Genomic DNA, 72,089 nt, shown 5'->3' on the forward strand with positions numbered 1-72,089 from the left:
AAAATGGATCAATGTAATTGGATGAAAAAATCGATGTAATTCTTTTCCATTTACCCATCTCTTCAATATCCATCGGTTCAACTAATATGTTGTCCAATCCAATTCCTTTGGCGATGAATTCATTAAATTGTCGATGAAGTTCCTTGTGCTCCTCATTAGCTTCAACATCAAGTAAAGTATAAGATATGCCATTACCCTTGGTCTCTTGATCAAATTTGTTCTCGTAAAGAAGAAAGTTACTCTCCTTCACTTTCTTGAACTATGAAAATTCAAAATTCATAGGCTTCATCTTGGTCTCAAGATTGACATTGCGGACTATCTCTTGTGCCACCACATTCTCACAACGCCCCTTATCAATGATAAGATTGCACAAATCTTCATTTGACATATATCTTTTATGAAAATCATTATGTAACAACCCGTGAGGATTTTCTTCTACTTTGGCCGTATTCATAGCATGCCGAATACCTAATGCCTCGCCACGATCGTTCCAAATGATCTCATCACTCTCCTCATCATTGTAGTAATCAAAATGTGGTTGTTCATCTAGAACATTCAATACAACGGAAGTAGGGCATTTAATAAAGATATCCGATCGTATCTTTCCTTCAAACTCGGAAACCTTCATCTTAAAGTTGGTGAAGCGTTGACGTAAAGGGGGATGTCTCGAAGAAGAACCATCACTCTCACCTTGGCGTTGGTGTGGCCGAGCGAAGGGGTTGACGTCCGACTCCGATTCTTTGTTTTCCTCCACCTCATCTTGAGGCTTTTGAAGAGCTAACCTCTCGGTGAGGGTTTGGACTTGACGCCTCAATTCCTCAATCTCGATATCACAAAGATCCCTCTCTTGATTAGGAGCCTCTCGTTCAATCGGACCTCGGCGAAGTCGATTGGCCATTGAGAAACTTGAACTAGCGCAAATTTCTCGTTGGTAAGCACTAGCGTAGGATTGCCTCACGATGACCATCGTAAGGTTACACCTAGATGCTCTGATACCACTTTGATACCGTTCGGATCGACGATCGCAATCCTTAGGGTTGTGGAAAAAAACACAAGAAGTAGAACTCTTACTAAATGCTTAGAAAAGCTTTCTTTTTTTAACCAAAAACTATTATCCCCTCTTTGCTCATTCTCATTGATATATTTGGAGATACAAGAAGTAAATGAGATACATGGAAAATGACTCACCAATAACTTCTATACATATTCTCAATACCCTATAATAACTTCTAGGACAATTTTCATGACAATACCATTTCCTAAGTAGTCAAAGTACAAACCCAATAAGTCTTAACAAAGTCCCTATAAATCATTAAAGAAAGACTTAACTAACACATACTAAAAACTAGACATAGTAATTGCTTATCTAAATTCCCATGCAAAACCCAAGACCAAGTCAAACCACATAGATGTGCCACATGGATGACAAATGGCACTATCCTACGGTGGCACTTGGATATGCCATTGCATCACACTGTTTAACTGATGGTTGCTCTTTGTTACCTGATGAACACATTTATGTGTGAATGATAGTGGTAGGATGCATGTATATTTTATATTTTAAGCGGTGCTACTAAGGTATTTTTGTTGTTTTTGTTGTTTCAGGATTTTTAATGGAATTATGAAGGAAATGGAGCTTAACATATGAAAATAGTGAAGAAATGACCAATTGCCATGAGAATCCAAAGTTCCAAGATGCCTTTGTTGGCCGAATTGGCATGATGCTTTAGTAGGATCAAATTGATAATGCCACACCCCCTTACTTTGCTTTGAAAGATGAAATTTCAAGGATGGATGATGAAAAACAAGAGAAGAGAAAGGATCTTAATTTCAATGGTTGAGATTGAAATGATCAAGAGAGGAGAAGGGAATTATTTGTTGTTTATGTGCATTACAAAGGAAGGGTAGATTTGCCATTTGCGAAAGTATATGGCATGGTTGCAATTCATTCGAAAGATAGGGACAATTTGGTCCTTTCATGCACATATTCCTCAACTTGGAAACTTCCCATTATTTTTCTACCATTTAGAAAGTTGTTTGACAAAATAATTAGAAGGTTTTAGACAAACCTTTGGAAAGAAAAAAAAAAAGGAAAGTAACCCATGTGTTTTTTTAGAAGAGATATAGAAAGCCCATTCAAGCCTTAATCTTGTCCTTTCATTTGTTTCCTAAGATTAGCTTTTTAATCTCCACCTTACATCTTTTTCAATCCTTTAATTTAGCAACCTTTCTCACCCAAAATCTATATATCAATCTCTCTTGAACTCTCTCCGATCTTCTTAAATTTTTATTCTCATCTCGTCTCGTTGCGTCTTCAGCAGTTTTTTTAATTTTTTTCTAAAACTTCAACGGACCATAACTTCTTCGTTTTAGCTCCGATTCGCGCGTGGTCGGATCCGTTGGACTCGTATCGACGAGAGGAATCCGATCAATGCTTGAAGGAGGACAATGATTCAACCATTGAAGGAGAAAAAAATAAGTTTTTCTTATTTTGCTCTTTATTTTAAATTATAATTTGATGTATTTTTGCTTTCAATTTCAATTAAAGAAGAGTTCTTTTTGTTTTCTTTTTCCTTCTCAAGTTCTTAATGCAATTCTCTTCTTTCTAGTTTTTATTTTTGTTTCTTTGACTTTCTTCATGAGTAACTAAATTCTATATACTTAGGGTTTAGATGAAACCATGGGGAAGGAGAAAGGTTTTTAATTAAATTTAATGGTATGGAATTAATGGTTTATAATTGTTGCATACCAATCATTCATGCCATTGGCTATCCCCTTTCGTATGAGTGATTTCTATGAACATTATAAATATTTATATAGCCTTTAAAATTGGAGTGTGTCTTTGATAAATTACTCATGGGCAATGACATCAATTGATCTTATTTCCCATAGATTAATTATCAAATATACAATTCAATACACAAAAATTATTTTAATTAATCAATCCAATCCAAGCCCATGGTGGATTCTAACCCTAAGTAATCTTTTATATTGAATTAAGGATTTTACACTATTCCAAATTACTTTTCTAATTTTCCAATTTACTTAGGCCCTTAGAATTTTTATTTTCTAATTAAATTAGATAAGTAGTTAAAAGAGATCATTAGAACCTTGGCACACTTTGCCTAAATTAGGATTTTAAATCAAAAGGATCTTAGTTGAATTTGATTCTTAGATTGAATAGAATATACGCTTATATATAGTGTTGGCTCCGAGGTCTAAGTCCACGGAAATCCTGAGTCCATTCCAGGCAACATTATATCATAGCTAGTATTCTAATCGGTAAAAGAATAGGATTGACAACTAGATTTCTCTTCCCTGAGTTCGACCCGTATTTACACGATCCGTGCACTTGCGGTTATTTAATATCTCTAACAAGTTTTTGGCGCCGCTGCCTTGGATATGCCACTGCATCACACTGTTTAACTGATGGTTGCTCTTTGTTACCCATACAGGTTATTGGGATCTACGTAGGTCTGGCCACTGTGGGAGTTTTCATCATATGGTAGACCCAAAGTTCCTTCTTGGGTATTGTGGACCCCGATCCGAGAGAGGCGCGGCGGTGGAGGACGTGTGCCCCCACGCGAGTCAGTCTCAGGATCATCCACGTGAATGGAGAGCTCTACCAAGGAACTCTCGAAAGAATAATGCCCCTCACAGCATGAGTGGCGATACAAAGGTGAGATACCTCTCGATTCGGGGACTAGCCCAGATTCGAGGCGTACCTTAAACAAAGAAGAGTCGCCATCCAAGGAAAAAGGCAAATGGGCCCTGGATCCCATACTATGCTCTGTTGCAACGGATAACCAAAGATATAAAATAAGGTTCGTGCCTGGTTACGAATTCGGAAGGTCTAAAGAGCACCTCATCCGCCCAAGTGCAAACACCTGGTCTCTTATGCCATTTACTTAATAATTTTGAAGAGCTTTGGGCGAAAATCATATGGAATGGGAATGAATATCTCCGAGAAGACGTCTATCTAATCATGCATGTCTCGGAGACGAAATCAAAGGCACACAAGATAAAATAAAAGAAACATGTGTCACCTAAGCATAGCTAGGTTATAAGTGACATGCCTAATGGGTGTCTAAGTTCTAATGAACAAACACATGCACGACACACCAAAAAAGTATAAGGTCTGCGTAATAAAGTAAGAAAACACTGCAAAACATAAAAAAAATGACTCGATACCATACAACCCTAAGACTCTAATCTATACCTAGGCCCGAGTCTTTAGATGATCTGATGTTCATCCAAAGAAGCCTACGTATCCCCGCCTCCACGAGAATCAAGGCAACGTAGTTCTTCGCACCTATTCTAAGCTATGATGCCTAAGACATCTAGACCTCTATCCTAGACTCGATCTAAAAGACCGGACTAGTTCTTAAAGCTTCTTGTGTGATTATTTAAATTCCAATGGATTGTAGATTTTAGGACACCCTATATGCCTTAACTAAATGCAGGTTAGCCCTGAGCTAATGCAGGTGGTTCCTATAATCTATGTGTAGCTAAGCTGTACGCCCTAAGGGAAACAGTAGGATCTATCGCATCTTAGACCTAGTCATCAATTGGCAATGTGGATCGCCAACTGACCGGACGGAGGCGTAAAACTCCTAGCTAGGACTCACTCCTAACTCTAACACAAACAAATAAAACACACAACAAACAAACAACGAACGAGGGAGCAACTCCCGACTCAAAAACTCTCTAACTAGGACAAGCTCCTAACTCTAGAGGAAGATCTTTTCGAAGAAAACAATATTTTGAAAGATTTTTGTAATTTTTGAAAGATTTAAAATGCTTATTTTTAAAGGTTTGGCTGGACTTGGGATGTGGATCCCAAGCTGCACTACGTACCTCGTGGAAGAGGATCAAGCCAACGTAGTTCGGAACAGATTTCCTAACTACTCCTAATGACTCAAGATTTTTGAGATTTTTGGTTTTTTTTAGATGTTTTTGTTGTTTTTAAATGTTTTTGACTCAAGGAGAATAAATCCTATCATCATGAGGGGAGGACAGACTCTCGATATCCCGCAAAGGTTGGACAGCATCCTACGCTTTGCGGGGGAAAAGAACAGAAACACAGCTCTGCAAGGGTTGGACAGCATCCTATACCTTGCAAGAGCGGATAGAAAAACACAAGATTTGATGAGAGGTTGGATAAAATCCTAACCCCTATGATGATAGGACTGACTCCTGAAAGAAAAACAGACTCTCTAGCTAAGGACAGATTCCTAGGCTAAAGACTGACTCTGAAATAGGATTCTAAGAAGGAGGTGCTAATGAGACAAAGCCTGTCTCCTAAAAGAAAAAGAGATAAAGAAGGGTGCTAGTGAGACTATCAAGCTGAGATAAAACTCACAAGTAATAAGTGAAGACCTTGTGCATATTTAGCAAAGGTAAAACATCCAGCCGGGCCGGACAGCTACCTAGCCCTAGGGTGCAACAAATGTGCAACCAGATACCCATATAGGATAGGGGTATGAAGCCAAGCCGAGTAGGGTGTTCTCCCAAAACCAAATGATACACAAAGGGGAGGTTTAGCAAGAAAATGAGACTAGGTAAGTCTCTTAGACACATAGGTAGGATAGAGAAAATACTAACAAGGAAAAAGAGACCTTGTGCATATTTGGCAAAGGTAAAACACCCAGCCGGGCCGGACAGCTACCTAGCCCTAGGGTGCAACAAATGTGCAACCAGATACCCATATAGGATAGGGGTATGAAGCCAAGCCGAGTAGGGTGTTCTCCCAAAACCAAATGATACACAAAGAGGAGGGTTAGTAAGAGAATGAGACTAGGCAAGTCTCCTATATACAAAGGAGAGGTATGCAACTTGGACTGAGCAAGTCCCCTAAGGATGGGCTTGGGCTAGCGCCTTCATCGCCCTACAAGAAAAGGGGATTCTAATATCTAAAGAAAATTAACAGCAATCTATAAGACTGTATTAGTCTATCAAAGAGAGAAGAAAAAAACTGTCAAATAATTGCAAATTTCACTCTATTTTTATAAAAATAAATCAAGTGCTAAGCAAAGAAGAATTTTCAATAAGAAAACAATACACAATCTAAAGCAATCATAAAATGATAAACATCATTAATTAGTCCAGACCAGCCGCTGGATAGCCTAATAAAGTAAAATAAAACAGTATCAAACACTTCTAAACCAACCACAAACCCCAATATGGGGACTCCAATGAAATCAGATGATGCCAAAGTAATCATCTGATATCAAATACACATGATAATATTTCTAATCCCGCCTTGAGATCAGACAGTACTCATGTCGATAATATCGAATAGAGTAGTCATCTGATCTCCTTCTTCCTATTAACAATTTATTTAAATAAATAAATAAACAAGTATTATGAGCCTCAAGATATTCTTACCTGAACAATCTATTTATTACCATCTTCAAACCCTAACTCAAAGCTTAGTATAAAAGACAAGTATTAAATATTCCGCAGGTTAAATATATTAAATGATATTTCTAATTTGTACAAATTTTAGTGCCTTGCAAGGAGGAAGCAAAATGGAGACAGATTATGTGCTAAACAATGAGGGGGAAATGTGAACAAATCTGTGTATATAAAAGGACTAACATATATGCAAATTTTGTGTCAAACCAAGGGCCAACATATGTGCAAATTTCAATGTTGAACTGAAAACATAACATTGGGTAAATGTGAATATTGAACCAAAACAGAACAGTGGATAGATTTTGTCAAAACTGTGAGCTGAAACATGGGCTGAATATGGACAGAATTTATGCAAAGACTGGTGCATAACTTGTGGACAGATTTTGTCAAAACTGTGAGTTAAAACATGTGCTGAATATACATGAATTTATGCAAAGACTGGTGCATAACTTGTGGACAGATTTTGTCAAAACTGTGAGTTGAAACATGGGTTGAATATACATGCAGAAATGTATCAAACAGGTAGCCAGATTGTAAACAGATTCTACGCTAAACATTGTACTGGATTGTGCACAGCACAGGGGCTGATTTGAAGACAGATTTTGTGCATAAGATGGGACAGAATTTATAGGCAGATTTAGTGCAAAATTTGGGCTGATATGTGTACTGAATTGGTGTAAAATAAGGCTAAATCTGCTCCAAACAGGGGTAACCATATGGACGAAAATCTGTGTCCAATAGGAGTAACAACATATGTCAAAACAGTGACAGATTTTGTGCCAAAACAGTGACAGATTATGTGCTAAATAATGGACAAGTTATGTGCTTGTGGACAAAACTAAATGGGCAGCAGATATATACAATACAGGACAGCAGTTATGTGCTTGTGGGCATAACCTATGGGCAGCATATATATACAATACAGGACAGCAGTTATGTGCTTGTGGGCATAACCTATGGGCAGCAGATATATACAATACAGGACAGCAGTTATGTGCTTGTGGGCATAACCTATGGGCAGCATATATATACAATACAGGACAGCAGTTATGTGCTTGTGGGCATAACCTATGGGCAGCAGATATATACAATACAGGACAGCAGTTATGTGCAAAAATGGACGGCAGAAATGTGCAGAAAATATACATAAATCATTGGGCTGGTTAAGCACTGGTTATGGAAAGGTGAGGCACTTGATGGGTATTGGGTGGACACTAGACTAGTTGTTCATTTGAAGAGCTAAGGGCTGTTCATATACAAATGGGACATGATGGCTGTACATGTCAAATGAGATGGGGCTAAAATTATCAAATGGGATGGGAGGGCTGTTGATATCAAAAGGATGAGGGCTGCCCATATACAAATGGAATAGGGGCTGCTGTCATCAAGGATGTGAGGATGAATCGAAGCCTAGTGTATACAGGGTGGGTGTGGGGATGAGAGGATTTACTTCAACAATATATCAAACAGTTGGAAGGCTTCCTTTAAGAATTAATTCACATTACTGAACGAATTACATACAAGTGAGATGCTTTCTCATACATATACAATTAGAGCCCCCTTCTTTCTTTCTTTCTTTTTTTTTTTTTTTTTTTTTTTTTTTAATGAAAATTAAGATAAAAAAAAAAAACTTTGTTAATGACCTTACACTAATAAAATAGTTTTTTTTTTTTTTTTTATAGAAATCAGCAAGAAGAGCAACAGGTTAGGGAATCAAAGAAAACTTATGTAAACCATGATCAACACAATTCCATTGGATAAAATAATTCAACAAGCAAATTGAGATGGAGATTACCCCTTTTAGATGTGGTACTATTTTGAACAATAGTTTGGCTTTTGATCCAACAACTTAAGATAATTAACGAGTTTTTTCTTCTTCCAGAATTGATGAGATTAGTAACCAATAAAATAATAGAGCTCGTCGGATTTTTGGATTCTTACTGAAATTGTGGTGCAAAAATCTAAGATTGGAAAAATTCACCAGAGATGTAAACATTATGGCCTTGGTAAAGGTCTCTGGACTCCGAGTAATCTTATCAAAAATTACAAAAATCTCCATAAAGAAATGGCTGCCGATGGGATTTATAACATTTGACCAAGGATAATGGTGATGGCGATCAAAGCTCTAGCCAATGCTGACAATAATGATCAACAACCAAGGTTTCAATGGCTAAGAATGAGGCGGTCCAGATTTGAACAAATCCAAGGCCATAATAATTATTAGGTGAGCAAGACAAATAACAACCAGAACAAGTGAGGTTGTAGGATCAAATTTCGACCAGAGAAGAAGATTATGGGCTGAGAAAAGGATTTGTAGAAATAGGATTAACGAATGGGGATTATTTTTCTCTTTCTTTCTCTATTTATAACTTAAGAAGATAAAAGAATCAAAATAAGGAAGAGAGGAATTCTCAGAAATCCAAGCTTATGGCTCAGCTGAACAGTAGGATATGATGACGGTGAAAGTGCAGAGTTTTTTTTTTAAAAAAAAAAAAAAAAAAAACTGAATTCGCTTAGATAATTCATATCTGTGAAGATCAATCCTCTCATTTTTTCAAGGTAAAGCAGTAACATATGAATCAAAACCAAAACTAGAATTAAAAAAAAAAAAAAAAATGACATGAATTAGCTACCAAAGATACAATAAAAATGAGATCAGAAACATATTCACAAACTAAGCATCACCTAATCAGAAAGAGGATACTAAAATCAAAAGCAATTACCCATGGCTTAGAATAATATAAGAAAGAACAGAGGAGAGTACCTATTACGGATGTTTTACTCCTGTCTCTCCTTTGCTATAAACCATGGAAACTTCAAAACCAATCTTTCCCTTCTCTGCCTTTTTTTAGAACCCTAAATGAAGGCCTTTTCCCATGCTTAGATTAATGTTCACTTTATATCTTCTTCACCTCTTTCAAATATGAGATCTAACTTTCAGAAAATGATGCTGAGAGTGATTTGATCGGAGTTAGGGTTTTTCTAGGGTTTCAGAAGGTAGATCTAGGGCTTGAGAGTTTGGATCTTGAATTTGGATGAGTATAAGAGGGAAACGGATGTAGCAATGATGATCTAGAAGAACTCCGGCAGTCGGATCTCCAGATTCGGGCGAAATCTCGCCAGAGAAGAAGGCTAGGGTTTAGGCTTCAGAAATGAGTAGATCTGAGGTTGCAGATTTTTGCCAGAGCTCCGGTGGATCTGGCAGGAGAAGAAGGAGGTTATAGTGATGGCCGGCCGGAACATCAGAGTTCAGATCTGTTGTTCAAATGAACATCTGCTGGAGAAGAAAATGTCGGAGAAAAAGAAATTTCCGATCGGAAAAACTAAACAAGCTAATGTTCCGAAAGAGAAATCAAGATTTGCTTGAAATTGAGACAAGAATAGATGGAGAAGATGATTAGAGAGTACAAATTCTACCAGAGCTCCGGTGGATCTCGCCGGAGAAGATCGAGAGAAAAAAAAAAGGTGAGATTTACTTTATCTCACTAGCTTTCTCTCCATTTCTCTCTCTAAAACGAATCTCTCTCTCTGCAAGATGCTTGATGCAGAAGGTGAATCGGCGGAGATCGTGATTGCCGGAGACGAAGGAGTGGAGACCGGAAAACGATCGGAGGGTTTGGACGAGATTTGATTTCTCTCTCCTCAGAGCATCTCTCTCTAAAAAAAAATTAAGAAAAAGTTTCAGATCTGTAAAATGAGGCTTAAGCCTTTATTTAAAGGAAAATGAGTGGTTGATATCAGCACTCCCATTTGATAAGCGCACACATGCGCGACCCCAGTTGGCTAATGCACCCTCCCCACGCTTGATAACTGCACTAACTCCACTTGTCTTTTGTGAATTTTTTCGTCGGATCTTTCTGGAATTTTGCAGGGATTTTTCTGGGGTCTTAAGGTTTCCAAAAATGTATTCATGGGCATTTAAGGTCTTTGGATGACGGGAACTTTCCTTCAAATACACGGATTTCAGAGTAAAATGAAAAACTTAGCGGGCCTCCCCCCTATTTACACTACACACACCCTCTTAGCCCGATTGCTGGGCAAACGCGCTCAGATCATGATGAAATTTTGCAAAGGGGTTAAAAGAGACCCGAATCCAGCCTAGGGTGAGGTTTGGGACCCCAATGCTGAGATTCGGATGGATTTGGCACAAGCTGGGAAGGTGTAGGGCTTAGTCAAAATGGGGTGTCTACAGATGCCCCTCTTTGGCAAAGCGCACTTGTCGCGCGAATGTCAAAGTTGAACAGACGTCACATTTTGACTAGCCCCAAAATTGATTTAGGGAACAGGATGGAGAAAATGATTTGGTGAAGGTTGAATTATTAGAGGGTTGGTTTGTTAGGAGTGTTGGTTTTATGCTCAGAGGTGGATGGTTTTATGCTCAGAGGCAAAATGGTTTATGCACGGAGGTTGAAAGGTTTTAGCTTAGATGTTAGGGAATTTTAGCTCGTAGGCCTGAGTCTTTTGCACAGAGGCGAGGATTTATGCTTGGAAGCAAAGTTTTATGCTCAGAGGCAAGGACTTATGCTCGGAGGCAAGGATTTTATACATCGGAGGCAGGGTTTTATGCTCGGAGGCAAGGAATTTATGCTCAGAGGCAGGATTTTATGCTCGGAGGCAAGGATTTTATACATCGGAGGCAGGGTTTTATGCTCGGAGGCAAGGAATTTATGCTCAGAGGCAGGATTTTATGCTCGGAGGCAAGGATTTGTGTTCAGAAGTAGGGTTTATGCTCGGAGGCAAAGTTTTATGCTCAGAGGCAAGAATTTATGCTCAGAGGCAGGGTTTATGCTCAGAGGCAAGGAATTTATGCATAAAAGCTTGATTTTTTAGCTCGGAGGCTAGACGGTTTATGCACAGATGCAGATGATTTAATTTGAATGCTTGGTTTATTTACATTTTGGATAGAAACTCCACTGGGGATTATGAGATAGGTTTTCAATAAGATGATAAGAAAGACTCTCAGAGGAATTTGACTAAAGCCTTACTGAAGCTCTTCTTATCTTCACTTAATGAAAATAATTATCTCAAATATCAGAGTTCACTTGATATCTTTTATAACCTGAACAGGTTATAAAAAAAAATGCCCCTAGTATGAATTTACTTCCATGACAAATTCATAGGAGAGCAAACACAGGGAAAAAGGTAAAAAAGGATTTCATTTCCTGAATTTTTGAAATTACAAATCTTTTTATATATAACAGACTGAATCTGCTAATTTTCTTCTCTTTCTGTCCGCTGCTAATACTTCGAATGGTCTGAGTACTATCCTTCTGAATTCTGTTCTGCTCTGTATCATTTTCAAGGATCCACGACTTCATCATTTTTCCATCACTCCCACCTTGGAGAGACATTGACCACACAGGACTCCCCACACAAGACTTTGGAGTTTAACCTTGACTTTGACAAGGACTGAACTGTGGCTAACAATAAAAGAGGACTTCGACCATGACTTGGATTCTAAGAGAAACTGAATCTGCTTTTCAGCCTGATAAGTATTTTAAAATGGTATAGTCTACCACTTCTTAGAATCTTTTAAAAACTGTATTTAAAGGCGTTTCATTCCTTTTTTCAGGTTTTCCGTCATGGTGATTATCCCTTTGGTTTGCTTAGTCTTAACTCCTTAGCTTATAGAGTGTCAGAAGAATCTCTACTGGCGCTTACTCAGACTTCAGAGTAATGCCTCAGAAGAAATAAAAGTCTTGCTGGCATTCAGAGGTTTTATCCTTTTGAAGTCACTGCCATGACCAAATCACCTTTTCAGGTTTTTGATTTGGCGGACCGCCTGTCTTATATTTTGCCTGGACTGTCTGCCCTTGCAGATTTTTTATCCAGCATGCTCTGCACCTTGATTTTTGCCTAAGCCGCCCTTTCGGGTTTTCAACTTAGCAGGTGAATGACCCTAATTTTTGCCTAGACCGCCCTTTCGGGTTTTCAGTCTAGCGGGTCTAAGACTCCATCATTTTTTTCTTTTCTTTCTGTTTCTCTACAAACCTGGACCTAAAATACACCAGAAGGACTTTTAGGTAGGCTTGGGTTCAAACAGGTTAAAATTTTGGTTTGTTTTATGTATTTAACCGAATCTGGCCCTCCAGACTGCCTACGTATCCCCAAAGAAAATGGGAATCAGGTCCGCGTAGTTCGCCCATTTTTGAGGTTTCAAGGATTTTTTGTTTTGTTCTTTCTTTCATATTTTCAAGTATTTGAAAGATTTGAAGGATTTGAAGAATTTGACCGAACCCGAATTAATCAGGTGGCCTACGTATCCTGTAGAAAGGAATCAGGTCAGAACGTAGTTCAAGCTTACTATCTTTTATGACGCAAGTCATAAAAGATGCCCCTGGTTTGTGTTTGTCAAGAAAAAGGGATTTTTTTTTTATAGGCCCAAAGGGTTTGCAAACGGTATTTTGACTTTTGGGTTGTTAGCTTTTGGCTCTGATCGATCAAGGATGGCCTCCTGGTGTATTTAAGCATAGTACTTCTTTAGTTGGTCCAGGTTTGTAGGTTCTGTTAATTTTTCACCATTTTCATTGAGGAGTCTTACGGCTTTTCCAGGCAGGACCTTATCAACAATATAAGGACCAGACCAGTTTGGTCTGAATTTTCCTCTGGGATCGAACACCGGTGCTCGATAAGACTTCAAGACGAGATCTCCTGGTTTCAGGTCTCGAACCTTGACTTTCTTATTGAATGCCCTTTCAATTCTTCTCTGATAACCTTGGATGTGGTATAAGGCTCTGAGCCTCTTTTCATCAATCATCTGCAATTCATCATGTCTGGCTTTGGCCCACTCAGACTCTGGCAGATTCGTTTCCATCATAACTCTTAAAGACGGGATTCTCACTTCAACAGGGAGGACTGCTTCCATTCCGTAAACTAGAGAGTACGGAGTTACACCTGTAGAGGATCTGATCGACGTCCTGTAAGCCCACAAAGCATACGGGAGTTTATTCGACCAATCTTTATAAGTTTCAGTCATTTTGCTGATTATGACTTTGATATTCTTATTTGCCGCCTCTACAGCACCATTTGTCTGCGGTCTGTAAGGAGATGACTTGTGATGCTTGATTTTAAATTCTTCGCACAGGTGCACTACCTCTTTCTTGAAGTGAGATCCATTGTCAGAAATCAACTCATGAGGTACTCCATATCTGCAAATGATGTTTGCACGGATGAACTTCGCAACTGTATTGGAAGTTATGGAAGCATATGAAGCAGCTTCTATCCACTTCGTGAAATAGTCAATGGCCACCAAGATGTACTCGTGCCCACTTGACGACTTAGGATAAACTTTGCCAATGATATCAATCCCCCATATTGAAAATGGCCATGGCGAGGTCATAGAATGCAGCTCTGACGGAGGCACATGAATAAGATTCGCATAGACTTGGCATTTATGACATTTCTTCACAAATGCGAAACAATCTGTTTCCATTGAGGGCCAATAGAAACCGAGTCTAAGGATCTTCCTTGATAGCATTTTACCATTCATGTGAGGACCACAAACACCTTCATGTGTTTGTTCAATGAGCTCCGCAGCCTGATCTTCATCAACACACAGAAGCTGAATCCCATCAAAGGATCTTCTGTACAATTCTTCACCACAAATGATGAAGTTAGCGGCGAATCTCTGAAGAGTTTTTCTTTCTTTGCTGGAAGCTTCAGGGGGATGCCCCTTGCCTGAAATGAGATTTCGGATATCAGTATACCACGGTTTTCCATCTGGACATCGCGCTGATATCTCAATGGCATTTACATGCGCTGGAGCCCATTGCGACCTCATAGCTAAAGGCTGAACCTCCATTGTCTCAGAAATATCCAACATCGAGGCTAAAGTAGCCAAGGCGTCTGCAAAATGATTCTTGTTTCTCGACAGATGGGTAAATGTGATACTCTTGAATTTCTTCGCCAGAGATTCGAGATAGAAATTATACGGGATCAATTTCGATTCTCTTGTCTTCCAATTACCATTGGTTTGACAAATTATCAGAATTGAATCTCCAAATACATCAATCTCTTGGACTTTCAAAATTAAAGCTGCCTCAAGTCCTGCGATACAAGCTTCGTACTCTGCCATGTTATTTGTACATTCGAATTGTAACTTGATGGATATTGGGATGTATTCTTTCTTGGGAGATACAAGCACTGCTCCTATTCCTTGTCCTCGATTGTTAACGGCTCCATCAAAGTACATTGTCCATCTAGTACTTGGAATTTCTTCTTCAAGTTCCATGATCTCTTCATCAGGAAATTCAGCCTTCAGAAAAGCATTCTCCTCAACAGGAGCATCAGCTAGCTGCTCAGCAATAACCCGTCCTTTGACGGATTTCTGAGTGACGTATGTGATGTCAAACTCAGATAACAATAGCAACCATCTTGCAGTTCTTCCTGTAAGGGCGGGCTTCTCGAATAAGTATTTCAACGGATCCATCCGTGAAAGCAGAAATACCTTATTCGATAAGAGATAATGTCTTAGCCTTTGAGTCGCCCAGACTAATGCTAGACAAGTCTTTTCCAAGATAGTGTACTTTATCTCGTACTCTAGCATTTTCTTACTGATGTAGTAGATAGGCTTCTCCTTCTTAGATCCTACATCTTGCTGAGCAAGCATACAACCCATTGCTGTATCTGTGATGGACAAATACATCAACAATGGTTGACCAGGAATGACTGGGGATAAGACAGGAGGCAAAGACAAACACTGCTTGACCTTTTCAAATGCTTCCTGACATTCTTCATTCCATTTCTTGGAGGAATTCTTTTTCAATAATTTGAAGATGGGTTCACATGTCATAGTTAAATGAGATATGAATCTCCTCAAGTATTGCACTTTGCCAAGGAATCCACGAATTTGCTTTTCCGTCTTTGGTGGTTGCATTTCTTGGATAGCCTTGATTTTCTGAGGGTCCACTTCGATTCCTCTTTCACTGACCATGAATCCCAGCAACTTCCCTGACGTGACCCCAAATACACATTTATTTGGGTTCAAGCGAAGTTGAAACTTTCGGATTCGCTCGAAGAACTTTCTCAAAGCGATTGTATGCTCTGGCCGAGTCCTTCCTTTGACAATCATGTCATCTACATAGACCTCGACCTCTTTGTGAATCATGTCATGAAGAAGAGTTGTCGCAGCCCTCTGATAGGTAGCTCCAGCATTTTTGAGGCCAAACGGCATTACTCGGTAACAGTACGTCCCCCATTGAGTAATAAATGCCGTCTTCATCATATCCTCAGGCGCCATCTTGATCTGGTTGTAGCCTGAAAACCCATCCATGAAAGATAACAGAGCATGTCCAGCAGTGTTGTCTACCAGGATATCGATGTTCGGAAGAGGAAAGTCATCTTTTGGGCTCGCCTTATTCAGATCTCTGAAATCAACGCACATCCTGACTTTTCCATCTTTCTTGGGCACAGGAACTATATTTGCAAGCCATTCGGGATATTCCACTACTTCAATGAATTTTACTTCAAGTAGCTTCTTAACCTCATCATGAACTTTCAACTCCCATTCTGTTTTAAGTTTTCGGAGTTTTTGCTTCTTCGGCTTGATGCCAGGAATTAGAGGTAATTTGTGTTGCACAATGTCCTCACTCAATCCCGGCATGTCATCGTAAGACCAAGCAAAAACCTCCTTAAACTCTTTTAGCAAGGTGATTAATTCTTCGCGCTCTTCAGGAGATAAAGTTTTGCCAATCCGAATCTCCCGAATTAAAGTTTCATCACCTATATTTACGGTTTCAATTTCTTCTTCGAGTGGTTTTGCTCGGCGAATCTCCTCTTGTTGAATCATGTATTTGATTTCAAAAGGAGTTTCGTCGGCTTCCTCGTTTGAGGGGGAGTCTTGATTATTATTATTATTAGTTATTTGATCAGGCTTTGAAGCAGAATCAGAAACAGAATTAGAAATAAAGACAGGATCGTACACAAATGAATCTTTTATTTCTTTTGCAGAATTGATGATTACATCGAATGATTCACCCACATCGGGCGTTACAGACTCTGAATTCAAATGAAATGACATGTTGACATCAGTATCAACATAGACAGGACTATGTACAAATGAAGAATCAGCAAAAACATCCTCTGACTGAGACTCGACAGGGACCGACTCTTCACCACCTCCGAGAACTACTCCGACCTCTATGGTACCTGCATCAAAAGAAAAGTTAGAAATGACAGACTCTGGGTTGAACTCAGAAACTGACACATTTTTTGAAATGACTGACTCTTTTGAAAGGACTGGACTATACTGGAGGACTACTTGGGGTATAACCTGTGCGGTCCAATTGTCTAAAGGTCCAGTGGCTGGAGTAATGCAATCCCTTGGGCTCGTGAAGGGCACATCTCCTCCAATCATAGCGACGATTGGGGCCTCAACCTGATATAGGGAGTCTAGGAGATGCGGCTCAATATTTTCTGCCCAATCTGCAGCTGGTTTTTCTGCTATCGAAGCCAAGGCAAACTGCTCACTGTAGAAATCTTCTGACAACTCATCTGTGAAGAAGATCTCTAACCCTGGAAGCCTCTTCCCAGTCTTATCGCACCAGGTCTCAGGAAAACCATAGAACGGACAGTCTGCCCCTTCTTTTCTGAATCGGCCGTTCATAATCATGCTGTACGGTCCTGTCGGAAATTCTGTACCCCGACGACGGCATTCAGCCCACTTCATCATATAACGCTTCATTTCTTGAACCTCTTTCGGAGTTGGCTCGTACCCTAACCCGAATAATCCGCCGACTGCTTTCAACTCTGGCCACTCAGTAGGGCCCTGTAGATTTCTTCCCAGGCCAGCTCCTGGGACATAACCATATTTTCTCATTATCTTTACTACTTGGGTGTTTGTGCTCGAGAGAAACATTATTTCTTCATTCATTGCTTCCCCAAAGGAAATAGTAGAGACTTCTAATGAAAAGCCAGTTAAACTAACATCTCTTGATTTTTCAGTGATCAATTCAGATGTTATTTGACCAATTTCCGGCTCAGGGTCGCCTCGCACTGTGATCACCCGATTGTTTCGGACAAATTTCAATTTCTGGTGAAGTGTGGAAGGAACGACTCCAACTTTATGAAGCCACGGCCGGCCAAGCAGGAGAAAGAAAGATGTTTTGATGTCAAGAACCTGAAACTCTATCTCGAAAGTTTCACCTCCTATTTCGACTTCTGTGGCGAGTGTCCCGATGACATCTCTTCTGGTCCCGTCATATGCCAATATCCCCTGTTCCGACGGGATAAAATCGGCTGGCCCGAATCCCAGGGTAGTGGCGGTGCTTAAAGGACATACATTTAAAGCCGACCCATTATCCACTAATACCTCGGGGACTCTCCTCTTGTTACACAGTATGGTGATACGGAGAGGTCTTGTGTGATCTCTTCCTTCTTGAGGCAGATCCTCATCAGTAAATGACAATGTTTTAGAAACCCTGGTCATTGCCACGAGATTGACCAACTCATCGGGGGTAATTTCAACTGATACTTGAGAGGCATTTAATTCTCGAAGCACAACCTGTCTGTGTTTCGGTGATGCCATTAGTAAACCCCAGATGGACACGTTAGCTTGTGTCTTCTTCAGTTGTTTCAACAAATTTTCTTCCTCTTCATCCACAGTCTGCTTCTGTTTCAGATTCTCTGCAGCTCTTACGACTTCGGCAGGATTTTCTGCTCTGAGTTCTGCAGGTTTGAAGACACGACCACCTCGTGTGACATGGCGGAGCTCGTCACACTGATCTTCCAGAAGCAACAAGTCTTCTTCTTCCAATCTTAAAACATAAGGGATCTTTTCTTTCATCTCTTCCTCCTCCTCACTCTTGAGGACATAAGAACAAGAACACTCAGAGGATCCTGTTAATCCTTCATCTAGAGGGGATAGTACATAAGGTTTCTTGTTTTCGATCGCTTCATCTTCTTCATCCCATCTCAGAATATACGGTCTATCAGAAATAACCGCACAAATACGGGAGTGATCTAAGAGGATTTCTTCAGTGAAAATGGCATACACGTTCGGGGGAGGCATTGCATGTGTAGGCAATGGGTTTCGAGTGACGTTCGGTACTTCAACGGCAAGATCCTTTGCTTCTATCATGTCTTGGATCTTGTGTCTTAAAGCCATGCATTTGTCAGTCAAATGTCCTGAATTCTGATGATAATCGCAGTATTGGTCCTTCCTCCAATACTTGGGCAAAGGGTTGGGAAGCTCTCTAGGTTCCAACAAAGTAATCTTTTTATCTCTCAGCAACTTCTTCAAAGCCACTGATAAGGAGTAAGGGAGGGGGTCAAACTGACGAAAAACCTTCTTTTCAATAGGCCTCCTGACTTCAGTCACCGTTCTGGATGGTGGTTGATCATAACCCGGTGGTCTGGCATAACTAGAAGGCCTGGTATAGTTAAGATTGTGCACCTCCTTCGGTGCCACAATAGGTCTTTTTCCCTCTCTCACATCAGACGAAGATCTTGATCTTAGTCCCTTGGACAAAGCATCTTCGATTTGAGTCCCTGTTTTTATCAGATGATTGAAGTCCAGAAAATACTGAATAGCCATGTGATGATAGTATTGCGGGGATAGGTTCTTGACAACAATCTTAATTTGATCGGCATCTGATAATCGATGTGTCATCTGCGCCGCTTTACGCCTCCATCGGCGAATGAAAGAAGTGAAGGTTTCATTGTGCCCTTGTTTCAGCGCCTTCAGATCTCTTTTTGTCACATCTATTCCCTCCTCCATGGAGAATTGCTCAACAAATCTATTGGCAATATCCTCCAGAGTTCTGATCTCTTCGGTTTTCAAGCTTAAAAACCATTTCTTTGCTGTTCCAGTAAGAGATCTAGGGAAAAGAAGAGCAATCTGCTCTGGAGTAAGCCCATGCTGCTGTAAGAGAGGAATAAGGGCTTTCAGATGACTCTTGGGACATCCTGTCCCATCATACTTATCATGATCCGGCATCTTGAAATTAGGAGGTAGCACAACTCCCGGTATTATCATATACTCGGCCATGTTTAATTTTTTCGGACCCTGCATTTTCATGCTCTCCATCTCCTGCGCCATCTTATCCAACCTATCGACTATCCCCTTGCCTTTATCCAGATGGGGGCGACAGTTCTCCTCTTCATACTGCTCGTCATCAGAATTGTCAAAGATTGGCAACACAGGAGGCTGAGCCATCGTAGGAGGTGGGCGAGGCATGATTGGGGTTTGCTGAGGTGCAGGATTCTTGGTAGTAGATTCTCTGTCATTCTTTAATCGGGCTATTTCTTCATTAATGGTACTCAATTGTAACATTATAGCTTTCATCATCTCATTGGTGTCCATACTATTTTGCCCATTCTCTGCCATCATTTCAGGGGTTGGTTGGACTGGTGAAAGTATTTCTTGAAAATTCAAGGAAGGCGATAAAGGAGAAGTAAAAGAAAAAGGTGACAAGGATTGCCGGCTCAGCCTGGAATCAGATGTCTGACGGGACCAGGTTGGTTTTGAAACGAGGATTTTCTTAGGAGCAATGGCTGCTCAATCAAGAATCCTGAAATGGAAGTATAATCACTAGATTAAAATTTTGATAATCGAGAAAACTATCTTGATCAAACAATGACAAAAGAAACAAAAACACACTTTCATTAATAAAATCCAAATTGTGATTACAACGGATGAAAAAATAATCTCTGATCACAGCTGGATAAACAGACTGACAAGAATGGGAAATGCAGAAATCGGAATAACAAAACATGATATGGATCTTCAAGGTTCCTCAATCCGAGCTCGCCGGCTTGCGGGCTCTTCCGATATTTCTCCACGTCGGAATTTGCGAGATAGACCTAGCCTCCTTTCTATATTTTTGTTTCCCCAAGCAGCCACAATGGATCGGACGAGATCAGGAGTAAGATCTTCACAAAGAGGAGGGACTATGATTCCGGGAGGACATGGAATTCCCGTAATCTGATGGAGAATTCGAATGGGTGCATAAAAGGAAGACTTCTCGGTACCCATGAGGTAAACAAATGAATGTGGGTAAGTGCTAGTAAAAACATGAAAACATGAATGACTCACCCAGCGAAATTGGCTCTCCTCTACATGTTGTAACCAATTGTGCCATTCATCAACGGACTGAGGTTGGTTGGCTATTGGTTTCCATGTATGGAAATTCTTCAGGGTATACGGATTTTGTTTTTGTCGCTGAAGAATTTGAAATTTTTCACCAAGCCAGACATACAACAACTTCACACACCCACAGAAATTGTCTTTGATATTTTGGGAAGCAATAAGATCTAGTCCCAAAAAGGTCTCTGCTAACATGGTAGGAATGGGATTCCTCCCTTTGTTAATTTGGTCTACCACAGTTAACAAGGTTAACGGAGCAACACGAGGGTTTTTCCGAATGACATATCGCGCAAAGACACTAAAAATCAAAGCATTGCGTCGACAACTCTGAAAACGAGAGCTAGTAGGATCGACGTTTTCAGAAAAAAGGGTGATGAGTTTTTGAACTTGCACACACGTATCCGTTAAGCATGAAAGTGCATCAACGGTTTGATTTTTGAATAGCTTGCAAAAAATGGAATGAGAGGAATCTATGTTCGAAGATTGTATCCAAAGTCCATCTGTTGGGAGCTCTAATAAAGCACACCAATCTTCGAATATAGGACAAAGCTCGAATGATCCAAATCGAAAAACATGAAGATTAGGATCCCAGAATCTAGTGGCTGCTTGGAGAAACTTCCAATTTATATCGGAAACACTCAAATGACTGAAGGCACAGATGAACCGATCAGCCATACTCCTATCCGAGGATTCTAGCGGAAGAGCCCCAATAGTCTCGCTTATCCAGCCTTTCAACAAATTATTCGCCATGATTTAACCTAAACACAAAGAATAGGATGGGATAATTAGGGAATGGAGAATAACTTGGAATAAACAAAGAATAAAGATGGATTTAACCAATAATCACAAGAATGATATAATTGGCGACATCAAATGTTCCATTGATGATCAAAGATGATCAGAAACTCAGGGAAGAGACCACGGTCATAAAATGACAAAAGTAGATCATAGACCGGATCTAAATCTGAAAGGTGGACGACAAAATGTACGATCAAGAAGATCAATAATGATAGACTATGGTCATAGAGACAGCAGACAAGCTATCGACCATATCTAAGACAGGACGAACAATAATCTGAGTAATACAACAAAAGAATGGATAAATGAGGTTTGCATTTGAAGGATGAAAACAGGTAATATTTATCATCACTGGGTCAAGGAATAAACCATAGCTATGAGGGTGACAGGTAGAAGCCACTAGCTAGGTTTAGATCTGGAAAATGAATATACACGATTGATTGATTCAAGCTAGGAATCTCTACTAGAAAGTAGGTCCTAAACTTATAATCAAAAGATATATGGACAAAATCTCCATGACTAGAGCAAAAGATAGGCCACGACCATGAGAGGGCAAGTAAAAGCCACTGGTCGGGTCTAGATCCGAAGAACGGACTGATATGCCTAATTTGATTAAATAAGGAAGCCTCACTAATGAGTAGGCTCTAATCTGATAATCAAAATATAGATATATACATATATATCCTAACCAGGGGCACCAGCCCTAAAAGATGATCCCATAGAGTCAAGAAGCTTGACTCAAGACAGACATGTGAGTGTATTAGGACTGCGTCTGTAGCCACATAAGGTGAACTGCAATAATCTATGGATAGGACATGGCTCCTAAATCTAAGCTCCAACATGTGTAAGCAACACATGTTTCGTCCTTATATGAATGCAATATATATATAAGCACATGCAGATCCTAATTGGGTTTTACTAAATCAACATATATATCCATGTACATAATATATGTAAAATGAAAGTAGAGCTCCGGACTCAATATCAGGTACTATGCATATGATCCATACTTTAAGTATATAACACAAGTACACCGAGTGTTATATACAGTATGCTTCATTGCTCACCGGCTGCTGTAAACACAAGTACACCGAGTGTTTACGACTGCAGCACTGGCGCATAGCTTGGTAATAGATACAACAGCACCATCTGGATAGTGATATCCCATGAGGCACGCATTATATCTATCCCGTGGAGCCAATAATAAGAAAATCAATAAAAGAAAATAAAGAACATAATGATGTATGCTGTGCAATGTGTGAATCCCTTGTTTTAAACACCTATCTGGTGCCCCTGGATTCTAAGCGATTACATTCCCATTTATAATGATTTCAGCTCAAAATTCTTCAAAATTAATAACAAATGGCATTTTAACAGAGTTAGGCAATGTTCCAAGAACTCCCCAGCAGAGTCGCCAGCCTGTGGACCCCGATCCGAGAGAGGCGAGGCGGTGGAGGACGTGTGCCCCCACGCGAGTCAGTCTCAGGATCATCCACGTGAATGGAGAGCTCTACCAAGGAACTCTCGAAAGAATAATGCCCCTCACAGCATGAGTGGCGATACAAAGGTGAGATACCTCTCGATTCGGGGACTAGCCCAGATTCGAGGCGTACCTTAAACAAAGAAGAGTCGCCATCCAAGGAAAAAGGCAAATGGGCCCTGGATCCCATACTATGCTCTGTTGCAACGGATAACCAGAGATATAAAATAAGGTTCGTGCCTGGTTACGAATTCGGAAGGTCTAAAGAGCACCTCATCCGCCCAAGTGCAAACACCTGGTCTCTTATGCCATTTACTTAATAATTTTGAAGAGCTTTGGGCGAAAATCATATGGAATGGGAATGAATATCTCCGAGAAGACGTCTATCTAATCATGCATGTCTCGGAGACGAAATCAAAGGCACACAAGATAAAATAAAAGAAACATGTGTCACCTAAGCATAGCTAGGTTATAAGTGACATGCCTAATGGGTGTCTAAGTTCTAATGAACAAACACATGCACGACACACCAAAAAAGTATAAGGTCTGCGTAATAAAGTAAGAAAACACTGCAAAACATAAAAAAAATGACTCGATACCATACAACCCTAAGACTCTAATCTATACCTAGGCCCGAGTCTTTAGATGATCTGATGTTCATCCAAAGAAGCCTACGTATCCCCGCCTCCACGAGAATCAAGGCAACGTAGTTCTTCGCACCTATTCTAAGCTATGATGCCTAAGACATCTAGACCTCTATCCTAGACTCGATCTAAAAGACCGGACTAGTTCTTAAAGCTTCTTGTGTGATTATTTAAATTCCAATGGATTGTAGATTTTAGGACACCCTATATGCCTTAACTAAATGCAGGTTAGCCCTGAGCTAATGCAGGTGGTTCCTATAATCTATGTGTAGCTAAGCTGTACGCCCTAAGGGAAACAGTAGGATCTATCGCATCTTAGACCTAGTCATCAATTGGCAATGTGGATCGCCAACTGACCGGACGGAGGCGTAAAACTCCTAGCTAGAACTCACTCCTAACTCTAACACAAACAAATAAAACACACAACAAACAAACAACGAACGAGGGAGCAACTCCCGACTCAAAAACTCTCTAACTAGGACAAGCTCCTAACTCTAGAGGAAGATCTTTTCGAAGAAAACAATATTTTGAAAGATTTTTGTAATTTTTGAAAGATTTAAAATGCTTATTTTTAAAGGTTTGGCTGGACTTGGGATGTGGATCCCAAGCTGCACTACGTACCTCGTGGAAGAGGATCAAGCCAACGTAGTTCGGAACAGATTTCCTAACTACTCCTAATGACTCAAGATTTTTGAGATTTTTGGTTTTTTTTAGATGTTTTTGTTGTTTTTAAATGTTTTTGACTCAAGGAGAATAAATCCTATCATCATGAGGGGAGGACAGACTCTCGATATCCCGCAAAGGTTGGACAGCATCCTACGCTTTGCGGGGGAAAAGAACAGAAACACAGCTCTGCAAGGGTTGGACAGCATCCTATACCTTGCAAGAGCGGATAGAAAAACACAAGATTTGATGAGAGGTTGGATAAAATCCTAACCCCTATGATGATAGGACTGACTCCTGAAAGAAAAACAGACTCTCTAGCTAAGGACAGATTCCTAGGCTAAAGACTGACTCTGAAATAGGATTCTAAGAAGGAGGTGCTAATGAGACAAAGCCTGTCTCCTAAAAGAAAAAGAGATAAAGAAGGGTGCTAGTGAGACTATCAAGCTGAGATAAAACTCACAAGTAATAAGTGAAGACCTTGTGCATATTTAGCAAAGGTAAAACATCCAGCCGGGCCGGACAGCTACCTAGCCCTAGGGTGCAACAAATGTGCAACCAGATACCCATATAGGATAGGGGTATGAAGCCAAGCCGAGTAGGGTGTTCTCCCAAAACCAAATGATACACAAAGGGGAGGTTTAGCAAGAAAATGAGACTAGGTAAGTCTCTTAGACACATAGGTAGGATAGAGAAAATACTAACAAGGAAAAAGAGACCTTGTGCATATTTGGCAAAGGTAAAACACCCAGCCGGGCCGGACAGCTACCTAGCCCTAGGGTGCAACAAATGTGCAACCAGATACCCATATAGGATAGGGGTATGAAGCCAAGCCGAGTAGGGTGTTCTCCCAAAACCAAATGATACACAAAGAGGAGGGTTAGTAAGAGAATGAGACTAGGCAAGTCTCCTATATACAAAGGAGAGGTATGCAACTTGGACTGAGCAAGTCCCCTAAGGATGGGCTTGGGCTAGCGCCTTCATCGCCCTACAAGAAAAGGGGATTCTAATATCTAAAGAAAATTAACAGCAATCTATAAGACTGTATTAGTCTATCAAAGAGAGAAGAAAAAAACTGTCAAATAATTGCAAATTTCACTCTATTTTTATAAAAATAAATCAAGTGCTAAGCAAAGAAGAATTTTCAATAAGAAAACAATACACAATCTAAAGCAATCATAAAATGATAAACATCATTAATTAGTCCAGACCAGCCGCTGGATAGCCTAATAAAGTAAAATAAAACAGTATCAAACACTTCTAAACCAACCACAAACCCCAATATGGGGACTCCAATGAAATCAGATGATGCCAAAGTAATCATCTGATATCAAATACACATGATAATATTTCTAATCCCGCCTTGAGATCAGACAGTACTCATGTCGATAATATCGAATAGAGTAGTCATCTGATCTCCTTCTTCCTATTAACAATTTATTTAAATAAATAAATAAACAAGTATTATGAGCCTCAAGATATTCTTACCTGAACAATCTATTTATTACCATCTTCAAACCCTAACTCAAAGCTTAGTATAAAAGACAAGTATTAAATATTCCGCAGGTTAAATATATTAAATGATATTTCTAATTTGTACAAATTTTAGTGCCTTGCAAGGAGGAAGCAAAATGGAGACAGATTATGTGCTAAACAATGAGGGGGAAATGTGAACAAATCTGTGTATATAAAAGGACTAACATATATGCAAATTTTGTGTCAAACCAAGGGCCAACATATGTGCAAATTTCAATGTTGAACTGAAAACATAACATTGGGTAAATGTGAATATTGAACCAAAACAGAACAGTGGATAGATTTTGTCAAAACTGTGAGCTGAAACATGGGCTGGGCTGAATATGGACAGAATTTATGCAAAGACTGGTGCATAACTTGTGGACAGATTTTGTCAAAACTGTGAGTTAAAACATGTGCTGAATATACATGAATTTATGCAAAGACTGGTGCATAACTTGTGGACAGATTTTGTCAAAACTGTGAGTTGAAACATGGGTTGAATATACATGCAGAAATGTATCAAACAGGTAGCCAGATTGTAAACAGATTCTACGCTAAACATTGTACTGGATTGTGCACAGCACAGGGGCTGATTTGAAGACAGATTTTGTGCATAAGATGGGACAGAATTTATAGGCAGATTTAGTGCAAAATTTGGGCTGATATGTGTACTGAATTGGTGTAAAATAAGGCTAAATCTGCTCCAAACAGGGGTAACCATATGGACGAAAATCTGTGTCCAATAGGAGTAACAACATATGTCAAAACAGTGACAGATTTTGTGCCAAAACAGTGACAGATTATGTGCTAAATAATGGACAAGTTATGTGCTTGTGGACAAAACTAAATGGGCAGCAGATATATACAATACAGGACAGCAGTTATGTGCTTGTGGGCATAACCTATGGGCAGCATATATATACAATACAGGACAGCAGTTATGTGCTTGTGGGCATAACCTATGGGCAGCAGATATATACAATACAGGACAGCAGTTATGTGCTTGTGGGCATAACCTATGGGCAGCATATATATACAATACAGGACAGCAGTTATGTGCTTGTGGGCATAACCTATGGGCAGCAGATATATACAATACAGGACAGCAGTTATGTGCAAAAATGGACGGCAGAAATGTGCAGAAAATATACATAAATCATTGGGCTGGTTAAGCACTGGTTATGGAAAGGTGAGGCACTTGATGGGTATTGGGTGGACACTAGACTAGTTGTTCATTTGAAGAGCTAAGGGCTGTTCATATACAAATGGGACATGATGGCTGTACATGTCAAATGAGATGGGGCTAAAATTATCAAATGGGATGGGAGGGCTGTTGATATCAAAAGGATGAGGGCTGCCCATATACAAATGGAATAGGGGCTGCTGTCATCAAGGATGTGAGGATGAATCGAAGCCTAGTGTATACAGGGTGGGTGTGGGGATGAGAGGATTTACTTCAACAATATATCAAACAGTTGGAAGGCTTCCTTTAAGAATTAATTCACATTACTGAACGAATTACATACAAGTGAGATGCTTTCTCATACATATACAATTAGAGCCCCCTTCTTTCTTTCTTTCTTTTTTTTTTTTTTTTTTTTTTTTTTTAATGAAAATTAAGATAAAAAAAAAAAACTTTGTTAATGACCTTACACTAATAAAATAGTTTTTTTTTTTTTTTTTATAGAAATCAGCAAGAAGAGCAACAGGTTAGGGAATCAAAGAAAACTTATGTAAACCATGATCAACACAATTCCATTGGATAAAATAATTCAACAAGCAAATTGAGATGGAGATTACCCCTTTTAGATGTGGTACTATTTTGAACAATAGTTTGGCTTTTGATCCAACAACTTAAGATAATTAACGAGTTTTTTCTTCTTCCAGAATTGATGAGATTAGTAACCAATAAAATAATAGAGCTCGTCGGATTTTTGGATTCTTACTGAAATTGTGGTGCAAAAATCTAAGATTGGAAAAATTCACCAGAGATGTAAACATTATGGCCTTGGTAAAGGTCTCTGGACTCCGAGTAATCTTATCAAAAATTACAAAAATCTCCATAAAGAAATGGCTGCCGATGGGATTTATAACATTTGACCAAGGATAATGGTGATGGCGATCAAAGCTCTAGCCAATGCTGACAATAATGATCAACAACCAAGGTTTCAATGGCTAAGAATGAGGCGGTCCAGATTTGAACAAATCCAAGGCCATAATAATTATTAGGTGAGCAAGACAAATAACAACCAGAACAAGTGAGGTTGTAGGATCAAATTTCGACCAGAGAAGAAGATTATGGGCTGAGAAAAGGATTTGTAGAAATAGGATTAACGAATGGGGATTATTTTTCTCTTTCTTTCTCTATTTATAACTTAAGAAGATAAAAGAATCAAAATAAGGAAGAGAGGAATTCTCAGAAATCCAAGCTTATGGCTCAGCTGAACAGTAGGATATGATGACGGTGAAAGTGCAGAGTTTTTTTTTTAAAAAAAAAAAAAAAAAAAACTGAATTCGCTTAGATAATTCATATCTGTGAAGATCAATCCTCTCATTTTTTCAAGGTAAAGCAGTAACATATGAATCAAAACCAAAACTAGAATTAAAAAAAAAAAAAAAAATGACATGAATTAGCTACCAAAGATACAATAAAAATGAGATCAGAAACATATTCACAAACTAAGCATCACCTAATCAGAAAGAGGATACTAAAATCAAAAGCAATTACCCATGGCTTAGAATAATATAAGAAAGAACAGAGGAGAGTACCTATTACGGATGTTTTACTCCTGTCTCTCCTTTGCTATAAACCATGGAAACTTCAAAACCAATCTTTCCCTTCTCTGCCTTTTTTTAGAACCCTAAATGAAGGCCTTTTCCCATGCTTAGATTAATGTTCACTTTATATCTTCTTCACCTCTTTCAAATATGAGATCTAACTTTCAGAAAATGATGCTGAGAGTGATTTGATCGGAGTTAGGGTTTTTCTAGGGTTTCAGAAGGTAGATCTAGGGCTTGAGAGTTTGGATCTTGAATTTGGATGAGTATAAGAGGGAAACGGATGTAGCAATGATGATCTAGAAGAACTCCGGCAGTCGGATCTCCAGATTCGGGCGAAATCTCGCCAGAGAAGAAGGCTAGGGTTTAGGCTTCAGAAATGAGTAGATCTGAGGTTGCAGATTTTTGCCAGAGCTCCGGTGGATCTGGCAGGAGAAGAAGGAGGTTATAGTGATGGCCGGCCGGAACATCAGAGTTCAGATCTGTTGTTCAAATGAACATCTGCTGGAGAAGAAAATGTCGGAGAAAAAGAAATTTCCGATCGGAAAAACTAAACAAGCTAATGTTCCGAAAGAGAAATCAAGATTTGCTTGAAATTGAGACAAGAATAGATGGAGAAGATGATTAGAGAGTACAAATTCTACCAGAGCTCCGGTGGATCTCGCCGGAGAAGATCGAGAGAAAAAAAAAAGGTGAGATTTACTTTATCTCACTAGCTTTCTCTCCATTTCTCTCTCTAAAACGAATCTCTCTCTCTGCAAGATGCTTGATGCAGAAGGTGAATCGGCGGAGATCGTGATTGCCGGAGACGAAGGAGTGGAGACCGGAAAACGATCGGAGGGTTTGGACGAGATTTGATTTCTCTCTCCTCAGAGCATCTCTCTCTAAAAAAAAATTAAGAAAAAGTTTCAGATCTGTAAAATGAGGCTTAAGCCTTTATTTAAAGGAAAATGAGTGGTTGATATCAGCACTCCCATTTGATAAGCGCACACATGCGCGACCCCAGTTGGCTAATGCACCCTCCCCACGCTTGATAACTGCACTAACTCCACTTGTCTTTTGTGAATTTTTTCGTCGGATCTTTCTGGAATTTTGCAGGGATTTTTCTGGGGTCTTAAGGTTTCCAAAAATGTATTCATGGGCATTTAAGGTCTTTGGATGACGGGAACTTTCCTTCAAATACACGGATTTCAGAGTAAAATGAAAAGCTTAGCGGGCCTCCCCCCTATTTACACTACACACACCCTCTTAGCCCGATTGCTGGGCAAACGCGCTCAGATCATGATGAAATTTTGCAAAGGGGTTAAAAGAGACCCGAATCCAGCCTAGGGTGAGGTTTGGGACCCCAATGCTGAGATTCGGATGGATTTGGCACAAGCTGGGAAGGTGTAGGGCTTAGTCAAAATGGGGTGTCTACAGATGCCCCTCTTTGGCAAAGCGCACTTGTCGCGCGAATGTCAAAGTTGAACAGACGTCACATTTTGACTAGCCCCAAAATTGATTTAGGGAACAGGATGGAGAAAATGATTTGGTGAAGGTTGAATTATTAGAGGGTTGGTTTGTTAGGAGTGTTGGTTTTATGCTCAGAGGTGGATGGTTTTATGCTCAGAGGCAAAATGGTTTATGCACGGAGGTTGAAAGGTTTTAGCTTAGATGTTAGGGAATTTTAGCTCGTAGGCCTGAGTCTTTTGCACAGAGGCGAGGATTTATGCTTGGAAGCAAAGTTTTATGCTCAGAGGCAAGGACTTATGCTCGGAGGCAAGGATTTTATACATCGGAGGCAGGGTTTTATGCTCGGAGGCAAGGAATTTATGCTCAGAGGCAGGATTTTATGCTCGGAGGCAAGGATTTTATACATCGGAGGCAGGGTTTTATGCTCGGAGGCAAGGAATTTATGCTCAGAGGCAGGATTTTATGCTCGGAGGCAAGGATTTGTGTTCAGAAGTAGGGTTTATGCTCGGAGGCAAAGTTTTATGCTCAGAGGCAAGAATTTATGCTCAGAGGCAGGGTTTATGCTCAGAGGCAAGGAATTTATGCATAAAAGCTTGATTTTTTAGCTCGGAGGCTAGACGGTTTATGCACAGATGCAGATGATTTAATTTGAATGCTTGGTTTATTTACATTTTGGATAGAAACTCCACTGGGGATTATGAGATAGGTTTTCAATAAGATGATAAGAAAGACTCTCAGAGGAATTTGACTAAAGCCTTACTGAAGCTCTTCTTATCTTCACTTAATGAAAATAATTATCTCAAATATCAGAGTTCACTTGATATCTTTTATAACCTGAACAGGTTATAAAAAAAAAATGCCCCTAGTATGAATTTACTTCCATGACAAATTCATAGGAGAGCAAACACAGGGAAAAAGGTAAAAAAGGATTTCATTTCCTGAATTTTTGAAATTACAAATCTTTTTATATATAACAGACTGAATCTGCTAATTTTCTTCTCTTTCTGTCCGCTGCTAATACTTCGAATGGTCTGAGTACTATCCTTCTGAATTCTGTTCTGCTCTGTATCATTTTCAAGGATCCACGACTTCATCATTTTTCCATCACTCCCACCTTGGAGAGACATTGACCACACAGGACTCCCCACACAAGACTTTGGAGTTTAACCTTGACTTTGACAAGGACTGAACTGTGGCTAACAATAAAAGAGGACTTCGACCATGACTTGGATTCTAAGAGAAACTGAATCTGCTTTTCAGCCTGATAAGTATTTTAAAATGGTATAGTCTACCACTTCTTAGAATCTTTTAAAAACTGTATTTAAAGGCGTTTCATTCCTTTTTTCAGGTTTTCCGTCATGGTGATTATCCCTTTGGTTTGCTTAGTCTTAACTCCTTAGCTTATAGAGTGTCAGAAGAATCTCTACTGGCGCTTACTCAGACTTCAGAGTAATGCCTCAGAAGAAATAAAAGTCTTGCTGGCATTCAGAGGTTTTATCCTTTTGAAGTCACTGCCATGACCAAATCACCTTTTCAGGTTTTTGATTTGGCGGACCGCCTGTCTTATATTTTGCCTGGACTGTCTGCCCTTGCAGATTTTTTATCCAGCATGCTCTGCACCTTGATTTTTGCCTAAGCCGCCCTTTCGGGTTTTCAACTTAGCAGGTGAATGACCCTAATTTTTGCCTAGACCGCCCTTTCGGGTTTTCAGTCTAGCGGGTCTAAGACTCCATCATTTTTTTCTTTTCTTTCTGTTTCTCTACAAACCTGGACCTAAAATACACCAGAAGGACTTTTAGGTAGGCTTGGGTTCAAACAGGTTAAAATTTTGGTTTGTTTTATGTATTTAACCGAATCTGGCCCTCCAGACTGCCTACGTATCCCCAAAGAAAATGGGAATCAGGTCCGCGTAGTTCGCCCATTTTTGAGGTTTCAAGGATTTTTTGTTTTGTTCTTTCTTTCATATTTTCAAGTATTTGAAAGATTTGAAGGATTTGAAGAATTTGACCGAACCCGAATTAATCAGGTGGCCTACGTATCCTGTAGAAAGGAATCAGGTCAGAACGTAGTTCAAGCTTACTATCTTTTATGACGCAAGTCATAAAAGATGCCCCTGGTTTGTGTTTGTCAAGAAAAAGGGATTTTTTTTTTATAGGCCCAAAGGGTTTGCAAACGGTATTTTGACTTTTGGGTTGTTAGCTTTTGGCTCTGATCGATCAAGGATGGCCTCCTGGTGTATTTAAGCATAGTACTTCTTTAGTTGGTCCAGGTTTGTAGGTTCTGTTAATTTTTCACCATTTTCATTGAGGAGTCTTACGGCTTTTCCAGGCAGGACCTTATCAACAATATAAGGACCAGACCAGTTTGGTCTGAATTTTCCTCTGGGATCGAACACCGGTGCTCGATAAGACTTCAAGACGAGATCTCCTGGTTTCAGGTCTCGAACCTTGACTTTCTTATTGAATGCCCTTTCAATTCTTCTCTGATAACCTTGGATGTGGTATAAGGCTCTGAGCCTCTTTTCATCAATCATCTGCAATTCATCATGTCTGGCTTTGGCCCACTCAGACTCTGGCAGATTCGTTTCCATCATAACTCTTAAAGACGGGATTCTCACTTCAACAGGGAGGACTGCTTCCATTCCGTAAACTAGAGAGTACGGAGTTACACCTGTAGAGGATCTGATCGACGTCCTGTAAGCCCACAAAGCATACGGGAGTTTATTCGACCAATCTTTATAAGTTTCAGTCATTTTGCTGATTATGACTTTGATATTCTTATTTGCCGCCTCTACAGCACCATTTGTCTGCGGTCTGTAAGGAGATGACTTGTGATGCTTGATTTTAAATTCTTCGCACAGGTGCACTACCTCTTTCTTGAAGTGAGATCCATTGTCAGAAATCAACTCATGAGGTACTCCATATCTGCAAATGATGTTTGCACGGATGAACTTCGCAACTGTATTGGAAGTTATGGAAGCATATGAAGCAGCTTCTATCCACTTCGTGAAATAGTCAATGGCCACCAAGATGTACTCGTGCCCACTTGACGACTTAGGATAAACTTTGCCAATGATATCAATCCCCCATATTGAAAATGGCCATGGCGAGGTCATAGAATGCAGCTCTGACGGAGGCACATGAATAAGATTCGCATAGACTTGGCATTTATGACATTTCTTCACAAATGCGAAACAATCTGTTTCCATTGAGGGCCAATAGAAACCGAGTCTAAGGATCTTCCTTGATAGCATTTTACCATTCATGTGAGGACCACAAACACCTTCATGTGTTTGTTCAATGAGCTCCGCAGCCTGATCTTCATCAACACACAGAAGCTGAATCCCATCAAAGGATCTTCTGTACAATTCTTCACCACAAATGATGAAGTTAGCGGCGAATCTCTGAAGAGTTTTTCTTTCTTTGCTGGAAGCTTCAGGGGGATGCCCCTTGCCTGAAATGAGATTTCGGATATCAGTATACCACGGTTTTCCATCTGGACATCGCGCTGATATCTCAATGGCATTTACATGCGCTGGAGCCCATTGCGACCTCACAGCTAAAGGCTGAACCTCCATTGTCTCAGAAATATCCAACATCGAGGCTAAAGTAGCCAAGGCGTCTGCAAAATGATTCTTGTTTCTCGACAGATGGGTAAATGTGATACTCTTGAATTTCTTCGCCAGAGATTCGAGATAGAAATTATACGGGATCAATTTCGATTCTCTTGTCTTCCAATTACCATTGGTTTGACAAATTATCAGAATTGAATCTCCAAATACATCAATCTCTTGGACTTTCAAAATTAAAGCTGCCTCAAGTCCTGCGATACAAGCTTCGTACTCTGCCATGTTATTTGTACATTCGAATTGTAACTTGATGGATATTGGGATGTATTCTTTCTTGGGAGATACAAGCACTGCTCCTATTCCTTGTCCTCGATTGTTAACGGCTCCATCAAAGTACATTGTCCATCTAGTACTTGGAATTTCTTCTTCAAGTTCCATGATCTCTTCATCAGGAAATTCAGCCTTCAGAAAAGCATTCTCCTCAACAGGAGCATCAGCTAGCTGCTCAGCAATAACCCGTCCTTTGACGGATTTCTGAGTGACGTATGTGATGTCAAACTCAGATAACAATAGCAACCATCTTGCAGTTCTTCCTGTAAGGGCGGGCTTCTCGAATAAGTATTTCAACGGATCCATCCGTGAAAGCAGAAATACCTTATTCGATAAGAGATAATGTCTTAGCCTTTGAGTCGCCCAGACTAATGCTAGACAAGTCTTTTCCAAGATAGTGTACTTTATCTCGTACTCTAGCATTTTCTTACTGATGTAGTAGATAGGCTTCTCCTTCTTAGATCCTACATCTTGCTGAGCAAGCATACAACCCATTGCTGTATCTGTGATGGACAAATACATCAACAATGGTTGACCAGGAATGACTGGGGATAAGACAGGAGGCAAAGACAAACACTGCTTGACCTTTTCAAATGCTTCCTGACATTCTTCATTCCATTTCTTGGAGGAATTCTTTTTCAATAATTTGAAGATGGGTTCACATGTCATAGTTAAATGAGATATGAATCTCCTCAAGTATTGCACTTTGCCAAGGAATCCACGAATTTGCTTTTCCGTCTTTGGTGGTTGCATTTCTTGGATAGCCTTGATTTTCTGAGGGTCCACTTCGATTCCTCTTTCACTGACCATGAATCCCAGCAACTTCCCTGACGTGACCCCAAATACACATTTATTTGGGTTCAAGCGAAGTTGAAACTTTCGGATTCGCTCGAAGAACTTTCTCAAAGCGATTGTATGCTCTGGCCGAGTCCTTCCTTTGACAATCATGTCATCTACATAGACCTCGACCTCTTTGTGAATCATGTCATGAAGAAGAGTTGTCGCAGCCCTCTGATAGGTAGCTCCAGCATTTTTGAGGCCAAACGGCATTACTCGGTAACAGTACGTCCCCCATTGAGTAATAAATGCCGTCTTCATCATATCCTCAGGCGCCATCTTGATCTGGTTGTAGCCTGAAAACCCATCCATGAAAGATAACAGAGCATGTCCAGCAGTGTTGTCTACCAGGATATCGATGTTCGGAAGAGGAAAGTCATCTTTTGGGCTCGCCTTATTCAGATCTCTGAAATCAACGCACATCCTGACTTTTCCATCTTTCTTGGGCACAGGAACTATATTTGCAAGCCATTCGGGATATTCCACTACTTCAATGAATTTTACTTCAAGTAGCTTCTTAACCTCATCATGAACTTTCAACTCCCATTCTGTTTTAAGTTTTCGGAGTTTTTGCTTCTTCGGCTTGATGCCAGGAATTAGAGGTAATTTGTGTTGCACAATGTCCTCACTCAATCCCGGCATGTCATCGTAAGACCAAGCAAAAACCTCCTTAAACTCTTTTAGCAAGGTGATTAATTCTTCGCGCTCTTCAGGAGATAAAGTTTTGCCAATCCGAATCTCCCGAATTAAAGTTTCATCACCTATATTTACGGTTTCAATTTCTTCTTCGAGTGGTTTTGCTCGGCGAATCTCCTCTTGTTGAATCATGTATTTGATTTCAAAAGGAGTTTCGTCGGCTTCCTCGTTTGAGGGGGAGTCTTGATTATTATTATTATTAGTTATTTGATCAGGCTTTGAAGCAGAATCAGAAACAGAATTAGAAATAAAGACAGGATCGTACACAAATGAATCTTTTATTTCTTTTGCAGAATTGATGATTACATCGAATGATTCACCCACATCGGGCGTTACAGACTCTGAATTCAAATGAAATGACATGTTGACATCAGTATCAACATAGACAGGACTATGTACAAATGAAGAATCAGCAAAAACATCCTCTGACTGAGACTCGACAGGGACCGACTCTTCACCACCTCCGAGAACTACTCCGACCTCTATGGTACCTGCATCAAAAGAAAAGTTAGAAATGACAGACTCTGGGTTGAACTCAGAAACTGACACATTTTTTGAAATGACTGACTCTTTTGAAAGGACTGGACTATACTGGAGGACTACTTGGGGTATAACCTGTGCGGTCCAATTGTCTAAAGGTCCAGTGGCTGGAGTAATGCAATCCCTTGGGCTCGTGAAGGGCACATCTCCTCCAATCATAGCGACGATTGGGGCCTCAACCTGATATAGGGAGTCTAGGAGATGCGGCTCAATATTTTCTGCCCAATCTGCAGCTGGTTTTTCTGCTATCGAAGCCAAGGCAAACTGCTCACTGTAGAAATCTTCTGACAACTCATCTGTGAAGAAGATCTCTAACCCTGGAAGCCTCTTCCCAGTCTTATCGCACCAGGTCTCAGGAAAACCATAGAACGGACAGTCTGCCCCTTCTTTTCTGAATCGGCCGTTCATAATCATGCTGTACGGTCCTGTCGGAAATTCTGTACCCCGACGACGGCATTCAGCCCACTTCATCATATAACGCTTCATTTCTTGAACCTCTTTCGGAGTTGGCTCGTACCCTAACCCGAATAATCCGCCGACTGCTTTCAACTCTGGCCACTCAGTAGGGCCCTGTAGATTTCTTCCCAGGCCAGCTCCTGGGACATAACCATATTTTCTCATTATCTTTACTACTTGGGTGTTTGTGCTCGAGAGAAACATTATTTCTTCATTCATTGCTTCCCCAAAGGAAATAGTAGAGACTTCTAATGAAAAGCCAGTTAAACTAACATCTCTTGATTTTTCAGTGATCAATTCAGATGTTATTTGACCAATTTCCGGCTCAGGGTCGCCTCGCACTGTGATCACCCGATTGTTTCGGACAAATTTCAATTTCTGGTGAAGTGTGGAAGGAACGACTCCAACTTTATGAAGCCACGGCCGGCCAAGCAGGAGAAAGAAAGATGTTTTGATGTCAAGAACCTGAAACTCTATCTCGAAAGTTTCACCTCCTATTTCGACTTCTGTGGCGAGTGTCCCGATGACATCTCTTCTGGTCCCGTCATATGCCAATATCCCCTGTTCCGACGGGATAAAATCGGCTGGCCCGAATCCCAGGGTAGTGGCGGTGCTTAAAGGACATACATTTAAAGCCGACCCATTATCCACTAATACCTCGGGGACTCTCCTCTTGTTACACAGTATGGTGATACGGAGAGGTCTTGTGTGATCTCTTCCTTCTTGAGGCAGATCCTCATCAGTAAATGACAATGTTTTAGAAACCCTGGTCATTGCCACGAGATTGACCAACTCATCGGGGGTAATTTCAACTGATACTTGAGAGGCATTTAATTCTCGAAGCACAACCTGTCTGTGTTTCGGTGATGCCATTAGTAAACCCCAGATGGACACGTTAGCTTGTGTCTTCTTCAGTTGTTTCAACAAATTTTCTTCCTCTTCATCCACAGTCTGCTTCTGTTTCAGATTCTCTGCAGCTCTTACGACTTCGGCAGGATTTTCTGCTCTGAGTTCTGCAGGTTTGAAGACACGACCACCTCGTGTGACATGGCGGAGCTCGTCACACTGATCTTCCAGAAGCAACAAGTCTTCTTCTTCCAATCTTAAAACATAAGGGATCTTTTCTTTCATCTCTTCCTCCTCCTCACTCTTGAGGACATAAGAACAAGAACACTCAGAGGATCCTGTTAATCCTTCATCTAGAGGGGATAGTACATAAGGTTTCTTGTTTTCGATCGCTTCATCTTCTTCATCCCATCTCAGAATATACGGTCTATCAGAAATAACCGCACAAATACGGGAGTGATCTAAGAGGATTTCTTCAGTGAAAATGGCATACACGTTCGGGGGAGGCATTGCATGTGTAGGCAATGGGTTTCGAGTGACGTTCGGTACTTCAACGGCAAGATCCTTTGCTTCTATCATGTCTTGGATCTTGTGTCTTAAAGCCATGCATTTGTCAGTCAAATGTCCTGAATTCTGATGATAATCGCAGTATTGGTCCTTCCTCCAATACTTGGGCAAAGGGTTGGGAAGCTCTCTAGGTTCCAACAAAGTAATCTTTTTATCTCTCAGCAACTTCTTCAAAGCCACTGATAAGGAGTAAGGGAGGGGGTCAAACTGACGAAAAACCTTCTTTTCAATAGGCCTCCTGACTTCAGTCACCGTTCTGGATGGTGGTTGATCATAACCCGGTGGTCTGGCATAACTGGAAGGCCTGGTATAGTTAAGATTGTGCACCTCCTTCGGTGCCACAATAGGTCTTTTTCCCTCTCTCACATCAGACGAAGATCTTGATCTTAGTCCCTTGGACAAAGCATCTTCGATTTGAGTCCCTGTTTTTATCAGATGATTGAAGTCCAGAAAATACTGAATAGCCATGTGATGATAGTATTGCGGGGATAGGTTCTTGACAACAATCTTAATTTGATCGGCATCTGATAATCGATGTGTCATCTGCGCCGCTTTACGCCTCCATCGGCGAATGAAAGAAGTGAAGGTTTCATTGTGCCCTTGTTTCAGCGCCTTCAGATCTCTTTTTGTCACATCTATTCCCTCCTCCATGGAGAATTGCTCAACAAATCTATTGGCAATATCCTCCAGAGTTCTGATCTCTTCGGTTTTCAAGCTTAAAAACCATTTCTTTGCTGTTCCAGTAAGAGATCTAGGGAAAAGAAGAGCAATCTGCTCTGGAGTAAGCCCATGCTGCTGTAAGAGAGGAATAAGGGCTTTCAGATGACTCTTGGGACATCCTGTCCCATCATACTTATCATGATCCGGCATCTTGAAATTAGGAGGTAGCACAACTCCCGGTATTATCATATACTCGGCCATGTTTAATTTTTTCGGACCCTGCATTTTCATGCTCTCCATCTCCTGCGCCATCTTATCCAACCTATCGACTATCCCCTTGCCTTTATCCAGATGGGGGCGACAGTTCTCCTCTTCATACTGCTCGTCATCAGAATTGTCAAAGATTGGCAACACAGGAGGCTGAGCCATCGTAGGAGGTGGGCGAGGCATGATTGGGGTTTGCTGAGGTGCAGGATTCTTGGTAGTAGATTCTCTGTCATTCTTTAATCGGGCTATTTCTTCATTAATGGTACTCAATTGTAACATTATAGCTTTCATCATCTCATTGGTGTCCATACTATTTTGCCCATTCTCTGCCATCATTTCAGGGGTTGGTTGGACTGGTGAAAGTATTTCTTGAAAATTCAAGGAAGGCGATAAAGGAGAAGTAAAAGAAAAAGGTGACAAGGATTGCCGGCTCAGCCTGGAATCAGATGTCTGACGGGACCAGGTTGGTTTTGAAACGAGGATTTTCTTAGGAGCAATGGCTGCTCAATCAAGAATCCTGAAATGGAAGTATAATCACTAGATTAAAATTTTGATAATCGAGAAAACTATCTTGATCAAACAATGACAAAAGAAACAAAAACACACTTTCATTAATAAAATCCAAATTGTGATTACAACGGATGAAAAAATAATCTCTGATCACAGCTGGATAAACAGACTGACAAGAATGGGAAATGCAGAAATCGGAATAACAAAACATGATATGGATCTTCAAGGTTCCTCAATCCGAGCTCGCCGGCTTGCGGGCTCTTCCGATATTTCTCCACGTCGGAATTTGCGAGATAGACCTAGCCTCCTTTCTATATTTTTGTTTCCCCAAGCAGCCACAATGGATCGGACGAGATCAGGAGTAAGATCTTCACAAAGAGGAGGGACTATGATTCCGGGAGGACATGGAATTCCCGTAATCTGATGGAGAATTCGAATGGGTGCATAAAAGGAAGACTTCTCGGTACCCATGAGGTAAACAAATGAATGTGGGTAAGTGCTAGTAAAAACATGAAAACATGAATGACTCACCCAGCGAAATTGGCTCTCCTCTACATGTTGTAACCAATTGTGCCATTCATCAACGGACTGAGGTTGGTTGGCTATTGGTTTCCATGTATGGAAATTCTTCAGGGTATACGGATTTTGTTTTTGTCGCTGAAGAATTTGAAATTTTTCACCAAGCCAGACATACAACAACTTCACACACCCACAGAAATTGTCTTTGATATTTTGGGAAGCAATAAGATCTAGTCCCAAAAAGGTCTCTGCTAACATGGTAGGAATGGGATTCCTCCCTTTGTTAATTTGGTCTACCACAGTTAACAAGGTTAACGGAGCAACACGAGGGTTTTTCCGAATGACATATCGCGCAAAGACACTAAAAATCAAAGCATTGCGTCGACAACTCTGAAAACGAGAGCTAGTAGGATCGACGTTTTCAGAAAAAAGGGTGATGAGTTTTTGAACTTGCACACACGTATCCGTTAAGCATGAAAGTGCATCAACGGTTTGATTTTTGAATAGCTTGCAAAAAATGGAATGAGAGGAATCTATGTTCGAAGATTGTATCCAAAGTCCATCTGTTGGGAGCTCTAATAAAGCACACCAATCTTCGAATATAGGACAAAGCTCGAATGATCCAAATCGAAAAACATGAAGATTAGGATCCCAGAATCTAGTGGCTGCTTGGAGAAACTTCCAATTTATATCGGAAACACTCAAATGACTGAAGGCACAGATGAACCGATCAGCCATACTCCTATCCGAGGATTCTAGCGGAAGAGCCCCAATAGTCTCGCTTATCCAGCCTTTCAACAAATTATTCGCCATGATTTAACCTAAACACAAAGAATAGGATGGGATAATTAGGGAATGGAGAATAACTTGGAATAAACAAAGAATAAAGATGGATTTAACCAATAATCACAAGAATGATATAATTGGCGACATCAAATGTTCCATTGATGATCAAAGATGATCAGAAACTCAGGGAAGAGACCACGGTCATAAAATGACAAAAGTAGATCATAGACCGGATCTAAATCTGAAAGGTGGACGACAAAATGTACGATCAAGAAGATCAATAATGATAGACTATGGTCATAGAGACAGCAGACAAGCTATCGACCATATCTAAGACAGGACGAACAATAATCTGAGTAATACAACAAAAGAATGGATAAATGAGGTTTGCATTTGAAGGATGAAAACAGGTAATATTTATCATCACTGGGTCAAGGAATAAACCATAGCTATGAGGGTGACAGGTAGAAGCCACTAGCTAGGTTTAGATCTGGAAAATGAATATACACGATTGATTGATTCAAGCTAGGAATCTCTACTAGAAAGTAGGTCCTAAACTTATAATCAAAAGATATATGGACAAAATCTCCATGACTAGAGCAAAAGATAGGCCACGACCATGAGAGGGCAAGTAAAAGCCACTGGTCGGGTCTAGATCCGAAGAACGGACTGATATGCCTAATTTGATTAAATAAGGAAGCCTCACTAATGAGTAGGCTCTAATCTGATAATCAAAATATAGATATATACATATATATCCTAACCAGGGGCACCAGCCCTAAAAGATGATCCCATAGAGTCAAGAAGCTTGACTCAAGACAGACATGTGAGTGTATTAGGACTGCGTCTGTAGCCACATAAGGTGAACTGCAATAATCTATGGATAGGACATGGCTCCTAAATCTAAGCTCCAACATGTGTAAGCAACACATGTTTCGTCCTTATATGAATGCAATATATATATAAGCACATGCAGATCCTAATTGGGTTTTACTAAATCAACATATATATCCATGTACATAATATATGTAAAATGAAAGTAGAGCTCCGGACTCAATATCAGGTACTATGCATATGATCCATACTTTAAGTATATAACACAAGTACACCGAGTGTTATATACAGTATGCTTCATTGCTCACCGGCTGCTGTAAACACAAGTACACCGAGTGTTTACGACTGCAGCACTGGCGCATAGCTTGGTAATAGATACAACAGCACCATCTGGATAGTGATATCCCATGAGGCACGCATTATATCTATCCCGTGGAGCCAATAATAAGAAAATCAATAAAAGAAAATAAAGAACATAATGATGTATGCTGTGCAATGTGTGAATCCCTTGTTTTAAACACCTATCTGGTGCCCCTGGATTCTAAGCGATTACATTCCCATTTATAATGATTTCAGCTCAAAATTCTTCAAAATTAATAACAAATGGCATTTTAACAGAGTTAGGCAATGTTCCAAGAACTCCCCAGCAGAGTCGCCAGCCTGTGGACCCCGATCCGAGAGAGGCGCGGCGGTGGAGGACGTGTGCCCCCACGCGAGTCAGTCTCAGGATCATCCACGTGAATGGAGAGCTCTACCAAGGAACTCTCGAAAGAATAATGCCCCTCACAGCATGAGTGGCGATACAAAGGTGAGATACCTCTCGATTCGGGGACTAGCCCAGATTCGAGGCGTACCTTAAACAAAGAAGAGTCGCCATCCAAGGAAAAAGGCAAATGGGCCCTGGATCCCATACTATGCTCTGTTGCAACGGATAACCAGAGATATAAAATAAGGTTCGTGCCTGGTTACGAATTCGGAAGGTCTAAAGAGCACCTCATCCGCCCAAGTGCAAACACCTGGTCTCTTATGCCATTTACTTAATAATTTTGAAGAGCTTTGGGCGAAAATCATATGGAATGGGAATGAATATCTCCGAGAAGACGTCTATCTAATCATGCATGTCTCGGAGACGAAATCAAAGGCACACAAGATAAAATAAAAGAAACATGTGTCACCTAAGCATAGCTAGGTTATAAGTGACATGCCTAATGGGTGTCTAAGTTCTAATGAACAAACACATGCACGACACACCAAAAAAGTATAAGGTCTGCGTAATAAAGTAAGAAAACACTGCAAAACATAAAAAAAATGACTCGATACCATACAACCCTAAGACTCTAATCTATACCTAGGCCCGAGTCTTTAGATGATCTGATGTTCATCCAAAGAAGCCTACGTATCCCCGCCTCCACGAGAATCAAGGCAACGTAGTTCTTCGCACCTATTCTAAGCTATGATGCCTAAGACATCTAGACCTCTATCCTAGACTCGATCTAAAAGACCGGACTAGTTCTTAAAGCTTCTTGTGTGATTATTTAAATTCCAATGGATTGTAGATTTTAGGACACCCTATATGCCTTAACTAAATGCAGGTTAGCCCTGAGCTAATGCAGGTGGTTCCTATAATCTATGTGTAGCTAAGCTGTACGCCCTAAGGGAAACAGTAGGATCTATCGCATCTTAGACCTAGTCATCAATTGGCAATGTGGATCGCCAACTGACCGGACGGAGGCGTAAAACTCCTAGCTAGGACTCACTCCTAACTCTAACACAAACAAATAAAACACACAACAAACAAACAACGAACGAGGGAGCAACTCCCGACTCAAAAACTCTCTAACTAGGACAAGCTCCTAACTCTAGAGGAAGATCTTTTCGAAGAAAACAATATTTTGAAAGATTTTTGTAATTTTTGAAAGATTTAAAATGCTTATTTTTAAAGGTTTGGCTGGACTTGGGATGTGGATCCCAAGCTGCACTACGTACCTCGTGGAAGAGGATCAAGCCAACGTAGTTCGGAACAGATTTCCTAACTACTCCTAATGACTCAAGATTTTTGAGATTTTTGGTTTTTTTTAGATGTTTTTGTTGTTTTTAAATGTTTTTGACTCAAGGAGAATAAATCCTATCATCATGAGGGGAGGACAGACTCTCGATATCCCGCAAAGGTTGGACAGCATCCTACGCTTTGCGGGGGAAAAGAACAGAAACACAGCTCTGCAAGGGTTGGACAGCATCCTATACCTTGCAAGAGCGGATAGAAAAACACAAGATTTGATGAGAGGTTGGATAAAATCCTAACCCCTATGATGATAGGACTGACTCCTGAAAGAAAAACAGACTCTCTAGCTAAGGACAGATTCCTAGGCTAAAGACTGACTCTGAAATAGGATTCTAAGAAGGATGTGCTAATGAGACAAAGCCTGTCTCCTAAAAGAAAAAGAGATAAAGAAGGGTGCTAGTGAGACTATCAAGCTGAGATAAAACTCACAAGTAATAAGTGAAGACCTTGTGCATATTTAGCAAAGGTAAAACATCCAGCCGGGCCGGACAGCTACCTAGCCCTAGGGTGCAACAAATGTGCAACCAGATACCCATATAGGATAGGGGTATGAAGCCAAGCCGAGTAGGGTGTTCTCCCAAAACCAAATGATACACAAAGGGGAGGTTTAGCAAGAAAATGAGACTAGGTAAGTCTCTTAGACACATAGGTAGGATAGAGAAAATACTAACAAGGAAAAAGAGACCTTGTGCATATTTGGCAAAGGTAAAACACCCAGCCGGGCCGGACAGCTACCTAGCCCTAGGGTGCAACAAATGTGCAACCAGATACCCATATAGGATAGGGGTATGAAGCCAAGCCGAGTAGGGTGTTCTCCCAAAACCAAATGATACACAAAGAGGAGGGTTAGTAAGAGAATGAGACTAGGCAAGTCTCCTATATACAAAGGAGAGGTATGCAACTTGGACTGAGCAAGTCCCCTAAGGATGGGCTTGGGCTAGCGCCTTCATCGCCCTACAAGAAAAGGGGATTCTAATATCTAAAGAAAATTAACAGCAATCTATAAGACTGTATTAGTCTATCAAAGAGAGAAGAAAAAAACTGTCAAATAATTGCAAATTTCACTCTATTTTTATAAAAATAAATCAAGTGCTAAGCAAAGAAGAATTTTCAATAAGAAAACAATACACAATCTAAAGCAATCATAAAATGATAAACATCATTAATTAGTCCAGACCAGCCGCTGGATAGCCTAATAAAGTAAAATAAAACAGTATCAAACACTTCTAAACCAACCACAAACCCCAATATGGGGACTCCAATGAAATCAGATGATGCCAAAGTAATCATCTGATATCAAATACACATGATAATATTTCTAATCCCGCCTTGAGATCAGACAGTACTCATGTCGATAATATCGAATAGAGTAGTCATCTGATCTCCTTCTTCCTATTAACAATTTATTTAAATAAATAAATAAACAAGTATTATGAGCCTCAAGATATTCTTACCTGAACAATCTATTTATTACCATCTTCAAACCCTAACTCAAAGCTTAGTATAAAAGACAAGTATTAAATATTCCGCAGGTTAAATATATTAAATGATATTTCTAATTTGTACAAATTTTAGTGCCTTGCAAGGAGGAAGCAAAATGGAGACAGATTATGTGCTAAACAATGAGGGGGAAATGTGAACAAATCTGTGTATATAAAAGGACTAACATATATGCAAATTTTGTGTCAAACCAAGGGCCAACATATGTGCAAATTTCAATGTTGAACTGAAAACATAACATTGGGTAAATGTGAATATTGAACCAAAACAGAACAGTGGATAGATTTTGTCAAAACTGTGAGCTGAAACATGGGCTGAATATGGACAGAATTTATGCAAAGACTGGTGCATAACTTGTGGACAGATTTTGTCAAAACTGTGAGTTAAAACATGTGCTGAATATACATGAATTTATGCAAAGACTGGTGCATAACTTGTGGACAGATTTTGTCAAAACTGTGAGTTGAAACATGGGTTGAATATACATGCAGAAATGTATCAAACAGGTAGCCAGATTGTAAACAGATTCTACGCTAAACATTGTACTGGATTGTGCACAGCACAGGGGCTGATTTGAAGACAGATTTTGTGCATAAGATGGGACAGAATTTATAGGCAGATTTAGTGCAAAATTTGGGCTGATATGTGTACTGAATTGGTGTAAAATAAGGCTAAATCTGCTCCAAACAGGGGTAACCATATGGACGAAAATCTGTGTCCAATAGGAGTAACAACATATGTCAAAACAGTGACAGATTTTGTGCCAAAACAGTGACAGATTATGTGCTAAATAATGGACAAGTTATGTGCTTGTGGACAAAACTAAATGGGCAGCAGATATATACAATACAGGACAGCAGTTATGTGCTTGTGGGCATAACCTATGGGCAGCATATATATACAATACAGGACAGCAGTTATGTGCTTGTGGGCATAACCTATGGGCAGCAGATATATACAATACAGGACAGCAGTTATGTGCTTGTGGGCATAACCTATGGGCAGCATATATATACAATACAGGACAGCAGTTATGTGCTTGTGGGCATAACCTATGGGCAGCAGATATATACAATACAGGACAGCAGTTATGTGCAAAAATGGACGGCAGAAATGTGCAGAAAATATACATAAATCATTGGGCTGGTTAAGCACTGGTTATGGAAAGGTGAGGCACTTGATGGGTATTGGGTGGACACTAGACTAGTTGTTCATTTGAAGAGCTAAGGGCTGTTCATATACAAATGGGACATGATGGCTGTACATGTCAAATGAGATGGGGCTAAAATTATCAAATGGGATGGGAGGGCTGTTGATATCAAAAGGATGAGGGCTGCCCATATACAAATGGAATAGGGGCTGCTGTCATCAAGGATGTGAGGATGAATCGAAGCCTAGTGTATACAGGGTGGGTGTGGGGATGAGAGGATTTACTTCAACAATATATCAAACAGTTGGAAGGCTTCCTTTAAGAATTAATTCACATTACTGAACGAATTACATACAAGTGAGATGCTTTCTCATACATATACAATTAGAGCCCCCTTCTTTCTTTCTTTCTTTTTTTTTTTTTTTTTTTTTTTTTTAATGAAAATTAAGATAAAAAAAAAAAACTTTGTTAATGACCTTACACTAATAAAATAGTTTTTTTTTTTTTTTTTATAGAAATCAGCAAGAAGAGCAACAGGTTAGGGAATCAAAGAAAACTTATGTAAACCATGATCAACACAATTCCATTGGATAAAATAATTCAACAAGCAAATTGAGATGGAGATTACCCCTTTTAGATGTGGTACTATTTTGAACAATAGTTTGGCTTTTGATCCAACAACTTAAGATAATTAACGAGTTTTTTCTTCTTCCAGAATTGATGAGATTAGTAACCAATAAAATAATAGAGCTCGTCGGATTTTTGGATTCTTACTGAAATTGTGGTGCAAAAATCTAAGATTGGAAAAATTCACCAGAGATGTAAACATTATGGCCTTGGTAAAGGTCTCTGGACTCCGAGTAATCTTATCAAAAATTACAAAAATCTCCATAAAGAAATGGCTGCCGATGGGATTTATAACATTTGACCAAGGATAATGGTGATGGCGATCAAAGCTCTAGCCAATGCTGACAATAATGATCAACAACCAAGGTTTCAATGGCTAAGAATGAGGCGGTCCAGATTTGAACAAATCCAAGGCCATAATAATTATTAGGTGAGCAAGACAAATAACAACCAGAACAAGTGAGGTTGTAGGATCAAATTTCGACCAGAGAAGAAGATTATGGGCTGAGAAAAGGATTTGTAGAAATAGGATTAACGAATGGGGATTATTTTTCTCTTTATTTCTCTATTTATAACTTAAGAAGATAAAAGAATCAAAATAAGGAAGAGAGGAATTCTCAGAAATCCAAGCTTATGGCTCAGCTGAACAGTAGGATATGATGACGGTGAAAGTGCAGAGTTTTTTTTTTAAAAAAAAAAAAAAAAAAAACTGAATTCGCTTAGATAATTCATATCTGTGAAGATCAATCCTCTCATTTTTTCAAGGTAAAGCAGTAACATATGAATCAAAACCAAAACTAGAATTAAAAAAAAAAAAAAAAATGACATGAATTAGCTACCAAAGATACAATAAAAATGAGATCAGAAACATATTCACAAACTAAGCATCACCTAATCAGAAAGAGGATACTAAAATCAAAAGCAATTACCCATGGCTTAGAATAATATAAGAAAGAACAGAGGAGAGTACCTATTACGGATGTTTTACTCCTGTCTCTCCTTTGCTATAAACCATGGAAACTTCAAAACCAATCTTTCCCTTCTCTGCCTTTTTTTAGAACCCTAAATGAAGGCCTTTTCCCATGCTTAGATTAATGTTCACTTTATATCTTCTTCACCTCTTTCAAATATGAGATCTAACTTTCAGAAAATGATGCTGAGAGTGATTTGATCGGAGTTAGGGTTTTTCTAGGGTTTCAGAAGGTAGATCTAGGGCTTGAGAGTTTGGATCTTGAATTTGGATGAGTATAAGAGGGAAACGGATGTAGCAATGATGATCTAGAAGAACTCCGGCAGTCGGATCTCCAGATTCGGGCGAAATCTCGCCAGAGAAGAAGGCTAGGGTTTAGGCTTCAGAAATGAGTAGATCTGAGGTTGCAGATTTTTGCCAGAGCTCCGGTGGATCTGGCAGGAGAAGAAGGAGGTTATAGTGATGGCCGGCCGGAACATCAGAGTTCAGATCTGTTGTTCAAATGAACATCTGCTGGAGAAGAAAATGTCGGAGAAAAAGAAATTTCCGATCGGAAAAACTAAACAAGCTAATGTTCCGAAAGAGAAATCAAGATTTGCTTGAAATTGAGACAAGAATAGATGGAGAAGATGATTAGAGAGTACAAATTCTACCAGAGCTCCGGTGGATCTCGCCGGAGAAGATCGAGAGAAAAAAAAAAGGTGAGATTTACTTTATCTCACTAGCTTTCTCTCCATTTCTCTCTCTAAAACGAATCTCTCTCTCTGCAAGATGCTTGATGCAGAAGGTGAATCGGCGGAGATCGTGATTGCCGGAGACGAAGGAGTGGAGACCGGAAAACGATCGGAGGGTTTGGACGAGATTTGATTTCTCTCTCCTCAGAGCATCTCTCTCTAAAAAAAAATTAAGAAAAAGTTTCAGATCTGTAAAATGAGGCTTAAGCCTTTATTTAAAGGAAAATGAGTGATTGATATCAGCACTCCCATTTGATAAGCGCACACATGCGCGACCCCAGTTGGCTAATGCACCCTCCCCACGCTTGATAACTGCACTAACTCCACTTGTCTTTTGTGAATTTTTTCGTCGGATCTTTCTGGAATTTTGCAGGGATTTTTCTGGGGTCTTAAGGTTTCCAAAAATGTATTCATGGGCATTTAAGGTCTTTGGATGACGGGAACTTTCCTTCAAATACACGGATTTCAGAGTAAAATGAAAAACTTAGCGGGCCTCCCCCCTATTTACACTACACACACCCTCTTAGCCCGATTGCTGGGCAAACGCGCTCAGATCATGATGAAATTTTGCAAAGGGGTTAAAAGAGACCCGAATCCAGCCTAGGGTGAGGTTTGGGACCCCAATGCTGAGATTCGGATGGATTTGGCACAAGCTGGGAAGGTGTAGGGCTTAGTCAAAATGGGGTGTCTACAGGTATCGACTTGAGCAGCGACGGCCACACACTCGTCTCTTATATTCCCAGCTCTCTAATTGGGGACAGTGCCCAACCTGGGGAAACTTCACAGTTTCTCCCTTCACTGCTGGGGCTCAAGTGTTCTCCTTTGACATCAACGCCTGTGATTATTTCCATTTAGGCAAAGTGAAGGCCGTGACCATCTCCCTCTCCATTTTGGTCGCCATCGAAATGTTCAACTCCCTCAATGCCCTCTCCAAGGATACAAGCCTCTTCGTGATGCCACCTTGGGTCAACCCATGGCGCTCCTCCTCGCCATGTCTATATCCTTCGGCCTTCATTTCTTGATCCTCTATGTTCCATTCCTTGCTCAAGTGTTTGGTATCGTCCCTCTTAGCTTGAATGAATGGCTGTCCCTCTCAGCTTGAATGAATGGCTCTTAGTGTTGGCCGTTGCATTACCCGTGATCCTAATCGATGAGGTTCTGAAACTTATTGAGCGATGCAGAAGTCGAGCCCATGTATCGACCTCAAGAAAGCACAAGGATGAGTGGGGTGAATGAGTATATAAGGTATAGTATCTACCAACAAAAGATGGAATCTCTTGACAAGTTGTAAGGTGCACATTTCTATTGCTTGTTCTCTTGCTTCCTGACCCTAGTTCTTTTCTATTTAGGGCTGGTTTGAGTCTTGAAGGGATCTGGGACTATCGATGGTTGGATTCAGAGGCCCAAGTCGCTTCTATCTCGATAATAGAACCGATTGCAGTTATTTTTTGGACATCTGCCAAAGACATTTCACTTTGCTTAGCACTGAACTGTAGATAACTAGATATTGTAGTACTGAATGTTTGTAAGCAATATAATGCTTTGATTTCCTTGAAAAATCAAGTTACTTTCATCAGAGTTATAGCATTTCAGGCAACTTCCGATTGGCTACCCAACCGCAAGGAATCCACAACACCGAATCGCTCATTTATCATTCCTTCAATTATGCGAATATTCTGTGCACTTCTGATCAATGATACTAAAATAATGGTTGCAGGAAGCGAAATATTGATTGTTGGAAATAATCTTGGAGTCAAATAGATTAGTTCAACAAAACTAGTAATATATTTAATTGAAATGAAATAAAGAAAGGGTTACCTTTGATGATCCTGAATGTAAACCGCAAATCCGTAACCAAAGATCAAAGCATATATGTGAGAAATTGAGAAGAATTTAGTGGTAGAGGCACGTTACGGAATAACGCTACCCTTAAGATAGATTATCGCCCCCACCACGCTTGGTATGCAATCGGGTTCTCTTGCGACCTATCTCCAGGATACAACACCACTTTCTTTGTCGTTGACGATGTGCACACACCGGCTCAGAACTTGTGAACAACGATTTATGCCGAAAATTTGCCCAAATAAAATATAGTTTTAAAAAGGCTTGCAAATGAAGCTTTAAACTTGTAAAAATCACAAGTATATAAAAATGGATAGATAGAACAAGAGAGAAGAAGTTATGTTTTGTGCATATGTATATGCACAAGAGGAATCACACGGATGAATTGGTGTATACACAAAGGAGGTATATATAGCCGACTATTCTTCCATCCCCAACGTCTCTCTCTTCATGGCAAAAAGGTTAAAAAAAGAAACATTAAAAATATTAAAGAGTGAATAAATTAGCAATTCAAATTATGCAAAACGTATATAATATTAAAATATGATAAATGCTAGCGAAACGTTTGGGTTTTGATTCCAACGGTCAAGGATTTTAAAGCTTTAAAATATTAAAATATCCAACAATCCCTCACATGAATCAAAATTCAAATCAAATATATTAAATCAAATATGGGCAACTTTGAAATATCATGCAATGGGTGAAGGTGTCTTGTGGACTTGAACCTCCACTTAGTGTTTATATATTTGAGTCTATTAAAGTTCTAAGTGAACTACGTCTTGAACTAAGAACCTTGAGTAATAGACCTTCATATATTACACACACGATATCGGCAATGTAACCGTGTTCTATCGGGGTAGCACATTTTTGGCCATGCGCTGATCCTGTTTCATGAGCGCTCTAGAGAACAAGCCTTAATTCTCATAGGAAGCGGCCCCACTTCCACACTCATATAGGTGAGTCCATCAAGGGTACTTGTAACCACGCACCTCGCTTATAAACAACTATAGACCCATTCAGAGCAAAGCTCTTCCTCCATATCGTTACAGTTAGTACTATTTACATCTTAGGGATAGGCCAAGAGAAGTCTTTCATTCTCTTGAAAATTTAAGTACAGTGCTTTCACCGATCACTCGAATAACTTGTTTTTCCCATTGAACCTAGTTCTTGGGATCTCCAGTCACATAGGTTGGGTTGCCGTTATTGGTGATTCTATTTGATAGGCTTTAGCCCCATCCCTCTTGATGTTTCAGCCACTAGCTTTTTAGCCAGTCCTTTGGTCAGTGGATCTGCCAAGTTTCTCTCTGACCTTATAAAGTCAATTGCAATCACTCCATCTAAAAGCAATTGCCTCACATTATTATGCTTCAGACGTATGTGTCTGGATTTACCATTATATGTTCTACTCTTAGCCCTTGCTATTGTAGCTTGGTTATCACAATGAATAGATATAGCTGGAATTGGCTTGCACCATAGAGGAATATCTGCTAACAGATTCCTAATCCATTCCGCTTCTTCACCTGCTTTATCTAAAGCAATAAATTCAGATTCCATGGTGGAACGTGCTCTACAGGTCTGCTTGGTAGATTTCCAAGCGACAGCACCACCACCCAAAATGAAAACATATCCACTTGTGGATTTAGTTTCTTCTGAATCTGAAATCCAATTTGCATCGCTATATCCTTCTAATACAGTGGGATAACAACCATAGTGGAGTCCAAACTCCATTGTGCCTTTCAAATATCTTAAAATTCTGATAAGTGCATCCCAATGTTCTTGACTAGGGTTACTAGTGTATCTACTTAGCCTACCAACTGCGTAAGCTATATCTGGTCTAGTGCAATTCATTATATACATTAAACTGCCTATAATTCTGGAGTATTCTAATTGGGATATACTTTTTTCAGTATTTTTCTTAAGTTTTGAACTAGGATCATATGGTACACTCAAGGGAGTACAATCAAATTTGTTAAATTTTCTAAGGATCTTTTCAACATAATGAGATTGTGTTAAAACAATCCCTTCTGAATTTCTAATTATCTTAATCCCTAAGATTACATCTGCCAATCTAAGATCTTTCATGTCAAAGTTCTCTGACAAAAGATTCTTCGTGTCATTTATAACATCTACATTTATAACATTTAGACTCGTACCGATGATTAACATATCATCGACATACAGGCAGATCAAAACTTCAGAATTACCTTCAAATCTACTGTATACACATTATCAGAATCATTTATGGTAAAACCATTTGATAACACTACTTTATCAAATTTCTCATGCCATTGTTTTGGTGCTTGTTTTAAACCATAAAGAGATTTTATAAGTTTATACACTTTATGTTCTTGACCAGGGACTGCAAATCCCTCAGGTTGTTCCATGTAAATTTTTTCTTCTAATTCTCCATTTAGGAAAGCGGTTTTAACATCCATTTGATAGATTTCTAAGTTATAGATAGCTGCTATAGCTATCAATATTCTTATTGTTGCAATCCTAGTTACAGGAGAATAGGTGTCAAAAAAATCTATCCCTTCTTTCTGTTAAAAACCTTTGGGTACTAATCTAGCCTTAAATTTTTCTATAGATCCATCGGTTCTAAGTTTCTTTTTAAAAATCCATTTACAACCTATTGGTTTGCACCCATGAGGTAAATCCGTTAACTCCCATGTGTTATTTGACATAATGGATTCTATTTCACTATTTATAGCTTCTTTCCAGAAGTTTGCATCCAAAGAAGACATAGTTTCCTTAAAAGTAGATGGATCATCCTCTACCAAGAAGGTATAAAAGTCAGAGCCAAAGTTAGTAGCTTTCTTTGCTCTTAGACTTCTTCTAGGTTCTATCTCTAGGTTACCTTCTTCTCTACCTTTTTTTCTTCCTTTAGGTTCTTGGTTTTCTATATGAGGAATACCACGACTACTAGATGCAACTTCTGTTTGAGGTCTTAGAGATTGACTCACACTAGTTTGTATAAGAGAAAACACATCCTAAAAAAATTCTGCATCTCTAGACTCTAATATAGTGTTTACATCTATGGAATTATGTTCAGATTTTACCACCAAAAATCCCTAAGCTGCACTATTTTGTGAGAAATACCACGACTACTAGATGCAGAAATCTATAAGCTGCATACCCTATGAATATACAATCCAATGTTTTAGATCCTAACTTTGTTTTCTTAGGGGGAGGTAAGCTTACTTTAGCTAAACACCCCCACATTTTAAGGTATTTAAGACTTGGTTTTCTACCTTTCCATAATTCGAATGGAGTTCCATTTTCATTTTTATAGGGTATTTTGTTTAGTATATGACAAGCCGATACTAAGGCTTCCCCCCACATGTTAAGCGGTAGCCCTGAACTAGTTAGCATGTCATTTACCATGTCAATTAGAGTCCTATTTTTTCTTTCTGCAACTCCATTTTGTTGTGGAGAATAAGGTGCCGTCACCTCATGAATAATTCAATATTTTCTACAATATTCAGAAAATTCATTTGAGGTGTATTCACCACCTTGATCTGATCTAAGTATTTTAATTCTTTTTTCTAACTGATTTTCCACTTCAGTTTTATAGGTTATAAATTTTTCTAAAGCTTCATATTTAGATTTAAGAAGATATACTATTGCAAAATTTGATTTATCATCTATAAAGGTAATAAAATATTTATTTCTTCCTCTAGTAATAGTGTTCTTTAGGTCGCAAACATCTCTATGTACTAGTCATAGAATTTCTGAATTTTTTTCTATTGATTTAGATAGTTTTTTGCTAAATTTTGATTGAACACATATTTGACACTTTGGTTTTTGTTCAATAGAAACATTTGGAATCATACTTAAGTTCACCATTCTTTTTATAGATTGTGAATTTACATGTCCTAATCTACCATGCCAGATATCATACGATTCAATAATATAAGCAGAAAAACTGGAAATTTTATTAATTTCATTCATGGATACATTGAGCTTGAATAAACCTCCACAAGCATAACCCTTTCCCACAAACATCCCACCCTTGGTGAGAATAAACTTATCAGATTCGAAGACGAGCTTGTAACCGTGCTTGTTCAACAAGTAGCCAGAAATTAAGTTCTTCCTGACTTCTGGAACATAGAGAACTTGGTGCAGTGTGAGAACCTTGCCAGAAGTGAGTTTGAGATCAACCTTCCCTTTCCCCATGACCTTAGCCGTTGAGGAGTTGCCCATAAAAGCATTTCGCTTTCATCTACTTGATGATAGGTGACAAACGCACTTCTGTCACAACAGACATGTATAGTGGCTCCAGTGTCTACCCACCAATCACTCACATTGAACACCATGTTTACTTCAGAGTCTACGGTTATAAGCTTCTTCACTTCGGTTCCGTGAATAACAGTTCCGGATTCCACCATATTGGCTTGAGGAGCGGGTTTCGCTTGAGAGTTTCTAACATTTTGGGAAGTGTCTTTCCCCTTTCTATGTCGACATTGTCTAGCATAGTGTCCAAGTTTTCCGCAATTGAAACAACCCTCTTTCTTCTTATTTTTGTCTATCTTTTTGTTACTTTTGAAGTGGTTTCGGTTCTCCATCTTCTTCTTGTTTTGATGAGACCCAAAGTTTTTATTTGTTTTCTTCTCACTAGTCTCAACAAGATTGGCCTTAGAAAGGAGTTCCGATTCTTTGTCATTTTGATCACGATTCCTATGTTCTTCTTCTATTTGGAGTGTTACTAGGAGATCTTCTAAAGATAATTCATCTTTTCCATGTTTAAGACTTTTTTCGAATTCCTTCCATGAAGGTGGAAGTTTATCAATAATGGCAGCCGAATGGAAACGGTCATCCATTTTGATTCCTTCCGCTAGGATCTCATTCAATAGGAGTTGGAATTCATGAACTTGTCCTAAGACGGGTTTTCCATCTACCATCTCAAATCTAAGGTAGTTTCCAACTACATATTTTTTCACTCCGGCATCCTCGGTCTTATACTTTTTATTTAAAGCTTCCCACATTTCTTTGGCGGTCTTCATTCCACAATACATGTCATACAAGGAATTCGTCATGGCACTAAGTATATATCCACGACACAAAGAGTCATCATTTTCCCATTTTTGAGTAACCTCGGATTGAGCGGGCTCATGCTCTTCGGGACTAGGCTTGGGTGTGGTCAAGACATAGGCAATTTTAAGAGTTGAAAGCCAAAAGAATAAGCGTTGTTGCCAACGCTTGAAGTTCAATCCGTCAAACTTCTCTGGACGAGTGTAATCTTCACCGGCCATGTTGAACTAATCCAATAATCTATCTTAAGATTGTTGGAAATAATCTTGGGGTCAAATAGATTAGTTCAACAAAACTAGTGATATATTTAATTGAAATGAAATAAAGAAAGGGTTACCTTTGATGATCCCGAATGTAAACCGCAAATCCGTAACCAAAGATCAAAGCATATATGTGAGAAATTGAGAAGAATTTAGTGGTAGAGGCACGTTACGGAATAACGCTACCCTTAGGATAGATTATTGCCCCCACCACGCTTGGTATGCAATCGGGTTCTCTTGCGACCTATCTCAAGGATATAACACCACTTTCTTTGTCATTGACGGTGTGCATGCACCGGCTCAGACCTTGTGAACAACGATTTATGCCGAAATTTTGCCCAAATAAAATATAGTTTTACAAAGGCTTGCAAAGAAAGCTTTAAACTTGTAAAAATCACAAGTATATAAAAATGGATAGATAGAACAAGAGAGAAGAAGTTATGTTTTGTGCATATGTATATGCACAAGAGGAATCACACGGATGAATTGTTGTATACACAAAGGAAGTATATATAGCCGACTATTCTTCCATCCCCAACGTCTCTCTCTTCATGGCAAAAAGGTTACAAAAAAGAAACATTAAAAATATTAAAGAGTGAATAAATTAGCAATTCAAATTATGTGAATAAATTAGCAATTCAAATTATGCAAAACGTATATAATAATATTAAAATATGATAAATGCCAGCGAAACGTTTGGGTTTTGATTCAAACGGTCAAGGCTTTTAAAGCTTTAAAATATTAAAATATCCAACAAAATAAACATGGTAATATGAGTAGAGAGCACATATCTTATATTCTATGGGTTTTTTTTATCATTTATTCTAATGTAATGGTTGCAGGAAGTGAAATAGAGATGGTAATATGAGTAAGAGAACACAGGTCGAGCTTTATGATTTAGTGGAATGAGAACTTATGAGCTACAACCTCAGATGATATCAAAACACTCAAATTTTTACGCATAGAGGTTTTAGGCTGACTGTTAGCCACCTTAATAGTGTTAAAATTCGTGCATGACAAAGAAGACGCGAAAATGGAAAAATATTTAAGGGAATGAGAGGTTTAAAAGTCATATTTTTATACCGATAGGTTGAAAACTATTTTTTATGTCAATTGATTTTTACTTAATAGTGTTAAAACTAAGATTTTTTATGCTAATAAGCTTTTACTCCTATATAACTTTATGCCAATCTAGATAAAAAAGTTTGTTTTTACTCTGATAGGCATTTATAGGCTAATAGTAATTTATGTCGATAGAGATTTACAATTTTAAGCTAATAGATTTTTGGGCTTAGCTGAATTTATTCTTTTTTGTACACGATGATAATGTTTTAGGTCGATAGATTTATACACGAATAGGGATTTGCGCTTTTATACGGATTACATCGATATATTTTTTGCGTGAATAGGGATTTATTCTTTCATGAAGATAGTGTTAAAATCTCAAATTTTACACTGATAAAAATTTTCACTGTTGGGGATTTATACCGATAGGGTTTTACTAAGGAAAATTACTCGAAAAACTTAGATATTTATGTTGTTAGGGATTTGTGCTATTAGATTTTTACTCCAATAATATTAAAACTACGATTTTCACTCTAATCAGATTTAAACTCAGATTGTATGCCAATAAGATAAAAGGCAAAAAAAAAAAACAAACAAGGAAAAAGCGAAAAACTAAAGATGGGGAAGTAGAAGAAAAAACAGATAAATAACAGGAAAAAATCCTGAATTTCATACTAAATGGCAAATAACATGCCATATGGCAATTACAAGACATGACACGTGGTAATAGAAAAATATTTACAAGATAAAAAATAGGGAAAATTATAAAAAAAAAGCAAAGTTTTAGTGAAATTGTGAATCAAGGGTAGACATTTCAAATTCATGAAAAATGGGCTGTCAGGTACAGTCAGAGAGTGGAATAGACGAAACTACGCTTTTATATTATTAAAATAAGCCGTCACTTTTGTCCTTTCTTCTTACCCCTCTTCAAACCCTTCTTTTACTTTCCCCCTCTGTTGATGACATAGTGTGTCCCCACCCCCTTGAATCATATTAGTGCACGTTTCCCACCTCTCTCTCTCTCTCTCTCTCTCTCTCTCTCTCTCTCTCTCTCTCTCTCCACAACAGGAACAATTGATGGGCCCCCAAAATTCTCCTCATTGGTGCCCAAATCCAACCCCCCACTATGACAGTGTACCGTCCAGACCAAAGGATGATCCAAGCGGTCCATTTGATAGGCTACACCGTAAATAGGTTGTGTCCCAAAAAACCATTTCCATATGATGATCCTAGCCCTCAGATATAAAGAGAAATTGCTTATTATGGAAACCTCTATAGATTGGAGGGTTGTGATCATCCTATGCAAATGATTTTTGGGGCACAAGCCATTTAAGTTATGGCCCATCAAATGGACGACTCAGATCATCCTATAGTCTAGACGGTACACTTTATTTTCAAAAATATGAGTGGGGCTTAAATTGGGCCTTAATGTTACTGTACGAATCACGCCATAGGATGATCCAAACCATGGGCGGCTTGGATCATCCTATGTTGTGGACGGTACGCTTCAATTTGAAAAATATCGGTGGGGCCTACGATTGGGCCTTAATGTTACTGTACGACCAACTCTATAGGATTATCCAAACCATGGACGGCTTGGAGCATCCTATGTTGTGGATGGGCCTTAATGTTATTGTACGACCAGCTCCATAGGATGATCCAAACCATTCATTTGATGGGCCACAATGTAAATAGGTTGTGCCCCAAAAATCATTTCCATAGGATGATCACAATCCTACAATCTATAGAGGTTGGATAAGATGTAGTTTTTATTTAGATCGGAGGGCTAGGATCAGCCTATGGAAATGATAATTTGGGACGCAACCTATTTACGTTTATGGCCCATCAAATGGACGGTTTGGATTATCCTATGGTGTGGTATGGGCGGGGCCTACATTGTTCAAAGATTGGTTCAGAAGTCCGAGTCGAAAATCTGAATCAAACTTCGGACTTCTGAAGGAAAGCCAGTAGAATTGGCAACTCCACTGGTTTCCTTCGGAATTCCGAGTCGGAAGTCCGAACCTATCTTCGGACTTTTGAATGAAAGCCAGTAGAATTGGCCATTCTACGGGTTTCCTTCGGAAGTCCGAAGTTTGGTTCAGATTTCCGAACCAAACTTCAGACTTCCCAAGGAAACCAGTAGCATGGCCAATTCTACTGGCTTTCATTCGGACGTCCGAAGATAGGTTCGGACTTCCGACTCGGAGTTCCGAACTCAGTGTCGGACTTCCGAGGGGTTCCAAAAAATGGTTTCAACATTTTTAAAAGATCAATGATACACTCATGATCAGTTGTACAACCAATTTAATACTATTAGAATGTCCCAACCACAACTTGCACTCATGGAACCATAATTTAGACTCTTGGAACCACTTAATACCTCGGAACCACTACATTGTGGTTCCGTAGTGGTTCTGGGGCGTAAGTAATGGTTCCAACATGTTTAAAACACCAATAATAAGTTGTACAACCAAATTACTACTATTAGAATGTCCCAACCACAACTTGCACTCTTGGAACCATAATTTAGACTCTTGGAACCACTTAATACCTCCGAACCACTACATTGTGGTTCCCTAGTGGTTCTGGGGCCTACGTAATGGTTCCAACTTGTTTAAAACACCAATGATCAGTTGTACAACCAATTTAATACTATTATAATGTCTCAACCACAACTTGCACTCTTGGAACCACCTAATATCTCGGAACCACTACATTGTGGTTCCCTAGTGGTTCCGGGACGTACGTAATGGTTCCAAGATGTTTAAGACACCGATCATACAATCATAATAAATTTTACAACCAATACAATACTATTACAATGTATGAACCACTACTTAACCCTTGGAACCACTATTTAACCCCTCTTGGAACCATAATTTAGTGGTTTCGAGGCATACATAATGGTTCCAAGATGTTTAAGACAGCGATGATACACTATTCAACACTATTGCAATGATACACCTACCACATTCACTCTTGGAACCATACTTTACTCTCTTGGAACCACTATGTAACCTCTAGGAACCACAAACTAAATTGTGGTTCCGAGGCCTATGTAATTGTTCCAAGTTGTTTAAAACACCAATTATACAGTCATGACCACTTTGACAGCCAATAAAATACTATTACAATGTACCAACCACTTTGGAACCATAATTTAAACTCTTAGAACCACTATTTAACCTCCTCGGAACCACTAGATTGTGGTTTCGAGGCCTACATAATTGTTCCAAGATGTTTAGAACACCAATATATAGTAGTGACCACTTCGAAAACCAATAAAATAGTATTACAATGTACCAACCACTTAGGAGCCATAATTTACAGTCTTGGAACCACTATTTAACCTCCTCGAAACCACTAAATTGTGGTTCCGAGGCTTACATAATGGTTCCAATATGTTCCAAACACCAATGATACAGTCATGATTCCTTTGACAACTAATAAAGTAGTATTTCAATGTACCAACCACTTGGGAACCATAATTTACAGTCTTGGAACCACTATTTAACCTCATTGGAACCACTAAATTGTGGTTCCGAGGCCTACGTAATGGTTCCAATAGGTTTAAAACACCAATGATACATCCATGATGACTTTTAAAACCACTAAAATACTGTTATAATGTACCAAACAGTAGTTGGACTCTTGGAACCACAATTTTGAGTCTTGGAACCACCATGTAACCTCTCCAAACCACTAAATTGTGGTTCCGAGGCCTATGTAATGGTTCCAATAGGTTTAAAACACCAATGATACATCCATGATGACTTTGAAAACCACTAAAATACTGTTATAATATACCAAACACTAGTTGGACTCTTGGAACCACAATTTAGAGTCTTGGAACCACTATGTAACCTCTCGGAACCACTAAATTGTGGTTCCGAGGCCTACGTAATGGTTCCAATATGTTCCAAACACCAATAATACAGTCATGATCCCTTTGACAATCACTAAAGTAGTATTACAATGTACCAACCACTTAGGAACCATAATTTACAGTCTTGGAACCACTATTTAACCTCCTCGGAACCACTAAACTGTGGTTCTGAGGCCTAAGTAATGGTTCCAAGAGTCCAAGTATACATACGATGTCCAATCAGGCTTCTCTCTATACACAGAGAGAGAGAGAGATAGAGAGAGAGAGGATAGATAGAGAGAGTTAGAGAGAGAGGTCAAGATAAACATGGTAATAACCAAACAAAGAGGCTGGTAGACCATGAAAATATGAAAACAACGCACAAATAACATGAAAATATGAAAACATGAAAAGAAGATGTAAACCCTATTCAAGTACAGGAGAATGTACATACTTGGAGAAGTGTTTATCAACCAAGTAGAAACAAGAAATGGTGTTTTTTTTTTCCAAAATACAATGGCTGTTATTCACGTTGGATGGTATGGCAATGGCTGTTTTTCACGTTGGAACTTGGTTGGGGAAGAAGAAAGAAAAATAAAAGGTGGTAGGTGAAATAGCTTAGGGATTAGAGCCTACAAAGTTGGTGGGAAAAAGCAAGGGGGTATATTTGTCCTAAAGGGCCTATTTTCTTACATGACAGCCCCTTTTTTATAAATTTGAAATCACTACCCTTTATTCAAAATATAACGAAAACTTTGCATTATTTTAATATTTTTCCCTAAAAAATATAGAAATAAAATTAGCATGTGTTTAATGTTATATATACCAAAATATGATTGGATACATCATACATATCATGTGGAAAACCGGTTTCTGATTAATGGAAACTTAATCTTGTGGGTTCACAAGTTTGGTAAGAAGCACAATCACAAGTTTGGGAAGAAGAATTATCATAAGTTCAACAACAGCAACAGCAACAGCAACAACAATAATAGGCCAAATCAGAATTCTGGACGAGAAAAGGATAGATGTTTTTTATGTAGAAAGATTGGTCATTAAAAAAAGGCTTGTAAACGCCATAAGGAGTGGCTTAAGAAGCAAGGGATTTCAGAGCAGGAGGCAAATCAGTGAGGCCGGAAGGACTCTATATGAAAAATGGGGAGAAGGCAAAAAACAAGTTAATAGGAGTTTTTAGATTAGTTTTAGTTTCTGGTCACGCCTAGTTTTGATTGATACTATTTATGTCCCTTCTCTCAGAAGAAGTTTATTTTCAATTTAGTATTGGATTCCTATGGTTATTACTATGGATTTGTTGATAGACATTTTATTCTATATATCGACTCTCATGATATAATCTCTCTTTTACATGCATGTTTTTGAGTTACACACTGTAAGCGAGGTTTAAAATCCATATATGAGAAAACTAGTCCACAAACTTGTTTCTTATTGCTTAACTGTGTAACCAAAAAAAAAAAAAGGGTTTTAGCGATTATTGATTTTACTGTCCGATCTATTTTAGCTGGGTCATAGAGACTCACCATACTATTTTTATAATAGTCATTACCTCAGTGGGAGTTTAGAGTCTCAAAAGATAGTTTTTGAGATAGTGCACTTGGTGTGCAAAATTAGTAGTTTATTTATAGGTTTAAGCAGTTTTTCAAGCATTGTTACTTGAAGTTTGGCAAGGTTGTTACCTCTTTTGGATTTGAAGAAAGTGCAATTGACTAGTACATTTATCTGAAGATTAATGAGAGCAGATTTATTCTCCTAGTTTTAGTGTTTGTGATCAGTGTTCTTGGCAGATGGCAGAGTGATCTTGGTATGGATCATTGGATATCAGCAATAAAGGTTATGCATTATTTGCAGAGGATTAAGGACATTATGCTCACATACAGTCGGTCAGATCACCTCGAGGTGATTAGCCATGCGGATGCAATTTTTGCTAGTTGTCTAGATGATATAAGTTCTACCTCAGTATATTTGTTATGTCAAGATGAGCCATATCATAACTGCTGACCCACTAACATAAGGATTGCCATAAAGTTTTTAATGGGCATGTTACCCGTATGAGGTTATTGTATATTTTGACGTTTTTGGTTAGTGGGAGTTTCTTTGTTTGGTAGAAGTGTATGGTTCTATTGGTTGCAACTGCTTTATATGAATAAAGTTGATATCTTCTCGAGAATGTTATTATGGTTTCTATTGCCATTTTTTGTGCGCACATAATTGATTATATATTGTTATGCCTCATGGGAGGTGTTATAGTTATGCCTCATGGGAGGTGTGATACTTAAAGACTTAAGCTTTAAGTAGGGCAGGCTTTGCTCTTGCGGTATAAAGGTTTCTCACATATGAGTAAAGTATAAAGGTACTTAAGACATCAGGATTGCCCATCTTAAGAGCTTCACATGTTGAAGCATAAGCGTCCGGTAATGGACAAGCTTCATTTGTTGCAACATAAGGGTCCAGTAATGGACAAGCTTCATTTGTTGAAACATTAGGTTCATTCTCATTTATGGTGTTACTTTATAATCATAAGTACCATTCAGTTTTGAAAGGCATTATTGAGTATGTGGAGAATTGCTTACTCATAGAGGTCATTGGGAAATAATATTTCATTATAGAAATTTGTATTGCTGATGAAATTTTGTCAAGGATTTTGTTGTAAATTTATGTAATCTATTGCTTTGTATGTAAAAAGTGTGTATCCAAAGTGTAAAAATAGGACAGTCTGATGGTTTTGCATTATTAACCAATTTTTTTTTTTTCCTTTGTCTCAATAATTGTATAGCTGGAATCCGAGGTGTTCTTAAGGGTGTAAATGTATTAGAACGGTTTTTTTCATATTATTAAGTGAGTTAGGGAAGTCATCCATGTGATCAAGAAATGAAGATTTTGGGTTGATTTAGTCAAATTCAGTTCATCCTTTGTGAGACAGGTCAGCTTGGTGTAAAATTAGTTTGGTTCACTTTCTTCCTGTCTAAGTATTCTTCGATTATATTCATTTGGGTTTATTTGTCCTTTCTATCCCCAAAAGAATTTAAAATTTCATCACTGGCTGTCATGATTTAAAAGGTCAAGTATTTCAAATTCAAGCTTATTTTTAGGTGTTACTATCTTTCCATGGTGAGTTAAATTACTATATATGCAGTTTTTTAATTTTTTTAATTTTTAGATTCAATATAGTCTTTGAAAACTATATTTAATATAATGTGTTTAATAATTCCTTCTAGACAGATAAGAAAACATTATTATTCTCAGGCAATGATATTCATGTTCTGAATGCTTCATTAGTTATAAATTGTTTTCTTCATTGGATTGTTTGATGTTCTTGTTCAGTACAATATATATGTGACAATAAAGATCTTTGAAGGGTTACGAAGGTGTATAATTTCACTTCTTAAGATAACTCTGTCGTTTGTAGTTGTTTCTTGTTCGTGCGTACATGTGTAAATTGTGAATGTGAGCATTGTTATTTATATACTGTGTAGTGGACTTTTTCTGATTTTATTCATTTTACATGGATATGACTTATAACTATTAGGTAGCTAGTGGCATGGGATAATCAGTTAAGTAACTAGTAACATGGTTTATCACACTCAATATTTGTTTGTACTTTTTGTCTTAGGTAGATTTTGATTTAATATTCTCTGTTAGAAGCCTCTTTCAAAAAAAAATTTGTTAGCATGCTATTTTCTTTTTATTGTAGTATCAAGAATATTACAATTTTACTAAAAAAAAGCCTAGGAGTTATCATTGGGAAATAGTCTGGATTTTCGTAGTTTGAAAATAATTACTTCTTAGCTAATGTTGTACAAGTTTAAGAGATTTTGATTTAAATAATGGGTTTTATCCTTGCAGGGGGCGATGAAGGCGTTAGCCCAAGCCCATCCTTAGGGGACTTGCATGGTCCAAGTAGCGCTCCCCTCTTTTGGTTATAAGATTAACCCAGTCTTTTATATAAGAACTTTGAAACCAAAGCCCCCACTTGGAGACACACTATGTCTCGTAAGGCACACCTCCCTTGGAGACAAGCCTTGTTTATAGCCTACCCCTTTAGAAAATTTATCCAAGCCTCAGGTAGAACACCTTTATTAGTTGAAGACCTACTTGGTCTTGTATTTTCCCTGACCTTACTTATTCATTGCAGGGGCAATGATAAGGTTACTTGGAGCCCTCTATAGGAGACGTTCAGTGTCTCACATAGAATTAGCTGTTTCTCTCTTAAGAGACATGCTTTGTCTCTTTTCCTCTACTCGTCGCATCTTTTTAGGGAGACTCGCCCAGTCTCATTCTCTTGTCGATTTTTTTTTAGGAGACAGGTCATGTCTCATTGATCCTAATGGTCTTTTTTATTTGAGAGACAATCCTTGTCTCATCTACACACTATTTTAGAGAAGAGCAGTGCAAGACTTCATTTCGATTTAGTTCTTCTCCTTTCTCTAAGGGTCTAACTCAGTCTTCTTAGGTTTTCACACCTTCTTGGGATTTCATCCACTCTATCATCTATTTGAGACATCGATTTGCTTGTTTAGGACGACCCTTAGGCTAAAAAGGTTCCGTCTTTTCATCTGACACTTTTTCAGGCTATGGATCACAGGAGTGTTCTTTTCTTTCTGGTTGTCTCCTTGTTTCCCTTTGGCTAAAAGGGTTAAATCTCTTAAAAATCCAAAAAAATATTAGAAACTTGAAACAATTCAAAACATATCAAAATTCCAAAAACATCTGGAAATTTTGAAAAATATCTGAAAAGTCGAGTCTTAGGAGTAGTTTGGAGAGTCTGTTTCCGAACGACGTTGGCTTGATCCCTTTCCACAGGGTACGTAGTGCAGCTTGGGATCCATATCCCAAGTCCAGCCAAACCTTTCAAAATAAGCATTTCAAACCTTCCAAAAATACAAAAATTCTTCAAAATGTTTTCAAAAAGATCTTCCCCTAAAAGTTAGGAGTCTGTCCTTGATGTTTAGGATGTCTTAGAATTAGGAGTCTGTCCTGATTGTGTTGATATGCTGTGTCTTGTCGTGTGAGTGTCCCTAGAGTTAGGAGGCCTCGAGTCTTGGTTGGTTAGACACTTAGTCAAGCCGATGGCTAGACCAGGATACAGTTAGTTAGCCCATGATTTTCTTAAGATGCACAGCCTAGTTACACATAGGATATAGGAACCACCTGCATTAGCTTAAGGCTAACCAACTTGCATTAGTTAGGGCATATAGAAAGTCCTAAAAATTACAATTCACTTGAACTTAAGCAATTGTACAAGAAGCTTTAAAAACTAGTCAGGTCTAGTTGATCGAGTCTAGGATAGCGGTCTTAGATGGTAAAGCATCATAGTTTAGAATAGGTCATTGAACTACGTTGATTCTGATTCTTCCCGAGGCCGGGATACGTAGAGCAGCCGGGATGGATGGCCATCCTGGTCTGAGTCAAGTATCGCATTGGAGTCTAGGGTTTGTCGTGTCGAGTCGTGTGTCGAGTCGAGTTATGATATGTGTTTTGTTGTGTTTTCTTACTTTCTTGTGTAGACCTTATACCTTTAGCTGTAGCATGCATGCGTTTGCACACCAAAACTTAGACATCATTTAGGTATGACACTCATGACCTAGCTATTTTTAGGTGACATTTATTTTACTTTCTTTTTATGTGTGCTTATTAATCATCTCCAAGACATGCATGATTAGGTAGACGTCTGCTTGGAGATATATGTTCCTATTTCATATGGCTTTCACCCAAAACTCTTCAAAATCAATAAGTAAATGGCATAAGAGACCAGGTGCTCGCACTTGGGCGGATGATGTGCTTTTCGGACCTTCCAAATTCGTAACCAGGCACGAACATTTTTATATCTCTGGTTATCCATTGCAACAGAGTATAGTATGTGATCCAAGGCCTACTTCCTTGGATGACGACACTTCTTTGTTTAAGGTACGTCTCGAATCCGGGCTAGTTCCCGAATCGAGAGGTATCTCCCTTTGCATCGCCACTCATGCTGTGAGAGGCACTTTTTTCGAGAGTTTCTTGGTAGAGCTCTCCCTTCACGTGGATGATCTAGAGACTTTCGGGGGCTCGTCCCCCGCCTCTCTCGGATCGGGGTCCACAGAGGGTGCCCATCCCCTTTTAAGCCCATGCACATGGACCACATCCACTCGCTTATCCGATGTGGGATTAATTGCTTTCACGTGGAACCCCCAACAATAATATGACTGTAAGATGTCTTATTTCTCTCTATGAAGACTTCAATCACTATAGTTTAGAAAAGAAGAGAAAGAAGAAGACGACGAAGAAGAAGAAGAAGAAGAGAGAGAGAGAGAGAGAGAGAGAGAGAGAGAGAGAGAGATTCAAATTTTAAAATGTTTTTGGGAAGTGTTTTGAAGGATATTTGGGTATTTTTTTCCAATACAACAAACCCCTATCGTCATTTGACCAAAAATTGAGCCAAACTTTAATTTTCAGGAATTTTTCATCCAAGTTTTAAAACTTTCAATATACTATAGTAAATACATTGTATTAAATGCATATATTTTACCTCATAAAAGTTAGTCATGAAGGCACATATGTTTTGAATGAATAATGTTTTCCCAGGCCCCTATTTGGGTTGCAGGCATTTTTTGGAAAAGTTATGAGAGTCAAATTATTTCTAAAAGTTCCTACCTTTTTCACACACGAACAATTCTAACTTGAACGGTTGATCCAACTCTGATCGATTTTTTACTTAGATGGGCCTTCAATTTATGATATCTCTCTAAATTAACCATAATCAATTCATTTCCCTCTAAATTGTGGAAGGAAAAAAACTCCCCAAGAAAAGATTTTCCACCAGAAATGTTTTTCTTACAATCCAAACAGGGCTGGAGCATGTGCTGTTTCCTGTTGCATTTATCATATTGTGCTTTTGAGATAAAATTTTAAAAATTATTAAAAAGAGATATTTTCACTCCCTTGCTTCAATAATAACATTACTTTACCTAAAGATATATAAATAAAGAAAATTTTTATAAAGGATTGTTGGTATGATCTATATATAATTGTTGGTATGATCTACGTCACTCTTTGACTCAAACCCTCCCTAAATCCGTATACCAACTGATTTCATTTGGCTTCTCCTTTGTGTTTGGCAACCCCCAAATAACTAACACCCAGAGAGAGAAGAACCGACGTCAGAATTGTTATCTCCACCCCAATTTGTTTTTCTTTTCCTTAGTCCTAAACCTAGTCCAACCCAAGGTAGCATTACCTCAATCCAACACGGGCCTCGGGTTAAGGAACCCAACCTGCCTCTAAATCTCTCAACCCTAACCCGATTCATCTAACTCTTTTGGATTTCGGTCGGTCCTCACCGAAATTCGGATTTCGGTCGAAATTTAAAACTATGGTACTTGGATCAAATATCAAGGGTGGTACAAAATCAGATCTATGTGGCTACCCTATCTAGAGAGAGAGAGAGAGAGAGAGAGAGAGAGAGAGAGAGAGAACGGTTCCTACACACTTGTGTAGATAAGTTATCTACACACTACGTTAAAATACAGTGGGGCCCACATTGTTTGGGTGATCCAAACCATTCATTTGAAGGACCCTCACATAGATAGGGTAGCCACAAAAAATCAGATCCATAGGATCATCCTAACCATTCGAACTGTGGAGGCAAAAAATGGACTAATTTGTGAAGGTTTATACACATCCATTTACCTCCACAAATTGTAGAGTTGGGATGATCCTATGGATCTGATTTTTTGTGGACACCCTATCTACGTGAGGGCCTTTCAAATGAATGGTTTGGATCACCCAAACAATGTGGGCCTCCACTGTATTTTAAGCTAGTGTGTAGATAACTTATCTACACAAGTGTGTAGGAACCCTTTTCTCATATATATATATATATATATATGAGAAAAGGGTTCTTGCTAACGTTAGCAGCTAGCTTAGCTGCTAACGTTAGCGTAAAACAAGGGTGCACCACATTGTTAGGTTGATCCTAAGCATTCATTTGAAGACTTCATCATGAATGGGGTGTGTACTAAAAATCAACTTTATTGGATCATCATAGGATGTCCATTTGTGGGGGTGAAAATGGCCAGATACTGTTTGTCCACTACTCTGCCCATTTTTTCCCCACAAATGGACACCCTAAGATGATCCAATGGAGCTGATTTTTTGTGGACACCCTATCCATGAAAGGGCCTTCCAAATGAATGCTTTGGATCCCCCCAACAATGTGGGCCCACCTCCTTTCCTCTCTCTCTCTCTCTCTTTCTCTCTCTCTCTCTATATATATATATATATACCCACCTCCTTTCCTCTCTCTCTCTCTCTCTCTCTCTCTCTCTCTCTCTCTCTTTCTATATATATATATGTGAGGTATGATGTGAAATCCAGACCTTCGATTATGTTAAACATCATGAGGCGATCCCCATGGTCCTGGTCCCATCCCAAATGCTCGTCCTGTGGCTATGATAAAAAGACTACAAAATCAACAACTTAGGGTGTGTTCGGCAAGGCTTCTCATTCTCTCCCATAAAATTGGTGCAGATTAATGGAATCTATGGAAGCAACTACGACTTGCTCCGCAGAATCCCTTCCTTTACTCACATTAACTGAAACGTTGGGAAATGGGCTTGGCAGGTCATGTTTGCTGAACTAGCTTTTCGGCATTTTTTTTTTTACCTTTCACATTCTCCGCAACTACAAAACTGGGAGAAACCCTTTTAATAACGGTTGCCTAGCACACCTTTAACTTGTCTTGGTTGAACCCTCAACGAGGCTTGATAGATCAAGGACCTTTGATAATACAGCAAGGAACCCTCAAAAGGGCTTGATAGATCACAGGCCTTGGGTTCTTATTGAAAATTGACAATTTTATTGAATATTGGTTGCGACAAGTTGTCCCCTCGATATTACAAAATAGGGATCCATGATCCAGGAACATTCCTACAAGGAATTACAAAGACCTGACCACTTACATTTCCTCCCTCAAAACTCCCGCTTTAGCTAGTCGATCTGCCTCCTCATTTGCCGATCTCCTCCGATGTCGATTCTAGGGCTCAGCAACCTTATGAGGTCAAGAGTTTCCGCTATTAGATCTTGAAGAGGCCGGGCCCCTTTGAAGTACCCAAAACCCAAGCCACCGCATTTGTCAAGTCCCCTTCTACTATTAATGGTCCTAGATTGTTCTCAAATGCCCATGGCAACCCAAAAAGAAGAACCTTGATTTCCGCCACATTCGCATCACATATCCTGGCCGGGCCCGATTGTTCTCGAATGCCCGCCGCATTTGATTTTCCTGTCGAAACCGTAATTAAAGGGTTAGGATCATCCTATGGAGATGATTTTTTATGCACGGCCTATCTATTCTGCATTAGATCTTGATTTATATATATATATATATATATAGAGAGAGAGAGAGAGAGAGAGAGAGAGATAGAGAGAGAGAGAGAGAGAGAGAACGGTTCCTGCGGGTAACCTCAGGAAACTTACCTGCGGTTGCATGTAATAAGGATTCCCATTGGGTGTTAGATGTGGGCCCTGTTGCGCTGAAAACTTAAAACAAAAATAAAAAATGACAGTCGAGCCCCCCTTTTTTACACTTAAAAAAACAAAAAGACTTTCGTATCCTGTTTTTACATTTTCTCTTAATCGTGTCTCTCTCTCGTTTCGGAGAAAGAGAAAACCCAACGAAGGAGCTAGGGTTTCTGTGGTTTATCCAAGGTTCTTCCCTCTTCCCTCTTCCCTCTTCGTCTAAGGTTCTCCCTCTTCCCTCTTTCCTTCGCTGCTCACGAGCTTCTCTCCCCCATCGTCTCTCCCACACGAGCTTCTCTACCGATTTTGGAGAAAACAACCACAAAGGTCAGTCCTCTCTTCTTCAACCCTTTTGGATTTTGATTTTTTTCTTGGGTGGAAAGAGTAAACCCAGAAATAAAAACCCAGAAATCTAAGCATCTGGATTTCGATTTTTTCTTGGCTTTTATTTTGGGTTTCAATGAACAGTTGAGATTTTGGCTTTTATGTTGGGTTTCAATTCCAGCATAAGCTGAGATTGTGGGTTTCTCTTCCAAACGAAAAAACAATCTAGGGTTTCTGTGGTTGAAAGAGAAAACCCAACGATTTTTTCTTGGCTTTTATTTTGGGTTTCAATGAAAAGTTGAGATTTTGGCTTTTATGTTGGGTTTCAATTCCAGCATAAGCTGAGATTGTGGGTTTCTCTTCCAAACGAAAAAAACAATCTAGGGTTTCTGCGGTTGAAAGAGAAAACCCAACGAAGGAGCTAGTTTTCAATTCCAATGAAAAGTTATTTTGGGTTACGATTTCTTGATTTTTTTTCTTGTTTTTAATTTGTGGGTTTCAATTTTTTTCTTGGCTTTTATTTCTAGGTTTCAATTTTTTCTTGGCTTTTATTTCTAGGTTTCAAATTTTTTCAATTCAGAACAAAACGAAGGAGAGCAGATAGAGGTGATTTTCAGCCGTAGATCTTAAGCCCTTTCTTCGTGTTCCCCAATCCAAAACGAAAGCGAAGGTCAGTCCTCTCTTTCCCTACTTCTATTTTGCTATTTTTCCATTTTTGTTGAGATTAGGGCTATTGTTTTCATTCATTTTTTTCCCTTAAAACCCCTAATTTTAGGGAGTTCTTTAGGGTTTTCTGTTTGAGGGTTGCTATTTTTAGGGTTTATGGTTGTTGTTTTCAAGGTTCTTTTCAGTTTTTTGAGGATATATATTTGTGTGGGCACATAGTGTAGTATTTTGTTTGGGATTTTGAGAGCCAATTGATGAGAATTGTGTGCGCATCATCCTACAGGGGGTGCAATTTTATCATCTCCCTTTTTAAAATTCTCATACTTTCGATTATTTGATGAGAATTGTTTCAGATGGGATGTTAGTATGATGGACAAACTTCCACAGTATTTGATGAGTATGATACAATAATCCCCCTTCATCGATACAATTGGGTTCAAAGTACTTAAGATGTTGGCAAAAAGTGGATCTTTAGCTCAAATGGTAGAGCAATTGGGAGAGAGGGCATGACCCCAATTTTTCTCAAGAGGATGGTGGTTCGAATCCACCAAGATCCTTAACTTTGTCTCACCCACTGATTATTTGTGTATTGTAGAGGAAAAAAATCATTGATTGGTTTCTAGATAACCATTTACTGCTGAGTCAGTCTAAGCATTGGGTGTGATGCTTTATGGGAGAGTTCAAACTTCAGAAGTCCTGATGATAAGTGTAAAGAAATTATGCAGGATTAGCATGGAAAGAACAAATGGAAATAGAAAGAACAGATTATCTTAACTGTAATTGGTTGGCACAATCTCAAATGATATTTGATCCGTTACACACATTGATAATAAAATTGGGCCCATTCATTAGTTTCTTCCATGTTTTCCTTCATGTAAGGTGCGTTTTCCTTCATGTAATTTACTCAGGAACTTTACCCAACATTTTTTAAGTGCATAATCGAGTCTTCCAGTACAGTTCACGCCCTTCTAGAATTGACTTAAGTTGACAAGAAGTCTAGAATTGAGTGCTTACTTTTGCACCCCTACAGTTCACGCCCAAGTTGCACCCCTACCGGGGAAGCATGTTTCCAAATTTTGGGAAGTGCTTGTCCCAGTTTTTAAAATTTTTTTAAAGAAACTTTTCTTTCCTATCCCCAAATATACGAATTTTGAAGAGAGAATTTGATGGTTTTTTTTTTCCGCTTATCTAAGGACTGTAATTTCTAACAGTGTTCCTTTAAAAGAACACAATT

At 39.1% G+C, this 72,089-nt stretch overlaps 2 protein-coding genes across 2 annotated transcripts; both read right to left on the reverse strand.

The window, feature by feature from the left end:
- Positions 1-1,259: 1,259 nt before the first annotated feature.
- On the reverse strand, positions 1,260-14,647 carry LOC143847963 (uncharacterized). The gene is made up of 2 exons (XM_077356736.1): positions 14,124-14,647; positions 1,260-1,302 (listed from the first exon to the last, which is right to left on the reverse strand). Exons 1-2 carry the CDS (start codon positions 14,645-14,647, stop codon positions 1,260-1,262), a joined length of 567 nt encoding a protein of 188 aa, XP_077212851.1.
- Positions 14,648-35,746: 21,099 nt separating this feature from the next.
- Positions 35,747-38,933, reverse strand: LOC143847964 (uncharacterized). Its single transcript, XM_077356737.1, has 2 exons — positions 35,880-38,933; positions 35,747-35,755 (listed from the first exon to the last, which is right to left on the reverse strand). Exons 1-2 carry the CDS (start codon positions 38,931-38,933, stop codon positions 35,747-35,749), a joined length of 3,063 nt encoding a protein of 1,020 aa, XP_077212852.1.
- Between the last annotated feature and the right edge of the window lie 33,156 nt (positions 38,934-72,089).

This window comes from Tasmannia lanceolata, unplaced genomic scaffold (genome assembly GCF_043159265.1).
Source record: "Tasmannia lanceolata isolate RefF3 unplaced genomic scaffold, GAP_Taslan_0.1 ptg000016l, whole genome shotgun sequence".
Taxonomy (NCBI): domain Eukaryota; kingdom Viridiplantae; phylum Streptophyta; class Magnoliopsida; order Canellales; family Winteraceae; genus Tasmannia; species Tasmannia lanceolata.

Bases quoted from the DNA above. Each gene is read 5' to 3' on its own strand.
- LOC143847963 (XM_077356736.1), bottom strand. From the start codon at position 14,647: ATGGAACTTGAAGAAGAAATTCCAAGTACTAGATGGACAATGTACTTT. The intron at 1,303-14,123 runs GTATACTGATAT...AATGATTTATAG, and splicing joins TGTCCAGATGGAAAACCGTG to GGACTTTGTTAAGACTTATT.
- LOC143847964 (XM_077356737.1), bottom strand. From the start codon at position 38,933: ATGGCAGAGAATGGGCAAAATAGTATGGACACCAATGAGATGATGAAA.